We start from the raw sequence: 72,089 nt of genomic DNA, 5'->3' as shown, positions 1-72,089 counted from the left end.
CCAACCAACCCAACCAGGTAACATGGGAGGACAACGATGCAGTGAGCAACCACACCCGGAGCAAGGACCAACAACCGGGAGTGAGCGGACTGTGAGCTTGATAACCAATCTCTCAGACAAGATCTTATCCCCTACCGAAACTAGGGTCTTAGAAAGAGGGCTGGGATTTGTTCCCACATCTCGCATGGATACGTTTAAGCTCCATTGCAAATTTGCGGCTTTTTTCAGAAAGCTCAAACTTAAGGCGTTCTTTGAGGGCAAAGACGACCCCAACGAAGCCCAACGCAAGGGGGACACTGGTTTGCGACTAAGTTCAACCTTTACCCCCCCTCCTCATTCAGTACCGGCAGCCATTACTGCTTTCAAACAAGCAGTGTTCCTTGACGTAGAAACCTGCCAGGATCCTAAAACTTTTAGTAATTTCAGTACTGCAGAATTTCACGCATTACAGGCTCTACAAAACGATCAGAGCATTACTATTAAACCAGCGGACAAGGGTGGTGGCCTTGTAATACAGAACACAGTTGACTATGAAAAGGCTTGTCAGATCCTCCTGGATGACAAGAAAAACGACATCAGTCTGATTAGCGATCCAACTGAGGATCTTCAAGCTCGAATTACAACTCTAGTCAGAACAGCAGAAAATGATTGACAGATCTCCAAGAATGAGGCAGACTATCTCTGTACCAATGAGAGCATAACTCCCTATTTCTACACACTGCCTAAGACGCATAAGAACCGTGTGCCTCCCCCAGGACGACCAATTGTCTCGGGTATTGGTTCTTTGCTAGAGCCACTATCGCGCTTTTGTGACCACTACCTCAAACCAATAGTCCAAGGAACCCCGACCTACCTTAAGGACACAAAAAGCCTTCTCCAGTTGCTCGAAGATCTCAATTTCACAGAAAATACAGTAACACTCGTGACGCTTGACATCGAGAGCCTTTACACCAGTATCCCTCAGGACGATACCATCAAGGTCCTGGGGGCAGCTCTCAAATCAATATCATGGAATTTCCAGGCGTCAAAAAAGCTGATTCTGGATTGTGCTACACTGGCACTTAAAGAGAATTTTTTCTCTTATAAAAGCAAGCTCTTCCTGCAATGTACTGTTACCTCTATGGGCAGTACATTTGCACCTAGTGTAGAGGCCTGTATGTGGCTGATTTTGAATCTAAATTCATCCTACAACCAAACAGCCCCTTTAATGAGTCTATACAAATCTGGAGACGCTACATTGACGACATCCTGGTCATATGGACCGGCAATGATGAACAGTTACACGCTTTCCTCGAGTGGATCAACACCCTGGATCCGCATCTGAAGTTCACCCATGCGACTAGCAAAAAAGAGGCGACCTTCTTGGATGTAACGATCAGTGTCACCGGAACAAGACTCACAACAAAGACATTCCATAAACCAACCGCTAAAAACAATCTTCTTGAATTCACCAGTTTTCACCCTCGCCCGCTGAAAGAAAACCTTCCTTATGGCCAGTTTCTGCGGTTAAGACGCAACTGTTCTGACCTGCAGGATTTTAAGGCTCAATCTACAGACCTTTCAGCCAAACTGAAGTCAAGAGGCTACCCATCAACAATAGTAGACAAGGGCTACAAAAGAGCGCGCAACCAGCCAAGGGAAGCACTCCTTGAGGATAAGGTCTGCGGTCCAAAAGACATACCTCTAACATGTGTAACGACATACAGCACTTTATCTAACTACATGAAAAAATCGATTAACAAGAATTGGAGAATTTTGTCAAGCACCAATAAACATTGGGAAAAGCCCCCCTTCTCCTTTAAGAAAGCGCACAGTTTAAGAGATGCGTTGGTCCATACACTACCAAAACCTGCTATTCCTAACACAGTGAGATCTGTCACTGATTCATGGGACCTACCTAAAGTGGTTGGGCATTACCCTTGCTCGAATTGCAGCGTTTGCCATCTCACTTCCCATACAAAAACGCTTGAACTCGAGGCAGGTAAAACATGGACTCAAAGAGACCACACTAACTGTAACACACCAAATGTGAAATATCTCATCACGTGCCCCTGTGACCTACGCTATGTTGGCATGACCAGCAGAAAGGTTAAACAAAGAATCTGCGAGCACCGTTTCAATATCAGGTGCAAAAAAACGACAACAAAAATGAGCAGACATTTCTTAGAAGCCAACCATACAACTAATGATATGGAATGGACCATAATTGAACATCTGAACAGTGGCAATAACATCTGCAACCGCCTCTTTGAGAAAGAACAACGATGGGAATATAGACTTGTGACCCATCTCATCGGATTAAATGATGATATCCCTTGGAATTCCGTGATCAAGTAAACATGATGCGAGCTTAGACTTTATCACCAACTCGGTACAACCATGTAGCTAAAATGACATATCACCTAATAGCTCTAAATGCACTACCTCACCCTTCTACATACCAGATAAATGTACAAATTACGATGTACCCTCTCCACCCAGCTTGGAAGTACATGTGAGGTATCTGGCACTGTAATAACCCTTCCTCGGCCCGTTTACACTGACTAATTATCCCTCGCTCTCAGCATATACTGGCATACCTGCTAATATAGCCCCTATTTACATGTGGCACATTCCCTGGTTCCTCATGGAAATGCACTCGACTATCCGATTCATTCGATTTGTATGGTTTATTTATTTACATTTATTGGAATACAACGTTCACACTCAGTGTGACTAGCACACATGCGCAAAACTCTCACGCATGTGTTAGTAACCACCATGGCAACGCGGAAGGACGCCGCATCCGCGTTCACATCCACGAACGCGTAGTGTGGCGCCCCTCTTGCTCTGAGAACAAAGGAATTCAATTTGAGCACATAACCGACTCGTCATTGGCCAGAATGCTCACCTATTGGTCCAAAACAGGGCGTCGACGGCATCGCGCCTCTGGCCACGCCCCACCCGGAAATCAATCGCTGCTCCTCTAACTAAACAGGTATATACAGAACGCACGGCCCCGCGCCCACATCTTCGGGGTCCAGTTGAGGGTGATGCAGGTATACTGAGGGTGCCGAGCGTCGAGGGCGTGAGTAGAAGTTGTACTTCGACCACCATTCCATCAGATGAGCTAAGTACCGACGCTATATCAGAAACTTACTGTATGTCCCTTTTTCCTCCCAATTTCCTGACGAACGATCAGGGTGTGCCAATTACGCTCCCACCCCTCTCCTGTGACCCATGGTGTACTTTCCCGACACCACTAAAGTGAGACATTTTAATTTTAATTTCATTTAATTGTTGTAACGATCGTATCTAAGCCTTGATCGCAAACAGGAAATTTTCCTTTTACTTTTACCATCACGATTTCTTCGTATCACTTACAGCACACAGCACTTCCTTTCTGCTATCAATTATAAACCCAGGGGCTATGGTGGTGATAACTATACCGTTATTTTGCCACAATTGCCTCTCTACCACGAACTGGAGCACCATAGACTCATAACTGGGACCAGTATCATCACTAAATGTTTGTTTTGTCCTACATGTGCGTCTATGTCCTTTTGTTATTTCCAGGTGCAGAAACCATAAAGCTGGAAGCCTCCTAAACCAGGAGTAATTAGGAAGCAATCATTTCTTCCTAATTTATTTGCACTTTTTCACCTTTTTAGGTCGAGCTGGCGTTGGAGCGCGAAGCGCTCCCGCCAACGAGTTTCTATAGTCACCGTGTTAACTTGCAAGGGAGATAGAGCTGTGCACGAGCCGCTACTGGCCTGTGCCCGAGCCGATTCAGCTCTGTGAACGCGCACGTCTCCGGAAGACGTGCTGCGCCTGAGCCGCCTCCCGCTTGTTCTTTCAGCAAATATTCTCGGAGCCCTAGGGCAAAGTTACCGAACAGCACAACAGGTAGGCTTTTTACATTTCTGAAGACAGTATGATAGGCCTCGTACACACACCTCCCCTTCCAGTGCCATACTAAATCAATCTAGCAGTGTACCCTAGGTATTGTTGGGTACAGAGTATTTGAGATCTTGCTGTTGGCTATGGGCTATTAACGATGAAAGTATTCTCAAGCTTTGTCTGCCCAATTACATATTTTGTGATGATCATCGTGATTTCCTGTTTGGGTTTTTCGGATCCAAGAGAGGTGTTAACAGTTGATAAAGTTGATGTTTATAAAACTGTAATAAAGCGTCCTGTCTCTTTTTTGTGTTAACTGCTCATTTGTGAAGTTTGAGGTAGGCGATCTTGACTGCTTGTTTTTCACAGACGGCGTGCTGGAAATGTTATGCAACAGAATGAACTTGCTTGAGTGCAAAGTCTTCTAACTGTAGAACCTAATGTGTGTTTTCACCTCCCCTCAGTCCTTGATCAGGACACGGGGCTGCAACCATGCGATGTGTTTAACTTATTCACAAATGGCTGCTTGAGGCCAAAGTACGCACACCCTCCTCCATTAATGGGTTCTGTTACACAGCCTGTAAAACGCGGCAAACAATGCCAGTGGGAAGGAATGCAGTTGAGTCTGGAAACTATGTTCCACATAAGATTTTGGTATTCTGAAAATACAACCTTAGTAGGAGTGCTATTTGCGACGAGCTTCATGGTGGATAAAGTGTATGCATGTTTTCATTGAAAAGACAAGCTCCTATATATTTTGAAATACAAATATGCTGCCTGGATCGTTGGCCTCGTAGGAAATACTTTACATAGAAATGCACTGCAATTACATATTTGGATGCGAAAAGGACAGATTTTTAGCAAATAAGCAACGTTCTTAATTGGAGTAGACCTAAAGTATCAGGGTCATTTTGTCCGTTTTATTTTTCTTTTAGGCAACATCTCTTTTCCCTCCCCTCCCCGAGGACCCTTCGAGTCCCAACTCCACCCTCCAACTCCATCCTCCAACTCCAACTCCACCCTCCAACTCCAACTCCACCCTCCAACTCCAACTCCATCCTCCAACTCCACCCTCCAACTCCAACTCCACCCTCCAACTCCACCCTCCAACTCCACCCTCCAACTCCACCCTCCAACTCCACCTCCACCCTCCAACTCCGCCCTCCAACTCCACCCTCCAACTCCAACTCCACCCTCCAACTCCAACTCCACCCTCCAACTCCAACTCCACCCTCCAACTCCATCCTCCAACTCCAACTCCACCCTCCACCTCCAACTCCACCCTCCAACTCCACCCTCCAACTCCACACTCCAACTCCACCCTCCAACTCCACACTCCAACTCCACCCTCCAACTCCAACTCCACCCTCCAACTCCACCCTCCAACTCCACCCTCTAACTCCACCCTCCACCCTCCAACTCCACCCTCCAACTCCACCCTCAAACTCAAACTCCAACTCCACCCTCAAACTCCAAATCCACCCTCAAACTCCAACTCCACCCTCAAACTCCAACTCCACCCTCAAACTCCAACTCCACCCTCCAACTCCACCCTCCAACTCCACCCTCCAACTCCAACTCCACCCTCCACCATCCACCCTCCAACTCCACCCTCCAACTCCACCCTCCAACTCCACCCTCCAACTCCACCCTCCAACTCCACCCTCCACCCTCCAACTCCACCCTCCACCCTCCAACTCCACCCTCCAACTCCACCCTCCAACTCCACCTTCCAACTCCAACTCCACCCTCCAACTCCAACCTCCAACTCCACCCTCCAACTCCAACTCCACCCTCCAACTCCAACTCCACCCTCCAACTCCACCCTCCAACTCCAACTCCACCCTCCAACTCCACCCTCCAACCTCCAACTCCAGCCTCCACCCTCCAACTCCACCCTCCAAATCCACCCTCCAACTCCATCCTCCAACTCCACCCTCCACCCTCCAACTCCACCCTCCAACTCCACCCTCCAACTCCAACTCCACCCTCCAACTCCACCCTCCAACTCCACCCTCCAACTCCAACTCCAACTCCACCCTCCAACTCCACCCTCCACCCTCCAACTCCACCCTCCAACTCCACCCTCCAACTCCATCCTCCAACTCCACCCTCCAACTCCACCCTCCAACTCCACCCTCCAACTCCAACTCCACCCTCCAACTCCACCCTCCACCCTCCAACTCCACCCTCCAACTCCACCCTCCAACTCCACCCTCCAACTCCACCTTCCAACTCCAACTCCACCCTCCAACTCCAACTCCACCCTCCAACTCCACCCTCCAACTCCACCCTCCAACTCCACCCTCCACACACTCCCCACTCCAACTCCACCTCCCCACTCCAACTCCAACTCCACCCTCCAACTCCAACTCCACCCTCCACCCTCCAACTCCACCCTCCAACTCCACCCTCCAAATCCACCCTCCAACTCCATCTCCACACTCCCACTCCAACTCCACACTCCCACTCCAACTCTACCCTCCAACTCCACCCTCCAACTCCCCCCTCCAACTCCACACTCCCACTCCAACTCCACCCTCCAACTCCACCCTCCAACATCAACTCCACCCTCCAACCCCAACTCCACCCCCAACTCCACCCTCCAACCCAAACTCCACCCTCCAAACCCAACTCCAACCCCAACTCCACCCTCCAACCCCAGCTCCACCCTCCAACCCCAACTCCACCCTCCAACTCCACCCTCCAACTCCACCCTCCAACTCCACCCTCCAACTCCACCCTCCAACTCCACCCTCCAACTCCACCCTCCACTCCACCCTCCAACTCCACCCTCCAACTCCACCCTCCAACTCCACCCTCCAACTCCAACCCCACTCTCCAACCCCAACTCCAACTCCACCCTCCAACTCCACCCTCCATCACTCAGGGCCTCCACAGCATCACTCAGGGCCTCCACAGCATCTCTCAGGGCCTCCACAGCATCACTCAGGGCCTCCACAGCATCACTCAGGGCCTCCACAGCATCACTCAGGGCGTCCACAGCATCACTCAGGGGCACCACAACATCACTATGCGCTACCAGAGCATCACTGAACGCCACAGCATCACTGAACGCCACAGCATCACTCCGCGCCATCACAGCATCAGTCTGTGCAACCATTCAACTACAACTGGTTCAAATATGTTCCAACTCCACACTCCCACTCCAACTCCACCCTCCAACTCCACCCTCCAACTCCAACTCCACCCTCCAACTCCACCCTCCAACTCCAACTCCACCCTCCAACTCCACCCTCCAACCTCCAACTCCAGCCTCCACCCTCCAACTCCACCCTCCAACTCCACCCTCCAACTCCACCCTCCAACTCCACCCTCCAACTCCACCCTCCAACTCCAACTCCACCCTCCAACTCCACCCTCCAACTCCACCCTCCAACTCCAACTCCACCCTCCAACTCCACCCTCCACCCTCCAACTCCACCCTCCAACTCCACCCTCCAACTCCATCCTCCAACTCCACCCTCCAACTCCACCCTCCAACTCCACCCTCCAACTCCAACTCCACCCTCCAACTCCACCCTCCAACTCCACCCTCCAACTCCACCCTCCAACTCCACCCTCCAACTCCACCTTCCAACTCCAACTCCACCCTCCAACTCCAACTCCACCCTCCAACTCCAACTCCACCCTCCAACTCCACCCTCCAACTCCACCCTCCACACACTCCCCACTCCAACTCCACCTCCCCACTCCAACTCCAACTCCACCCTCCAACTCCAACTCCACCCTCCACCCTCCAACTCCAACTCCACCCTCCAACTCCACCCTCCAACTCCACCCTCCAAATCCACCCTCCAACTCCATCTCCACACTCCCACTCCAACTCCACACTCCCACTCCAACTCTACCCTCCAACTCCACCCTCCAACTCCCCCCTCCAACTCCACACTCCCACTCCAACTCCACCCTCCAATTCCACCCTCCAACACCAACTCCACCCTCCAACCCCAACTCCACCCCCAACTCCACCCTCCAACCCAAACTCCACCCTCCAAACCCAACTCCAACCCCAACTCCACCCTCCAACCCCAGCTCCACCCTCCAACCCCAACTCCACCCTCCAACTCCACCCTCCAACTCCACCCTCCAACTCCACCCTCCAACTCCACCCTCCAACTCCACCCTCCACTCCACCCTCCAACTCCACCCTCCAACTCCACCCTCCAACTCCAACCCCCCTCTCCAACCCCAACTCCAACCCCAACTCCAACTCCACCCTCCAACTCCAACTCCACCCTCCATCACTAAGGGCCTCCACAGCATCACTCAGGGCCTCCACAGCATCTCTCAGGGCCTCCACAGCATCACTCAGGGCCTCCACAGCATCACTCAGGGCCTCCACAGCATCACTCAGGGCGTCCACAGCATCACTCAGGGGCACCACAACATCACTATGCGCTACCAGAGCATCACTGAACGCCACAGCATCACTGAACGCCACAGCATCACTCCGCGCCATCACAGCATCAATCTGTGCAACCATTCAACTACAACTGGTTCAAATATGTTCCAACTCCACACTCCCACTCCAACTCCACCCTCCAACTCCACCCTCCAACACCAACTCCACCCTCCAAACCCAACTCCAACCCCAACTCCACCCTCCAACCCCAGCTCCACCCTCCAACCCCAACTCCACCCTCCAACTCCACCCTCCAACTCCACCCTCCAACTCCACCCTCCAACTCCACCCTCCACTCCACCCTCCAACTCCACCCTCCAACTCCACCCTCCAACTCCAACCCCACTCTCCAACCCCAACTCCAACCCCAACTCCAACTCCACCCTCCAACTCCAACTCCACCCTCCATCACTCAGGGCCTCCACAGCATCACTCAGGGCCTCCACAGCATCTCTCAGGGCCTCCACAGCATCACTCAGGGCCTCCACAGCATCACTCAGGGCCTCCACAGCATCACTCAGGGCGTCCACAGCATCACTCAGGGGCACCACAACATCACTATGCGCTACCAGAGCATCACTGAACGCCACAGCATCACTGAACGCCACAGCATCACTCCGCGCCATCACAGCATCAATCTGTGCAACCATTCAACTACAACTGGTTCAAATATGTTCCAACTCCACACTCCCACTCCAACTCCACCCTCCAACTCCACCCTCCAACACCAACTCCACCCTCCAACCCAAACTCCACCCCCCAACTCCACCCTCCAACCCCAACTCCACCCTCCAAACCCAACTCCAACCCCAACTCCACCCTCCAACCCCAACTCCACCCTCCAACTCCACCCTCCAACTCCACCCTCCAACTCCACCCTCCAACTCCACCCTCCAACTCCACCCTCCAACTCCACCCTCCAACACCACCCTCCACTCCATCCTCCAACTCCACCCTCCAACTCCACCCTCCAACTCCAACCCCACTCTCCAACCCCAACTCCAACCTCAACTCCAACTCCACCCTCCAACTCCAACTCCAACTCCACCCTCCATCACTCAGGGCCTCCACAGCATCACTCAGGGCCTCCACAGCATCTCTCAGGGCCTCCACAGCATCACTCAGGGCCTCCACAGCATCACTCAGGGCCTCCACAGCATCACTCAGGGCGTCCACAGCATCACTCAGGGGCACCACAACATCACTATGCGCTACCAGAGCATCACTGAACGCCACAGCATCACTGAACGCCACAGCATCACTCCGCGCCATCACAGCATCAATCTGTGCAACCATTCAACTACAACTGGTTCAAATATGTTCGCTCAATGTTTCAAGCTTTATTACAAATGTCACAAAAAGATGTTAATATTTCACTTCTGATCTTGGATTTTCATCACAATAAAATACACTGAACATATTCTTCACAAAAGTTATTTACAAATGTTTAAGCTATTGCCATTATAAATTACAATCACTTTTATTTAAGTATTATTTATTAAAAAAATTAAAAGCCATTGTTATTTGTAATATCAATACATCTAAGTCACGTAAATACAAAACATGTTGCATTACAAATGCTATAGGTGTCACATTTGCGAAAGATATAACTATTGGCATTGTAAATGACAAAGCTATTAATTTAGCTATTTTCAAAACAAACACATAAATAAAAAAATTGTCATTTACAAGACCAATAGCTCAAACTTTCCTAATGCGAGACTTATTGCATTGCAAATGCTTGTTGTTATTTTCACTTTCACGTCCCTAGATAAGGGTGGGCCTTAGCGAGTCCATACCACCAGGGTTTAATACACAAATAAGTCCTGAAGAATGCCTGGTAACATTACACCGTTTCATGGCAGAAACATGTCGACTGATGTATAAGGAAACTACCACTCAATTAACTGTGGACTTTTTTCCAAACACATAATTTTAATAACTTGTCTATAGTGATCAAAGAATAAAATTGTTTCTGATACACTACTGACTATTTTTAACTCTCACCACTCACTAGTTTAATTTACTTTACACAACACGTCCGAATCTCACTATCCTGCTCCGCAGTAAATCTGGCGTCGCAGCACACCAAAGAGGCACTCTGCCTCTTTGGTGGAGCCCGATGATGAAGCATGTCATCACCAGGTGGTGAGTGAGGGCTTTCCTAACAACGACCTGAATGTTGCCGAAACCCCCCTCCTTTGAGTTGCTCCTAACTGTGGTCTGATTGAACCATTCAACACTCTTTTCTTGTTTATCGATTATGACCGGGGACTAAGAGTGTCGCTCTACTCTCCCTACCTCTCTCCTTGTTTAAACTAATATTGTAACACGGCAGTGAGGCAAGGGGTGCTATAGGCATGCAAAGGGAGGTATTACTAGACAAGCACATGTTTGCCCTAACCTACACAAGGCATTATCTCAGCACACACAGAAGAGATGATGCAAGCTGGAGAGTGGAGACCCACCCACCTCCATTCACCATCAACGTCTGCAGTCACTGTCACAAAGGTAAGCTGCTGTCAACCAGCATAGCAACTGTAGGTGCTGCATTAGGAGGGAAAACATGAGGCAGACCGAATGAAGGAAAAGTGCCCCCAGGACCTGAGTATCTAGAGCACAGAAAGGCTGAGCAGATTGCCTCTACATCTTTATAACTGCAAAAAGCTGCGAGAGCAGCTCAGCTCAGGCATTGCTCTACATGTTTACAACTAGTTAACATATTTTGTAATTTTTTTTTTTGGTAGCTAAGTTTGTTGGCTAGGAATAGCTGAGATGTCAAAAAGGGACTGGAGTGTAGCTGAGCTGACACTCTCCCATGATACTTAACTTCAATTCATAAGGAGACCACCAACATATGAAAGCAATATATTTCAAGCTCTCTGAAATGGCACATTTTATTCCATATGATATGAAGAAAATGTGCTCGATCTAGAAGTAACAGAAGAGGTTTCAGAGAAGTGGTCTACATCCTCTTTTAAGGATAGACAAAGAAAATACTCGGTGCCTGAATGCAGTATGCGTGAAATGTATTTTAGGTCTATATGAATAATTTTCCTAATGATGATCATATACACATCACACAATAATTGTTATTGTTGCTTAGCATTGTTTATGTTAATTACTATCCACCTCAATGGCTCTCATTTTACCAGTCACAAAAGGATGAAAAGGAGAGCCAGTCCTCCCTTCATGTGAAACTGTAAACCTGCGTGTTAAGTAGACCCTTTAAAGACGTGTTAAGACTCTAAATAATTGATGTCTTGTATAGGTACAGGGTCTGGATCCATGCCAGAATTTCAGAATATTTAGTGCAATTAATTAACCTAGAAATGATTCTAAATGGGACACAGGTATACAATCAGTAGTTATTTGGAACATGTGACATGGATCTGGCCCTCGTGGACATATGCTGGCCATTCTTGTGGTAAATGTAATTTGTTTTACCAGAAAGAAGAACCTGCTTGACCTTCCTCCTGGGAACCATGAACCAAAATAATTGAGTTCTCTGTCTCTATAGTCTGTCTGAACAAGCTATGCAGTCCATGTTAACAGCAATAGGCTGTCAGCAGGAGGCTGGGTTTAAAAGGTGCCCACAAAACGATAGACTGTGTGTAGGTACTTGCATCAACATATTTGTCATCTGAGAAAATTGCTTCCTGAAGGTGGCTTATTATTAATATTATTATTATTAGTTTATTGTATAGTTAGTTAAAACAATAACAATTTTACATAAGGCAACATCCTTCACTTGAAAATGTAAAACAATTTAACGTTTTACAGAATAAAAATCGTCAAGAAGTGTATAAAAAGCAGTGAGTATAACAATCAGTGTGTAACACGTGTCCACTTTGCTATTACGTCCTTGTTTTACTAGCTGAGCATGCTAAAATACAAATAAAGTGCATGTTATGAAAAAAAGAACATTTACGGTGTCAGTCTAATTACTTACTTCCTACCTGGCTATGAATTACGTCTGTAAGTCTCTTAGGTATAGATTCTTCAACCGAAATTGCAATTCCAATAGCTGCGAAACAGCAATTACGATCGCAATTTCAGCTTCCGCAATATATGAAGCAAAAACCCACCAATTTGCGAATTCGCAAACATAAATTCGTAGAATCAATGTGGACCCCCCTTAGAGAATCTGTAATAGCGATTTTCCACTAATTCTGCGAATTAATTTGCGAATTCGCAAATAAATCGCAAATACAATTCATCAAACATTGCAAATTGCGAAAAAAAACAAAATCGCTAAATGTGTGTCGCAATTTAAGTAGAAGTCAAACCAGGTAGTAACCATGAAGTTCAATTGGAAAAAAAATAATAATTCAAACAGGAACAATAGGCGGAGCAAAACAAACACACTTAAGGAGACACAGTAGTAGCATGAGTACATTCACAATGCCAGGTCTATACATCGTGAAAAGGCGGCTGAGGCTCCAGCGCGCAGCCCGGAACCAACACAGGATTCAGGAGTGCATCTTCCGGCTGCGGATAACACTCCTGGGCCAGAATGAAGAGGAGATATACTCCAAATACAGGCTAAATGGGGCAATGATTCACAAGCTCATCAGAGACCCTGACCCCCTGATGCAGCACCCAACAAGGAGGACCAATGCCGTGCCCACCCATGTCCAGGTCCTGTGCTGCCTGCACCTCCTGGCCTTCGGTAGCTTCCAGGGGATAGTTGCATATGCAGGGGGGATCTCCCAGAGCACACTGTCACGCTGCCTACGGTGTTTCCTGGACGCCATGCTGAGCCGGATACACCACTACATAACCTTCCCAACCACCCAACAGGACTTAAATCAAACAAAGCTTGCCTTCTACAACATTGCGCAATTTCCCCATATAATTGGATGCATTGGCTGTACCCACATCCACATCTGCCCACCCGCTGAGACAGAGTACATGTACCGGAACCGCAAGTCCTACCACTCACTGAACATCGAGATGTTCTGCAATGCAAAGACAATCATCACTGACATAGTGGCCCAATACCTGGGAAGCACGCATGATTCCTTCATCTTCCAGCACAGTGGCATACACACCCGCTTGGTAAGGGGTGACTATGGCGAAGGACACCTCCTAGGTAAGTACACATGCCCACATACAGTAGGTCGAGACCATGTAGCTGCGCATAACAGGCACTGACCCTCTGCTCCTTTCATTCAGGTGACAGTGCCTACAGCCTCCGTGAGTACCTCCTCACCCCATACCTCACCCCTGCCACACCACAGGAACGGCGTTACAATGCTGCACACATTCGCACTAGAAATTGCATTGAATGGACATTTGGGCTGTTAAAGAGCCGATTCCGCATCCTACATAAGACTGGTGTGGCCCTCAAATACCAGCCTGAGGTCTGCTGCCGCATCGTGGCCGTGTGTGCCATACTCCACAATATTGCTACCAAGCGGAGGATACCTGTGAAGATCTCTGGCAATGAGTCGGAGGGGGACAACCGCCCACCTGCACATGTGCATCATGCACGCGGGGAGAATCCTGCAGAAGGACACAGGTGCCGCAACCAAATCACAAAGAACTATTTCTAGTTCACCCATAACCCTCACACAACACTGCACTCATGCATGCCAAATGAAATAATGACATGAGTCGGATTTACGTTTGAAATAAATTCTTATTGTTTTTTCACAAAAATATTTCTTTAAATCTTTTTTCACAATACATGAACACTGTATTTCCTCTTACAGCCCCATGATAGCAAAGCAGGCATGTTTGTCATATCAGCATGGCACTGCTGCTAGAGTACATACAATCACTGGTGCCTCTGGCCGGACGCACCCAGTCGCCTCTCCACATCCTCCTCGCCAGTATTGGCCTGTGATGCTGCACTTGGCCTGGTGCTGCGGCGGCGTTCGGTTACCACCGGCACGGACAGGCTGCTGAGACTTGATGTGCCCTCACTGGCATCATCCACCCCCCCTTGCATGGCCATGGCCACACGCCTGCTGATTCTGGACAGCGGTTGTGACCTGTTCCAACGCCCTGGCGACGTCCTGGCAGCATTGCACCATCTGAATTTGCATCGCCAGGGACCGGCGTGAAAGTTGGGAGGTCGCATTACCAATCAGGTGGTTTGATCTCGTATATGCTGACAGCCGGGTCAGCAGCTGGCGGTGGCGGTGGCGGGTGATGTCCTGCTGTGACACCATGATTTGGCTGTTCTCCCTGACAGCAGCCGTCAGCACCTGCACGTTTTCCGTGAGCTGGCTCACGTTGCGCGCTGTCTTATAAAGCTGCAGCTGCATGGCTGCCATGTGCCATGCCTGCTTTTGGTGGACAGCTAGCATCCGGCATTCTATGCCCAGCCTGGATCTTGGACATGTTCCCCCCTGCCAGCGTGTGTTGCCACGTTGCGCTGCTGCCTCATCAGTCCGCTGGACTGCGAACGCACAGTGGCTGTGCGCCGTGTCTGCCTCCTGGGTGGTGGTGTGGCCTGTACCACTGCCATGGGTGTCACATGGGGTGGTTGCTGTCCTCCTGTGGCTGCAGGGGTGGCCCTGTCCGCATGGGGAGGTGGTGGTACTGGTGCTGGTGGTTGTGATGGTCCAGGTCGTGGGGCAGGATGGCCCTCTCCCTCGGTGTCCTCAGGGCTCCCCTCGATTTGGAGTGCCTCGCTGTCTGTGCTGGGTTGTTCTACAGCACCTGTGATGTAAATAGGTGCATGATTATTGATATGTATCTTGCACATGGGATGTTGCAACATGCATGCAGGCTTGCATTCCCTAACTGGGTTTAGGGATATGTTTAACTTGACAGGTCTGTCTGTGTGTGGCTATCAGGGAACTATTGCCACACTACAGGTCCCACAATGCAATATGGCATTTCAGATGCGCATGGCCTGCATTACTGGGGTTATCAAATGGCTAGCTCTGGAGGCATGGGCATTGTTAGGAGACGGGGTCGCAGTTGCATGGCACTTACCTTGGGATTGTTGGGTGGGTCGGGAGGTGTCCAGCCGGGTGACCCCCACTCAGGCTGCAGGGTTGATTGTGTCCTCCACCAGGTCTTCAAGTGGAGTGTTGGGCACAACTGTGGGGTCTCCTCCTCCAGTGGCATGTTGGTCCCCCAGCCTCTCTGCAATGCGCTCTTTGGCACGACCTCTGAGGTCGTACCACCTCTTCTTCAGCTCATCAATGGAGCGCTCGGACACTCCAGCAGAGTTCACCTTGGACCGGATGCGCTGCCAAATGCGCCTCTTGTCTGCTTCAAGCACCTTCCGGGATTCCTTGCCAAACAGCCTGTCATGGTCCTTGCTTACACCCTCGATGAGGAACTCCAACTCCTGCTCAGAAATTTAGATTTTGCATTTTCTGCCAGGTGCACTGCTTCCTGCTGCTTCCTTGGACATTCTGGTTTAGTGAGTGTGTCCTGTTGTGGTGCTGCAGGGTGTGTCTGGTGTATCTCTGTGCTGTGCTTCTTCGACTCTCAGGCTCTGTGTTCAGAATGAGTGATGGAACTGCCTACTTCCTGTCCTTCCGGTGATGTCATCATTGTGCTCCAAATGCGACTTCCCGTTTTTGCGATCTCGCAATTAGCGAGATCGCAAATTGCGATTTCGATAATTGCGAAATCGCAATTTCAACATGGGAAACAGGCGATTCTGCAAATTTTGTACGATTTAGCGAAAATCGCAATCGGCAATTGCGGCCGACTGCGATTCACTTTTTTTAATCACTTTTCTTGATGCATCCCATTCTGCGAATTCTAAATTGAGATTCCGTATTTTTCGCAATTTAGAATTCGCAGAATCTGGGCTTGATGCATCTGGGGGTTAGTCCCTTAACTAACAGAATTGTTCTGGCACTACTACTGAAGGGGGGCCACTTTGTTAATTCAGGCAATCGATGATGGCCGCCTGTGTCGTCTCCTCCTTTGTACAGTAGCGAATGGGAGTAGCTTTCGTCCCCTGTTAAGGTTACCTCATTGAAGTGCTTCTGCTTTCACTGCTTGGTCATGAGCGCGTAGAAACGTTTATCAGTTTACAGTTCATTTGGGGGTTGGATGGATCCAATCCTATAATGATGGCAGTTCTACAGGAGCTTATTCCTCTATCCAAGAAAGCGCTCCTTAAAAAAGTGAATTGCGCTGGTTGCAGTTCCTTACAGTGACTTATTTCTTTGGCTCAATGTGCTTCCAGTACGGTGCATCAGCCAGTGCACGGAACTTCGCAAACCGCAGTGCCATTAGTTGTCTTTTTATGTGGATAGAGAATGTAGAATCGAGGTAGGCCGCCGGTTTGAGGACTTTGTAGTTATTAATCACTGTCCATGAGTGAGATCTTGGGGAAAAATGCTTGCATCCAATATCAGAGAATGACATTTTGCTGCTTTATTTATTGCTAGTTTGAATGTTGGAAAAGGTATGTTTTTATTCCAGAGATCATTTGTACAAGTTGCCTTAAGTGCGCTGGCCGGCATTTTTTTTTATCCTTTTCCAGTTCCAACCCTAGTGATTAGTTGAGGCTATTTTCCTCCACATTTTGTTTTATCCGTTACCAGACCTTTATCAACGTATAAAGTCTACCCAATGATTCATTCATTAACCCGAATTCTAGGCGCATTTGCGCTGGCGAGGCGGTTGCGGGGAGTTGAAAAACCTTTTTGTAAATGCTTGTTATTAGGTTATTAAGAATCACTGAATCTTTCCCACGTATAGCAGCGCTAAAATAAGTTAAGGTTGGCAGTGCTTTAGCAGCTATAATCAACAGGAGCGGCCTTAGTGACGGTCCCCCCAGTTTCTTGGCCAACGACCAGAAGGCAAATGTTAAGGCCCCCGCTCGCTATGTCATGTTTTTCTGGTCACGAAGGGATAACTTGTCATCTACATAATGTGTGAGATACTTGTAGCTGGATATGTTCTCCAATAGTTTGCCCTCTAGCCAGATGTTGTTTTGTGTGGCTAGCCGGTTGGTAATAAGCATTGTTTTTGTTTTGGATATGTTGAGTTCCAGCTTGTTTGTGGACAGCAACTCAAAAAGTTTGATTAATAGCCTGGTCAGACCAACCTTAGTTAAACTTAAGATGTCGTCTGCATAGGCAAGGTGTGAGAGTTGTAGCTTACCTAAGTGCGGTGAATGGGAGTTAATTCTATTGAGCTTTACGGACAGGTCCGATATGAAGAAGTTAAATAGGTGCCCGTCCAACACACACCCCTGTTTCAGGCATGTGGTCGTAAACACTTTCCTTGAGATTCTAGCACCATCTCCAAGTTTCACTCTGACCTAAGTATCTGTATAAAATAACAATAGACCCCTTAGGATTCTCTCCAGTGTGTCCAAGGCTTTCAATTTTGCCCACAACAGTTTCCGATCCACACTGTCAAATGCGGCTTTTTAAAAAAAAAAAATGTTTTATTGTCAGACTGCGCATATGTTGCAGGGCTCTGCACACCAGAGACAACTGCGGTAATAAGCATTACATCAATCGGAAGGCAATCAACTTTTCTTTGTAAGCAACAACAAACAAAAATATGACATCTCAATACTTATGAATCTACAGCACCCCCCCAAACAGCTCCCTACCCCCTAACTCCCCCTCCCCAACACCCTCCCCCCAGAGTCGCTCAAGTTCCACCAAGGCCCACCTATACACCAACGCAAAAGCACAGAGAAATAACTGTATATGCAAACCTGCCTCCCGGGCCCCCCCTCCCGCACCATTTCAGGACCACTGGACCCATCCATCACTCTGCCGGTATATCGTCTGACACAACAGGAGGTTCAAGCCAAAGGCCCCTGCAGTCCACCCAGCGTTTCCAAATTTTATAATGTTTTCGCGGGCACCCCCTAGCTACGAAGATCGGCCTCTCCAATCCCATACAAAAGTCTAGTCCCTTTTTCCACACTGCCACCGACGGGTGCCCGCGGATCCTTACACGCCCTGGCTATGTCCCTCTTGGCCAATGTGAGGCCTAGTTGCATCAAATGCCTTTTATACACGTTGCCCCCCACCCCAACCATTACATGTAGTAAAGCAAACTGTGGCGTACGTGGGAGCTCCCACCCCAACACCTCAAATAGGCAGGCCAGGACACCCCTCCAAAACCGATCCAGGGACCCACAACACCATCCTGTATGCAAAAATGTGCCTTACTCCCTACCGCAGCGGAGGCACTCCGGTGAGGCAATCAGTCCCGCCCTCCAAAGTCAGACCATGGTAAAGTAGACTCTATGTAAGTACTTAAATTGAATAAGACGGAGGCGCATTGCTATGGCCGCACCCCTGGGGAGCGGCCAGATCCTCCCTCCAATCCTCCTCCTCGAGTTCGCCCACCTCCTCCTCCCATGTCTCCCTAAGCCTCTGTAACGTAGGGGAGCAATGCGTAACCAGGGACTGATATATTCTGGATATCTTCTTCGTTTCCAGGTTCCCCATAAACACCGTTGCTTCTAGCAGACTGAACTCAGGGAGAGACTCAAATCCCTCCAAGCTAGGGGATAATGCGTGAAGGTACCGAAAGAACTGGGAGCGAGGCATACCATATTCTTTACATAGGTCCTGAAGGGTCTTGAGTGTTGTGCCCCTTAAAACATCTACCAAGGTTGAAATGCCTATGTTATCCCATCCCCGAAATCCCTAAAGTGCCGCAAGTCTGGTCAATCGCCCATTGTTCCACAATGGGGTTTCCTCAGTTAGGGTATTCCACCACCCCATCCGGCGCAGAGCCTTTCTCGAAGTTCGAAACACTACCGGTGTGGCCGATGGCAATGCGTCCCGCAGCGGCGCCGAGTAGAGAATAGTGTGCAGCGAGTGGGACCCCATGAGATAGCGTTCCAATGCGTATGCCGGGTCCCCTCTATCACCAAACCACCACTCATTCAGGACCAGCAGATGTGAGACCTGATAGTAGGAGAGGAAGTCCGAGGTTGCCAACCCTCCGCAGTAAATAAGCCTACCCTGTTCCCGGGCCTCCTCCAACGCCGCCCGATAGTGAGGAGCCAGCTGCAGGGTATATTTTTTGAAAAACTCACAGGGGAACCCATTCGGTCCAGGAGCCTTCCCAGAGTTAAGTTTGCCCGGGGCCCGCACCCAGCTCCTTGTCTGTCAGCGGAAGCTCCAGCCTATCGCGCACCTCATCGGACACTGCCTTAGGCGGCAAGTCTGCTATAAACTTGTCCACCACATATTCCGGTAGGCACTCCCTCTGGGTGTAAAGGTCCGCATAATATGCGACGAAGCTCTCCGCCAGCGCCTTCAGCTCCGTAACCGGGGCACCCGCTTTGTCGAGGATCCCCGGAAGGGTCTGCGCATGAAAGGCGCCCTGACAAAGGCGAAGCAGCATTGTGCCCGACTTGTCTCCCCACTGACATATCCTGCTAAGCGTTGCCAGCCAGATTTCCCGAGCTGCATCTAGTTGGAGGGCTGCATAGGACTGTTGCGCAAGGATCAGTTGCCCCAACGCCTGACCCCGACCAACTGCGCAACTCTGGCGCTCGAGCGTCTCAATCTCTGCCTTGGCCTGCACCAATTCCTCCCTGCGTCTCTTACGAGCCGCTGCGCACCAGGCGATATCCACCCCCCGTAAGGTGTGCTTCAAAGCTTCCCACAGCGTCCCAGCGCGAGGAACAGAACCCACATTTCCAACAAGTTAATTAGCAATATCCTCCGTCATGTGCCTCCTATAATCTTCCTGTTGCAGGTGCCACACCGAGAGGCGCCAGTGGAATGGCTGCCGCCTTCCACCCATCCGTATGTCCACGGACCCAGGTGAATGATCCGAGAGCCCGCGCGGAAGGATCTCCACTGACTCCACCCTTCCCGCCATTTCTCGGGGATGAAGACGCAGTCAAGTCTGGAGAAGGATTTGTGGACTGCTGAAAGATATGTGTATCCCCGTGTGTCCCATGTAAGCGCCGCCACGTGTCTACCCAATCCAAGCCCACAACCATATCATGCAGTTTCGTCAATGGGCCGCCACCTGGGCCTCCCCCAATCCTGTACCTATCCCTGGCAACATCCAGGACATCGTTCCAGTCTCCTTCCACCACCGAAAGTGCGTCAGATATATCCGCCCACACGGTAAACAGTTTCTCCACCAGCGACCACTGCAGGCGGAGGCGGGACGTAGATGCAGCCCAGCACCAAAGATTCCTCCCCGACCATGTCCCGGATAAACAAGTACCAGCCCTGCGTATCGGCCCACTGCTTGGAATGGACGAAGGGAATTCTATGATGCACTAATACGGCCCCCCTTGAGCCCCGTACAAACCCTGCGTGAAAGACTTGTTGGTACCCATAACGCTGCAAACACAGGGCATTAGAACCCATTAGGTGGGTTTCTTGCAGCAAAAGAACATCAGCTCCAGCCCTCTTCGCCTGGCGCAGTACTGCCCCCCTCTTTATTTTATCTAGGACCCCACGCACATTCCAACTGTAAATACAGAGGGTACCCTGGGACCCCCGAGCATCTTCAAGGGGACCAGCCATCAAGGAAGGGCAGGACCACAGCACGGGCGCAGGGTCGCGCGGACGGGCACAACAAGCATAGTGGACCCCTTGTGACTGTTTGACTCACACCCAACAACAACAAACCCCCCCCACAACAAGCCCCCCATCCCCCCAACCCATACCTCAAAACCGCTGAAGTACCTGTCGCAGTGAGATTGGCAATCAGCCCCCAACAGGGGACCGACGGCCGCCCACGCCAATGGATCCCCAACTTACAGCCCATAACTCCCGGGCCGACCCCCCACAAGTACCAGACTGTAGGAGAACCCGCACATGATATAGCTCCCTCTGCCTAAGTACATCCAGCATATATACAAGACAGGTAGGGGAAACACCCTGTCACCATCCTGACAACAAATAGAACAAGTCAAGGGTCCACCGTCTGTTGCCCAGGAGTCGAAGCCCCCCAGGAGGAGGAGGCCCCGCAAGACACAGAGCGCCTCTGGGATCGAGATCTTCTGTTCCCCCTCCGGCGCAACCCCGGGAGGTTTTCGATTGCGCCTTGCTCAGAGAGGAGTCCGATTCCAGTCCTGGCGGCGTGGGCACCCGCACAGTTTCATCTGTCCATTTGAATACCTCCTCCGGAGTGTCGAAGAAATGGGTGCGCGATTGGAATACCATCCGTAGGCGAGCCAGGAACAGTAAAGTATATGGGAGCTTGAGGTCTCTCAGGCAGGCTTTTGCGGCCGTGAACGACTGGCGCTGCTTCTGCACTAAACGTGTGTAGTCTGGGAAAATCAAGATCTGATGATTCTCATAGAGCAAAGGATCCTTGGCCCGGGCCTGTTTCAATATGGCATCACGGTCGTGATAGTTCTACAGTTTTGCAGTTTTGCGAGCCCCAGCCGGAGGCTTCTGAATAAGAGTTCTATGGGCCCTCTCCATCATAAAGCATCTGGACATAGTGTCGAGTGGGAGCCAGCCCTCCAGCCACTGCATGAGGAAGCACTCCATGTTGCCCTTCTCGCAGCCCTCCGGAAACCCGACGAAGCGCAGATTATTCCGCCTGGCCCGCCCCTCCACGTCCTCTGCCCGAAGTGCCAGGCCCTTCTGAATGCTTTCAATGCTACACACTTTGCGCTTTAGAGCCGCAACGTCGTCCTCCACACCTGAGATCCGGGTCTCTGCCTCGGTGATGCGGGACACTGCATTTTCCAGATCCTGGCGCAATAACATGACGTCCGTCCCACTGCGCCAATTTTGGCATCCAGCATGTCATGGGACTGGGTGAGCGCCGCCATCAATGCCGCATTATCCGGCCCGGACTCCTGCTGTCCTTCGACTGCGCCTGCCCCCCCTCCCAGGCCAGTGAACTTGTCGATGGGCACATGTTTGCCGGTGCCTCCACTGCCCTTGTCTCTTGTCATGGCCAGCTGAGGCGTGTACCCCACCAACGCTGCTTAGGCCCGGCACGCCGTCCACACAGGATCCTCTACAGCGAACACACACGGCGGGCCGGCCGACGACCCAGGCCGTCTCCCACTAGAAGACACCCCCAAACTAGGGCCCGCAATCCACCCGGGGAGGGCCAGACATCGACACCCGAGCCCACTGAGCAGAGGGGCTTCCTCTCTCCTACTGCCCCCACTCACCCGTGGGGCACCGCTTCGTACACTGTCACCTGAGCCTCTGCATGGCTCCACTCAGGCAATGTCCGGGAAAGATGGAGGATACCAGCGATAGTAAGCCTGCACCACCTGCGGCCCGAATAGACCGCCAAACCCCGTCCTACCAAAGCCAAGAGGCGGGGGCGGGGCTCCGCTCACGACCAGAGGGACTCCCAAGTGGCCCAGCCGGACAACCACTCTCCACTCGCTGGACTAACCCCAGGGGGATCCGCCCCTGGGCAGGATTCTGCCTTCACCAGTAAGCAGCCGCAGGGCACCGCAACAGCCCCTCCGCAACTCTCCTCACCTGACCGGCAACCGCTGAACCGCTTCCAGGCCCGCGCCAGCGGCCAGACCGCCACGTGGCCGCCTCCGTACACCACAGCCTCCGCCTCAATGCAGCAAAGTCTCAGAGGCACCCCGCAGCCCCAATACTCGGGTGGGGCTGTTATCTCCCCACGCGACTGCTAATGTCCGCCCCGATGAGGCAATACCAAGCGCCCACTTGAGAGGGTGAGGCCAGGCCCAAGGACCGGCCCGGCCGCCGCTGCACCGCTTCAAGGCCCACGCCCGCTGCCAGATCGCCACGGAGCCACCTTCAGACACCACAGTCTCCTCCTCAATTCAGCAAAGTCTCCAAGGCACCCCGTAGGCCCAATCCTCGGCCGGGGCTGTTGTCTCACCACGCGACTGCTAATGTCCACCCCCGGCAATTCAATACCAAGCGCCCACTTGATAGGCCGATGGCAGGCCCAAGGACCGAGATCCCGGCAGTCCTCCTCGCTCAGCACTGGTTCGCTTCCCATACGCGGGTAGGGCCCAGACTAGGATGGGGGGCAGTCCCAAGGGCCTCCAACTGGCGATGCCCTAAATAACCACATCCGGGGACGGTGTGTCCACCACCGGGACTCGCGGCCGCGGGCTTCCGCACCCGCCCCTCTGCTCCTCACCTGTGCGGCTCCGCCTATATCCTCACCGCTCTGCACCGTCTTGTGGTAAATAAATAAATAATACCCTATTTTTGACTAGACATATATCATAACAGATAGCTCAATAAATAAGAGTCAAGATTCGAGGTAGTAGGAGTTTTTGCAGGTTTAATATAGCATAAGGACAGGAACAGGACAACCTGCATAGAAATAGGATGACAGGGCCCAGCAGCTGCTGGGGCTGGGTCTGGGATGAGCGCGCTGCTTTTTAATAACAATACATGAGCATATATACATAACGCAAACACATAGCATTACATTGCAGTAGGCGTAGCAGTGGGTGGAGCAGAAGGCGTGACGCGTAGCAGTCGCGAAAGATAAGAGTAAAAAGAAGGTGTAACTCAGACATGTGATACAAACGTAACAGAATATGTCATGAATGGGCGGAAACATAGGAGGGGGCTACCTAAGGAGCCGGGACCTCTAACCTGGTGGTGCGCGCAAACTGGCAATGACGTGTTACGAGGAGAAGCTGGGGGCTATGAACTCTGTGCTAGGAGCAGAGACTAAAGTCTGGAGGGTCGGAGCGACATGTACCTAAACCCTATCTAGTATCTGATGTTTAGGGAACATGTTGATATAAACTAGAAGTCATGAGGGGAAAAGCTAACTGACTCTAAGACTGGAGCATGCATTTATTCTACATATAGTGCGTGATGAAGAATATTAAATGACCATTAAATACAGTATTTCTCTTAACATGGAGCCGCATAGGCTAGACAATGACGGAAACTATTGATGTAGTTCAGTAGCTTAGGAATGCAGAGAAGGAGGACTAAACTGATAACTGGAATCATAACATAGTCTTGGCAGACTCAGAGGCAGAGCCAAGCTGCACCGGGCACTGCGAGGCAGGAAGTAAGTGGAAGGTCGAGGATACAGGTGGGGGCTGGATCGCTCCTCAGCAAGGGTTCAGGAGACAGGAGCTGAATCTGATGTCCGGGCCCTGTTGAGGCCTGGAAACGGGGACTTTATAATGAAATAACGTGCACACTGAGAAACGTGGCAACGTAGCTTTACATAGGCCTGATATTCGTAGTATTCACGAGGACTGGAAACTGGCATACTAGAGGAGGACACAACTGTAATTGCGTCTTGAATCGAACATGGGGAACAACATATGCATATTGGTCATGCACACATAACATATGATGGATGACACGTAGAGACACAGAACATGGCAAAATTTACTTTTCCACATTCCCTCCTTGTCACTACGTTTCCATCAGGAAACATCAATATTCATGATACCATCTATCATTTCATACAGTACCATTTGTTCATCTCGAATTGTCTTGGAACGGGATTTAGAACGGGGCTTGGGACTAGGAATACAAGTGGTAGCACACATGCCGCAAATCGCAGGGCCACATTGTATACAGAGGCAGCAGCTGAATATGATCGCTACTGCGATACCTAGAAAGGACAGGACTTTCCATCCCCAGGCGGAAATTATATTCCAGAACCAACCGGACCATGTCCAGGTGCCTGGATCCTGGTGTAATAGATGGGCAATTTTATGAAGTCTGGTTATAGCTGAATAAACAGATGGCGCGTTATTTGGAATGAAAATGCAACAACTGGATCCGATGACTCTACAGGCCCCGCCCCTATCGGCCAGTATGACGTCAAGGACGAGACGATTCTGGAGCACAACAATTCTCATAAAGGATTGCTCTTCGGTTAAGTTACCTAGAGCGGAGGCAGTCTCATCTACTACAGCTTCAAGGGTTCTTGTTAACCTACGGATTAGCTTACTGTTTACAATTGTACCTAAATAAGGGAACACACCTTTATCAATATCAATGAATTGCTCTGCAGCAGTTTCAGTATAATCGACAATCGGGAGGTTTCTCTTGTGTCTAGTATGTACTAGGAAGGAATTCCTATGGTAGTCAGGTGGGGCTAGGAAAACAGGTGGCAGTAGGAAGGCAATGTAACAGGTTCCCTCCCAATCGAGGGGCAGACGAACATATGCGGTTTGACCACAAACAAAATAAGAATGACGTGAAGCTTTAAAAATAGATTTCCCACTGTCACTATACTGGATAATAGTAGTACAATCACTATGTCCTACGTGTACAGAACCATAATTACGGACACATAATTCGCCTTTGACTGGTAATACTGAAATAGCAGGTGAGTCTGGAGTAGTATCAGACTGAACATTCAGGACCATGAAATTCGAAGAATAGTTACCTAAATTATACACTTCATTTTCTAGATCTAAACCTGTTCTGTGGGGGAAACCTTGCTTGTCTGGGAAACATGTGCTGTTAAGAAAAGACATATCTGTTAAGGATGACGTTAACGTGGACCATGCTCCACACGAACCATTATGTGAAAAAGGATAAGGAAAAAGTGGCAGAACTCCCTTTGACGTCTGGAAAGGGGGGAGTCGACCACACACCCAACAATTAGTGGCATTGCTGGCCTGGTGTGAGTAATGTAACATGCGGATAAATGTATTGTTACGCATAGCGAGGCGGTATGAATATTCGTGAGGAGGCAGATCACTAAACGTGTGCTCTACTGTAACATTAGAAGGCTTATTTACATGAGGAACTGGAAAACACAGGAAAAATGCGTAACTAGTGCAGGATATCAAAAGGCTGAGAAATAATATGAAACTTAGAAAAACGATACATCGGATTGAGTTTTGACTAACTCTCTCACTATGGGGGTCTATTTTATACATGTCAGAAACAGTCTAACCGTTTCACCTAGGGGAGGACTTAGACAATCAAACTGACTGACTTATTTTACTAGACCTTAATTTCTGTTTATACTCCTGTTGCGGAGTTTTCTCTAACAGGGGAGGGGTTGTGTCAATGTCATTTGCAGGACAGTCCTTAGGAACAATGTTTTGACAAGTCTTGATATCCTGGGAAATGTTCTTGGAGACCGGTTTCAATCCGTAGAATTTCTTGACGTGCGAAAGGTGCACCCAGCCGCGGCGTCCTTCCAATTTCACAGCTGTACGGGTGGTGAGGAGGACCTGACGGGGCTCCTTCCAACGTGGCTCCAGCGGACTTGATCTGTCGAAGTTACGTACGAGCACCATCGAACCTGGAACGATTTCATGCGGTGCCACCTCGGTATTGTCTGGAAATGTGGCGGCAACCTGTGAACGACATGAGTTGAGGGCAGACATCAAGGAAGCTAGGTAATCTGTCAGCATATTACATGAAACATCAGTAATACTTCGGGGTCTAGGAGTACCCCACATGTTAGGGGGGCGGCCGAATACGACCTCATACGGGGACAGACCTGATCTGGAATGTGCGACCATGCGCATATAAAACAAAGCGACTGGCAGAGCTACTAGCCAGTCCACACCCTTATCTTTACATATTTTGGCAATTCGAATTTTCAGAGTCTGATTATGTCTCTCGACTAGACCGGCTGCTTCAGGATGGCGTACACAATGAAACTTCCACTGGTACCCTAACAACAGGGAAACGTGCTTCATCAACTCAGATGAGAATGGCTGACCGTTATCAGAATATACGACTCTAGGGAGTCCATATCGAGGGAAAAACTCACGAACCAACTGCTTGGCAGTGGTCGCGGCTGTGTAATCTGGGACTGGATATGCTTCTGTCCATCTGGACAAAGCGCATACAACTACAAGAACATACTTGAAACCTCGACATCGCTCCATCTGAATATAATCCATCTGGAGGACCTCAAAAGGGTGGTCAGGAGGCTGGAAACCCCCTCGTTCCACCGGGACACTTTTACCTGGATTAAACTGACAACATATCATACAGGTACGGACTTTCTGCTTGGCTGCAGCTCGTAAATGCTTGTTGAACCAAATGTTCTGGATACTGTCTAACATAGCTTTTTCTCCTAAATGTGCTGGACTATGTGCGGTATTAATGATGACTTGAACCATAGAGTCGGGGAGAAACCATGCGGTCCTACCCTTCGTCACCCATCCTTGATCTGTCTGGACCCCTCCTTGTTCAGACCACTTCTTGATTTCATCGGGAGTAGCATGTAACTGGATATCTATGACATCTTGAGTAGGGTCCTTAACTGTCATACATGTAGTCAGATCTGGAGTGTGTGTCATGTTAACTGGACTGTCTAGAGTCTGTGCTGTAAGCTTGGCTGTGCGATCTGCTAGATCATTACCTTGAGAAATAATGTCAGTGACTTTCGTATGTGCTTTGCATTTCATGATAGCGATAGATGTCGGTAAATGTATTGCATCTAACAGAGCTTGGATAAGGAAACCATGCTGAATCTTGGTTCCATGAGAAGTCATGAAACCTCTCTCCTGCCAGAGCACTCCAAAGTCGTGTACAACTCCAAATGCGTAACGTGAATCTGTGTAAACATTAACTTTCAGGTTCTTGGCGTGTATACAGGCTTGTGTCAGAGCAACTAGCTCTGCTGCTTGAGCGGACAGGGTATCAATACGGTGTGTTTCAATAACTTCGGTGTCAGTAGTCACTGCATACGCGGCTACTAGTTCTCCTGTACTAGTTCTCATACATGAACCATCCACATAAAGTGTCAGGTCAGGATCTGGTAACGGAATGTCTGTCAGGTCTTGTCTTGGCTTTGTCGTAATGTTGACTACTTCCACACAGTCGTGTGCGGCAGGATTTGAACTAACTGATGGTAACAGTGTAGCAGGATTCAGGATGTTGCAGCGTCTGATTTCTATGTGTGGCTGGAACAGTGTCAATTCATAACCTGTTAAACGTGCAATTGTCAAGTGCTGTGTTTGTGTTCGATTTAAAAGAACTTCCACGGAGTGTGGGACTTGTACTGTCAAGGAGTGTCCTAAAACTATGGAATCACTTTGTCTGATAGCTAGTGCTGTGGCTGCAACTGACTTGAGGCACGCAGGCAGAGCCTGGGCGACTGGATCTAGTGTGCTAGAAAAATAAGCACAGGGCTTGTATTGTCCTGCTTGATCTTGTGTAAGAACAGATAATGCTGTACCTTCACGTTCAGTAACGAAAAGTGTAAAAGGCTTACTGTAGTTCGGTGTAGCTAGAACTGGAGCTTGGCATAAAGCTTTCTTTAACTCGTTGAAACTAAGTGTATGTTCAGATGTCCAAGGGAGAACAGTCGATACGGCTGCCTCCTGTGTCGTTAACTGTATCAGTGGTTTAGCTAGAAATGCATACTGGGGAATCCATTGTCTACAATAAGAAGTAAGGCCGATAAAGGCACGTACCTCCTTCTGGGTCCTGGGCTGGGGAAGACTCGCTATTAACTGGATACGGTCTGGTGTCAACTGCCTACCCCTCTTGGACAGTAAGTGTCCTAAGTAGACCACTTGCTGGACACAGAATTGAAGCTTTGAAGGGGACACCTTGTGCCCCATCTCGGCTAGGAAATACAGAACCGTCAGTGACGCTCGCTCGCAGTCACGTTCAGAACGAGCTGTGATCAGTAGATCATCGACATACTGGAGCAGGGCAGTGTCAGTTGGCATGTGAATATTATCTAGTTGTCTCTTAAGTGCTTGACTGTAAATACTAGGGCTTTCTGTGAAACCTTGAGGAGCTCGTGTAAACATATAGCTCCTTCCATTTAAACAAAATCCGAAAAGAAACTGGCTGTCTGGATGGATGGGAACACTAAAAAATGCGTTCTTGAGGTCTATGACAGTGAAGAACGTGGCTTCGGAATCAATAGCAGTTAACAGGGAAGAGATATCTGGGACAACTGGGTACTGCGGAATAATACATTTATTAAGTTCCCGTAAATCAATCACTAATCGATATACTGGGGGTGCATTTGGATCAGTACGTTTCATGACTGGAATGATCGGAGAGTTACATACATTGGAGTCAGTTTCTACAACTACTCCTTGAGCCATGAGCTCGTCTATAATTTTGGATAAGGCTGCTACAGCCTCAGGTGGCAATCTATACTGCCTGATTCGTGGTAACACTACACCTGGTTTGAGAGTCACACGATGGGGTGTGATTTGCATGTAACCTACATCAGTTGGACCTTGCGCCCATAAATGCTGCGGAACTTTAGACAGTCTGGAATCAAAATCTCGTAATACATAGTGACCCTTAAAGTCACGTAGGAACAATCGTATTCCCTCTGGGGAACAACATATAACTGCACCTAACTCTTTCAGTGTTTTAATGCCTAATAGATTTTCTGGACATGACTTAGTAAGTAACAGATCAGTAGTGCGGGACAATGGACCTACTTCTAGAGTGACTGGCTTTGAAATCTCATTAACGATAGGCTTTCCTGAAAATCCAAGGGAAACATTTCTTGAGCCTGAGAGCGGAGCCCCTGGAACTTCGGCATGACTAATTGTGGTCCTACTTGCCCCTGTATCAATCAAAAACTTTCTGTCTTTCCCTAATACTTGACTGTGAACATAGGGACCTTCTTGATCTACAGGTATCTCGATGAGAGGCAAGCCTACCTCCCTCTCTAGGCTGTTTCATGAATATGGCTGGTACTCTGGATACTCAGACTGTGCATACTGGTACATCTGCGATGTAACATGCTGTGTTGCAGCAATAGGCTGCGGTACTGTAACTGTCTGTTGTGCATTCTGTGGCTGAGGAATCTGTGAAACTTGTTCCTGTCTAGGCGGACGTGGTCTTTCTTTAGTCTTACCAGTAGCTATGTTGTGTTTCAGAACTGCACACTCATTTATAAAATGACCTGGCTGTTTACAATAATTGCAGTTCCCTTTAACGGGAGCTGCAGGATGACTGGCTTGATTCGGACCCCTCTTCTGACTGTCTTGAGGAACAGATTGTGCAACTAGTACTTTCATTTTCGTGTCTTTCATACGTTTTCTCTCGTGTTCTTGCTCTTCCCTGATTCTATTCTGGTGGTACTGGAGCATCTGGAGCATCTGGGACGGAGTATTTGCTTGCCAGGTACTTTCGACTTTCAGAACTCGGTTTTTAATTGGTGGACTTGAATTCTCGACTAATTTGGTAACGAAAAGGTGAGGGTATGACTCACTACTTGTCTTGAGGCCACTGTTGATACTGAAACATTTTTCAAACCTAGAATAAAAATCACTAATATCTTCATCTTGTTTCTGTTTACAGGCTGAGATTGCATCCCAGTCTTCTTTTCTCGTTGTTAATAATCTGGGTAAAACTTGAATTAATAATTCTGGTAATTCTTTACATTTCTCTCCAAGACCAGTACCTGGTACACGTATCTTATCTTCTGCTTCTAGGACTGCCCAATCTATCTTTTTCTCTCCCACCTCCCATTCTTTTTCCTTTAGCTTTTCATACACCCCTGCGGGCAGCAGAACCTTTAACATTTTAATGATATCTGGGTAAGTGTATTCTCCCATACGGAGCATGTCTTTTAATTCTCTATGGAACCCTGCTGGATCTTTGTCATGACAGGGAATTAATTTCTTCATTTCGAGGAGTTCCATCTTTGTGATCGGAGTGTATACAAACACTCGCTGCATTTCGCCACCCGCTCCTCTGACTGGGTGGACTTCTCGTAACGGATTCTGTCTGTCTATGTAGAATGATTTACTTTCTGGGGGTGAGACATGAACAAAATGCGGGTTTAAGAATGTTCTATATTTGTGGCGCTGTTCTAGAATGACACTAATTAAATCGGTACCTAGACCTCTCCATTTGTACTGGAGTAACTCGTTCAAGATATCATGTAACGGGCCTGGATCAGAATGTTGACCCTCATACAGAGTAATGAGGTGCTGAATCATATACATACCCACCAGTCGCTGCTCGACTGGGGGCATTTTCAGAAACATTTGTGCCACTATTTCGTCTGGAAAAGTGGTAGAATCAGTAATCCATCTGACTGCTGATCGGACTAGTTCCTGTTCATGCATAGTACTTAACTCACTATAACCGATTCGTGATTTCAGAATGTGATCGGTAGCTTGAAATACTTGTTCTAGGGAACCTTGTTCTGGTGCTGATTGATGGAAAATAGACTTGTGTTCTAGACGTAAATGGCGATCTGGAAATCTAGGTTTTCCTACATACGCTATTCTGGCAGTATTCTCGTCGTCTTCCTCTTCAGGATCAGAGGTACTTTCTTTCTCGCTTACTTGTGCGGCTTTACGCTGTTCGTGTATCTTTATTATCTCTCTACGGATTTTCTTGTACATACTTTCCATGGCACCAATGGTATTGTGCTTTCCTTCGGCTATATTATCACTCCACTTTGTTAGAGTTTTCATTTCTTCCGGGTCTTTAGACGGGTAATCCTGTTCTCTTATTAGACAGTTAATTAAGAACTTTAATATCATGCGCTGAATCTCGGCTTTCCTTTGAGACATGGCATCACTAATACTTTGTGGGTCATCCCCTGTACGGATGAAACGATATATCCTGTCTAGATCTTCTTTCATATTCGGCAGGGTGACTAGATACTCGGTCACTCTCCTTACGCGTACGGAATATAAAACCATATTAAACTCGCCTGGAACTGGGTCATAGACACATTCGCCAAGGGTTTGCCTGATCTCTGCAACAGACTTATTACTTTTAGGAGTACGCTGTGATGCTTGAGCATGTAATTCGAGTGCTGATAAACGCTTGTATGGCGGCGGGGTTTGAGGAAGACCTCCTCCTGCGGCCCCTAAACTAGAATCACCAACTGATGCTTTTCGTCCTGGCAGGGTCGGTAATTGTAACGTGGGCTGGACTTGTATGGCGGGCTGACCCGGGGGGGCTGTTAAGGGCACCCCGGTGTCTGGAGGAGCAGGAATTACCTGATTTACAGGGACTGGCGGAGCGCGAACAGGATTTGCATATTCGGGGACTGTGTCGTCCAGATAGGACGAAATAAAAATATCAGCTGCGGTCGGTTTGTGACGTAGCTTGGTCGGAACTAATGGTGGCGGGAAATTACTGGATGCCTCTGGGGTCGCTTTTGGCAAGCCTTCGGCAAGAAGAGGATACATACCCTTAATGAGGGCATTCCTCTGTCTGTCTGATTGCTCAGTTCTAACTCGTTCACCTATCTCGATTAATTCTCTTTCTTGGGCTCGTTCTTGGGATTCTCTACTTAGTTCTGTCTTTCTGATTTCTTTTTCGGTTCTTTTATGAGCTTCTTTACGCCATAACTCGATGGAGTCTTTCTGTGATTGTCTGGCTTTCTTTTTCCATAATGCTTCTTCTACTCGCATGATGCATTCGGCATCCCATGTACCCGATACGGGCCATCTATACTTTTCTTCTAACTGTTTGGTATACTCTACCCATAAATCTAGATACAATATGGCGCTTATGCCATGCTTCTGATACATAAAGTGACCTGGACTGTCCCTGGGCGGGACGGGAACTGCTGCTTCCAGCAGACCCTTTCTAGTTTTTAACTGACGTAATTTTGAGAAGAGCGGCATGACTGGACTATAATCTGGACATAATACAATACACAATGAAAACACGAAATCACGTCGCACTCATACCACAACATTAAAATACATGAAGAACATTATGAATAACAGTTCGAACAGAATACCACCTGAAAATACTTGAAATTTCTCGAGAACAGAACTGACTAGAACAGAAACTAGATGCACTGCTGAAACAGTACGAAACTTACCGGTCTCTTAAAGAGACACGTCAGGACCCGCATCCACCGAAGTGGACACTTCGTTTGTGGGACTGTGTACCACCAACCCACAGACCAGAGTCAATTAAATTGACCCTGTCTAGATACCACCCCAGTAACGGTACTCACCGGGCAGCAAGAACGGAAGGCCTCGGACTGGACTGGACTGCTACGACGACGAACTTCGGACTTCGGACTTCAGTTACGGGTGGACCTCCGGATACCTCGGACCTTGGACTCTTGGCTTGGGCTCTGGTCGGGACTCGCCGCGTTCCTCCACCGTCTCGTCTGGATGCTGGACCGCCTCCTCCGTCTCCTCCGTGGGCCTGAGGGATACTTGAGCAGAAATATCTGCCACTGCGCAGAAGAGTTCCGTCACGACTGCAGAGGGTCAGGGGGTCGGCGTGGCTTCACCGACGCGTGGGGAAAGGGCAAGTCCCTGTTCGGGCGCCATTATGTGGTAAATAAATAAATAATACCCTATTTTTGACTAGACATATATCATAACAGATAGCTCAATAAATAAGAGTCAAGATTCGAGGTAGTAGGAGTTTTTGCAGGTTTAATATAGCATAAGGACAGGAACAGGACAACCTGCATAGAAATAGGATGACAGGGCCCAGCAGCTGCTGGGGCTGGGTCTGGGATGAGCGCGCTGCTTTTTAATAACAATACATGAGCATATATACATAACGCAAACACATAGCATTACATTGCAGTAGGCGTAGCAGTGGGTGGAGCAGAAGGCGTGACGCGTAGCAGTCGCGAAAGATAAGAGTAAAAAGAAGGTGTAACTCAGACATGTGATACAAACGTAACAGAATATGTCATGAATGGGCGGAAACATAGGAGGGGGCTACCTAAGGAGCCGGGACCTCTAACCTGGTGGTGCGCGCAAACTGGCAATGACGTGTTACGAGGAGAAGCTGGGGGCTATGAACTCTGTGCTAGGAGCAGAGACTAAAGTCTGGAGGGTCGGAGCGACATGTACCTAAACCCTATCTAGTATCTGATGTTTAGGGAACATGTTGATATAAACTAGAAGTCATGAGGGGAAAAGCTAACTGACTCTAAGACTGGAGCATGCATTTATTCTACATATAGTGCGTGATGAAGAATATTAAATGACCATTAAATACAGTATTTCTCTTAACATGGAGCCGCATAGGCTAGACAATGACGGAAACTATTGATGTAGTTCAGTAGCTTAGGAATGCAGAGAAGGAGGACTAAACTGATAACTGGAATCATAACATAGTCTTGGCAGACTCAGAGGCAGAGCCAAGCTGCACCGGGCACTGCGAGGCAGGAAGTAAGTGGAAGGTCGAGGATACAGGTGGGGGCTGGATCGCTCCTCAGCAAGGGTTCAGGAGACAGGAGCTGAATCTGATGTCCGGGCCCTGTTGAGGCCTGGAAACGGGGACTTTATAATGAAATAACGTGCACACTGAGAAACGTGGCAACGTAGCTTTACATAGGCCTGATATTCGTAGTATTCACGAGGACTGGAAACTGGCATACTAGAGGAGGACACAACTGTAATTGCGTCTTGAATCGGACATGGGGAATAACATATGCATATTGGTCATGCACACATAACATATGATGGATGACACGTAGAGACACAGAACATGGCAACATTTACTTTTCCACAGTCTGTGCCTCAGGAACCCCCAGGAGGGGGGCCTACATGCCCCTCGGTCTGCTCCCACGGGGGCGATCGTCTGGAGGGACTCACCGGGCCAGTCTCAGCTCCCGTCGACAGCGGCCGGCTCCGCCCGCGGCGCCCCACACTCTCTCAGGGCTCCTGAAACTCCACGCCCCGGCTCGTACAGCCCTTCTCCAGGCCGCTCCTCACAGGGACCCCAGCTCCGGCCAGCTTAGACGGCGGAAGCCACTGCGAATCGTCACTGCAGGTCGTGGGTGTATATATGCCTCCCCCAAGGCTTCAGGTATGCAGAGCAGTGTACTTTAAAGAAATGGTTTTTAGGAATCAGGGATTAATTCAGGCGCTCAGCTAATATACGCTCATGGGTACAAATACACAAATTAAACACAATATGGTGCAAGCTAGGCAAGGGGATAAGCCCTGTAACCCCTTAATTTAGTATGGGAAATCCCACACAAAGCAAACAAACCACAAACGCCTAGGCACACATAAAAGAGAATAAAGTTCATGTGAAAAGCAATGTGAAAAAACAAAGAGTATCATCCAGATGGAAGGAACAAAGTCTTGAGGTGATGCCAATGTGTGGTTAGATCAAGTAGAATCTTTTATTCCTTTTCAAACATAAAGGCGCGTAGAACAAGCCATCCAACACGTGTTTCGTCGCATAATGGATTTTATGCTTCGCGACTTCTTCTGGGCTGGGAATATATACAATAAATATGCTTGATGTACATATTTAAACATAGGATGTAAAGGGCTTTTCAACGTGAGCCCTGTGCATGAAAGGTTAGAGTAATTAATGCACACGTGGAAACCCAACTAACCTTAGGTGAATCATGTCATTTTAGATTAAAAGATAGTGTTCTCCCTAGAAACGTGAGTTACGTGGTCCGTTCGAGTAAAGAACGATGAAACGAATATTGTTATAACGAATAGTGTGTAGTGTGGTTAATAAGTTTATACAACAAAGAGTAATAGACATCCGAGAATTAAACAAAGGAGATAAAATAATACCTGTAACAAAGTCTATCGATCTGTGTAATCTATGACAAAAAAGGATTAAAGAGAGCATAAGGTGTGTACAGATAAGGAAAAGAATTGTGTAGTAGAATCTAATGAAAGTTGATGAAGAGAAATGAGAGAACTTTACCAAGTAGAAAATAGAAAAGGAAAGGCAATAAGACAAACAAGATATGTTTGGGTAAAGACAAGAGAAGTCAGAAGAGACAAAGGCACCAACCAACCTGCTCCTCTTGGACATTTAGACAGCATTTGACACCACTGACAATGTCATATTATTACGAGACTCAACAGTCCAGGATGCAATGCTATGAAAATTCAATGGTTCCATTCTTATCTTATAGGCCAGACTGAAGGCAGGTTCATGCCACCTTTTATGGCTTAACAAAGGGGTATTCCTTGTGGGGTCCCCCAGAAATCCATTCTATTCCTGTTCCTTTTTAACATCTACGGGGCACCTCTGGCAGTACTACTCAGCAAATTAGGGGTGCAGTTTTACATGTACACCATTTATATATAATATCCATTAGCAGATGTTATCTGGTCCCTATAACCTAGCCCTACAGTTCAACTTGACTCACAGCCTATCAAAAGTACCAGGGGTGTAACACAAGTCCCCGCAGCACCCGTGGTGCGGGGGTGGGCAACATCCAGGGGTCCCCTCAGCACCGCACTTTGGCCGGAGCACTCCTGATTGAGTCCGGAGGGGGGCCCTTCATGTACCCTGCAGGGGGCCCCCTCAACTCTCGTTATGCCACTGGAAAGTACAGCAGTGGATGTCCACCATCTTCCCGAAGATAAATCCGGCTAAGACTGAACTGCTAATCACTAAAAAGAATATTGCAGAACTTGACGCGAAGGTTTGGCCTGAGGCAATGAGCTGTGTCCCTACTCTGACAAGTCTGTGGCAGCTTGGGTATCCATATAGAAACTGATCTTTCTCTAGAGCGGCAGGTGGCACATGTGGCTAAAACTTGCTTCTGGTAGTTAAAGCTAGTCAAACATGTTTGTGCATGATTACTTTTTTGGCAGATTTTGTATTGCATGGCCCCAAACTCGCTGCATTGTTGCTTCCTTTCACTCAGGGCCATGAGAAACTATAAAAAGAGGAACTATGTAATTTGCTACATTACGAGGAAACTAGTAATCTGACAGGTGGGCTGTGGGTGACCCTGTTTGGCATGTGGGAGCGGCATGGCTGCCCGCTCCCACACCACCAAACTCGTTACCAGGCCCTTAGACTCTAAAACATATTTAATGTCTGGAAAAGGACTGCAAGAAGGGCAGGGTGTGTCCCCAAAAATGTATCTGCCAAGCAGCCAGACGGGCTGTGTGAGAAGGGGACACTCTGCAAGACTTCTACCTGGGACCAGGAGTCAAGGAATGCTAGTCTCCCTGCTTGGTGAGGGGACATTACCTAGAGGAACCAAGACCCCCTGCCCTGGATCCTGGAGCAAACCACTCAATTTCACAACTGAGATTTCAAATAATTGAGAAGGTAACGATAGTGCTTGGAATTGACAACAGTAAGAAATTGTTACAACTGGAAATCTGTTGGATTAAATTACTGGATACATTGTTATCAAGAGGGCTCAATGACCGGATTGACATGAGTTGCTTCATATAAAATCATCATGACCACCTATTCTGAGATCTTTAAGTGAGATATTCTCACTGCACAATCACCCATTCGGGTGTACATTAGTAAGATCTACACAGTGTAAACCAATCCTCACATACAAGTGCAAACACAACTGTAGTTCACTACCACAACATCGAGTAGAATACAAGCACAAGTGGAAAGTTAGTCTTTGGTGAAGGTAACCACTGGCAACACTTTTAGACTAATAAAGTTTTGTTTTCACAACCATACACTCTCACAGTCTTTTCCAGAAATAGGGCTAACGTTGTATCTTGGACTCAGACTGTGCCAGGTCATTTGTTGGTAACTCTTGTTTCTTGCACATTCTTCATTTAGTTATCAGCTGTCAACATTAGTTTGGATTACACTGCTTTGCAGCTTATCCACTCATTGTGCCGGAGTACCCGGTATTCTTATACCTCAGGTTTCTCTACAATTGGTCCGTGATATTATCTTTAGTATTAACCTCTGGAACCCCACTGTTATCATCGGTCAGTATTTTATGGCTTTGTCGGACTGCTCCGGGATTTTGTTCACCACTGGACTATCGCACTCTTCATTTAAGCACCATATCCTTTAGTCACTAATAGCTGACATCTTTATTCTCTAGTTTTGTTTTTCCGCTATAACATTGTCATAGTTACTACCCGGTATGTGTAAGGAAGAAGGGGTATCCCCGACTAGAGTTCCTAATTCGGGATAAGTGTAATATTTGGAAGAAAAGTAATTAGGAACTGGTTATAAAAGGAGGACAGGGACGGACACGTGACAGCAAAGAACTCTTGAGGGACAGAGTGTATGATACAAAAGCTCATAGACCCCCCAGTGTACACACAGTGGGCACGGACCAAAGGTAATTGACTGTAAATGAATACACGCTCTTTACCTCTTATGTCTAACCAGACGACATTCTAAAACGCTGCCTTTGCTTGCACTCTTCCTGGCAAATAGACAGTCAGCGCCACGAGTAAACGACCAGAGCTCCCGACTTAGAGACCTATCAACCTCATCGACAGGTATTTATTGGGCTCCCATTATCATAATCATTAGGACACAAAATTCCCTCAATAGATAACAGTCATTAAAAGTTTGCTATCAATGTCTTTTAATAATTAGGTTACCTGTACTACACCCCTCCCGTGCTAGGAGCACGCCACCTAGCAATTGTACAAGACCGCCTTTGCAGGTAACTCTCTTGCCTTGTCTCTCTCATTAAGTCCTAACATATTAGCGCAACCTCCATAATTCTTCCCCATGTCCCTCTTATTTAACAGCTTAAAGTCCGAAGTCCACATTCAGCTAACGGGATACCGACTGAAAGAGAAATAAAATAAGCACAATAAACTACAATACAGGTATTCTTTCATCCTGCAATTCCCCTAATATATTCTTTAAATATTCACCCCTTTAAATATTCACCCTTCTGAACTACCAAATGTCGTACCTTTATTATGTCCTCTTGTAGTGTCCAGGTCTCCTTACCCTTCTATGAGAAACCGGCAACATCTATCTATTTAGGTACAACCACTGCCCCTATATGTTTTTCATTTATCTGTTATTTCATCATGCCTAGTGGTAGCTAACATTCAGGTCTTTAAAACATTGTTCAGCCAATCATCCCATGTGTCCTCCCCCATTCCATTGTATTAAAAGGTGGCATATAGAAATACAATGAGATCAGAAATGTACTAGTCCAGTTGGGCACCAAATTGTATATAATTGTATATAATAGAGCAGGCTCTAGAAGTTCCTTAGATTTCATTGTTATGTTATGTTTGTATCACTGTATAAATGTATCACACGAATTCTCTCTCTATTTCAAAATGTAAATATAAAGGACTACTCACGGACACTGACAAACATTATTATTGTTTATATTTTTTTACATGTATAGGTCCATTTGGATACTCACATGGCTCCCTGATGAAGGCCCCCAGCCGAAACGCGCGTAGATGTCATATTTAGCCATGTTTTTATGTATAGTGTGCTGAAACAATTTTCCACACAACCTCCAAGCGCAAACTCATTATCTTGAAATGTGTACAGGATGCAACAATAAGTGTATATATATGTAGATTGACAGTCACATGTATGTTGGAGGTACACGCACAATAATTACCTGCAATAAATCAATGATGTTTTTTATCAGAACAATATTTGAATAAAGTAAAATAAAAGCTATATTTTTGTATCATACACTCTGTCCCTCAAGAGTTCTTTGCTGTCACGTGTCCGTCCCTGTCCTCCTTTTATAACCAGTTCCTAATTACTTTTCTTCCAAATAGTTACTACCCGGTACACTATGTTTCCTTTTACAACATCGGACATCAGTTTAGCTTGCCTTTTATACTGACATGTCAGCTGGTCCGGCATTAATAATTTCATGTTTTTTACGGCCTCACTATGCTGATTTTTAAGGCCTCACTAGATCATTCTTTAACGTATTCATGCAACATACTACAGTTGGTACCACATTCTGTCATGGCGGCCGTTCCCGCAGGCACTTCTGAGAGCATTTGGTATTGCTATCCTTCGTCGCTGCCTACTTTCCAGCAGTGTTTTTAGGTCTCGCCCACGCCGCGCGCATGCACGGAATAGGAGACCTTTAGCCGTTGTTTGCTCTTTTTGGAAGCACATACTCATGCTTGTGGCGGCCTACACCTTGCAGGAGCGTGCATGGGCGCGCCACAAGCACAAGTATGTGCATTAAAAAAGAGCAGACTGCTCTCCCAAGCGTGCACGCTTGCTGCACGCCTTTTTGTTTTTAACTTTTATTTCAAGGCGACCGCGTTTGTTTCCAGTGTTGTGCACAGTATCTGCAGTCCATGTTTAATACTTTGCAGCAGAGCTGAAACGTTCACGCAGGGTCTTTGTAATCATCACCCATATTTCAGTAGAAAGTACTTAATCGTCTTGAGACACTTTAGCATTTTAGCTTGTAGGATGGAAGCAGTTGTAGTCAAAGGAATGTATGGCACCCAGCCAAGATATCTGCAGTTCCACTTTGAAGCCTGCTTTCTGGTGTTAGGTTGCGGGTGGTTGTGTGGGATGTTTGCAAAACTCAATCAAAACCGATGATTCAAAGTTAAACATTTTTGTACGGTATTAAAAGTTCCCAAGAGAGTAGTAAACCATAATTCGCTAATCGCTCCATGTACATGCATTCGAGTGAAAAGGTTTGCGATTTACCCGTGTATTGTTTCTCTAACCTGTAACCGCAGCACAACTTCAGAAGAATGTCGGATGTACCTTACACTCTTCTAGAAGGTTCTAATGAGACTCTCTTATTTTCATAGACAGGCATCTATCTCACTATTATTACGAGGTTGTGGAAATGCTTTGCTACGCGCAAAAACGTTTTAGTCATGAACTCCGACAAAGTAGAATATATTGGTGTAAGCAGAGAAATGGTTTTGAAACATTGGAAATGACGCACTAACAGAAATATGACAGTGATATATGATCTAAAGTCCCCTAGCCTGGCTATTACATCCCATGGCATGCATTATCCCCTTGCTCTTAGGGCTTGCATCACAATGCGTTTTACCACTAAGTCTGATTTTGGTACCCCAAAAGTGACGTCTTTGAATACATGTAAAAGATTTTAATTATTTATACCTTATATAACACTTCTGAATTGTAATGAACTGGATTTTAATCATATTTACGCTTTTAACTATTTATGCTTTAAATTGTATAATGTCTTTTAAGTGCTTTTATTGCCTTTTGAGCTGCCAAACCGTGTACTTTCTGCTACTTGGACAATGAAAACTGCCACGTTTGGAACTTACTTAGACCTTTAAACGCTGTTACTTGGAATCTGTGTTTACGTCACCATACCGGATTTGGGATGTTTTTTTTCTTTATCATCCTGTTTATAAACTACTCCCTTGGCGGTATTTAACAGTCAACAGTCGACAAATCATTTGTGATTGGCTGTAACATTTTACTGGACGACATAAAAAGCATCTCAACACTCATCAACTGTAGAACTTCCTCACAGATGGGCGATTTGTTGTGATAACCTATTGGTGTGTGAACACTTTAAAATTCAGTACATGTGTGTGTATGTTGGTTGAATATTGATTTCTGAGTTCTTGTTCCCCACAACCCCTCCCTGAGTGGGCTTATGACTGCGTCCATTGCCACTATGAGAGTTAAGTGCAGAAAGGTTTTTGCTTGCCCAGTTGGCAGAGCCATAGTAGGACTGACCCAGGGTCCTGAGCTGCAAATGACCTCAAACCGCACGGTTCGAGCTCAGTAGCCCCTGCCTGCCCTGTGGACTCTTCAACCGGGGTCTGGCACCCTCAAACATGTCCTCAGGAAGCCTGCAATGTAAATCCATCCTGCGTTTGAGGCAGAAGCTAGTGTTCACTGACTTAAATTCCAGATTAAAGTCCAGAGGTGTGAGGGGGTCATGGAAACCTCATCCGAGATATCTTAAGGAGGATCACAATCCACAACATTAGCAGTGTACTGACTATTTTACTGTGGTAAAGGAGGACAGGTCTCGCATCCCAGGTCAGGCACCGTACACCCTCCTGGGTCCTTTCTGGTATTGCCTGAGACAAACAGGTTGAGGGTTTTGAATGCTTCTAGCCCATTATATAAAACTATAGCATTAACACAGTTTCACTCAAGAACTAGGGGTCTTGTGTCCGATTCTTCAATTTCTACATTTAAATCGTGCTTTATATTTTTCTCTTTCATCTTGCTAATTTATATTGTTTACTGAGAACACTTCGATAGCAAGACTTTTTAAAAAAGATTATGACAGAGCAAGGGGGGTCTTTGACAGCAGGCGATGCCAACAGTATTGTGCTCATGTTCTGATAGATGGTGACATTTTAGAAAATAAGCATCAGAATATTGGAATGCTAAGAGCTGAAGACAGTGGACTTGCTCGGGGCCAATAGTGACTGGTATAGACCTTCTTCTCAGACATTCCAAGGTTTGCATTTCTTTTTCTCCCTTTTTAATATATCACAAATTTACTTCAGTGGATGAACTAGACCTTCAGCCTCGGGCTATAGCTGTTGGTAAAGACCCTCTAGCTACCAAACCCCCTCACTCTGGTTCAGGACCTTTAACAACCGGTGTAGTCTTAGGCAGTGGGCTATCAAACTTCATTAAACATTGTGGAGTTTCTTTTTTAATCCATACCTGATTATTTAATATCGCAATTCGTTACTACCAGAACATGGTATTTCATTTTTAAAACACATTTTTTAATCAGCCTTTGAAAAAATAAATAAGCATGGCATCGTATTACAATGTTAGTAAGGAATTTACAGTTGCATTTATAAGACAGTAACATTACGCTGGAAGTGGATTTTTTAAGATATTCTACTGCTTGTTTAATTGAGGCCAGTTGAATTGCCAAATCACTATAATAAAAAGGCTGAAACATAATGCGACATATTTAACAGGGACTTAGGGCCAGATGTAGGTAATTCTATTTTACCACTTCTTAAATACCGAATCATACCGATTCGGTATTTAAGAAGTGGTAAAATAGAGGGGGGGGGATGTAGGTAATACGCTAAGATTCGGTATTTACCGATTCTGTAAATACCGATTCGGTAATGCCCATTGATTCCTATGGGCATTGAAGCCCATAGGAATCAATGGGCATTACCGAATCGGTATTTACAGAATCGGTAAATACCGATTTCAGCAAGGGTGCAGGGGGTGTTACTTTGACACTCTCTAGCACCCCAAATACAGGCATGTGTGCCATGTGGCACACAGACATGCCCTAAGGGCATGTCTGTCTGTCCAATGGCATAGGTGTGCATGCACACATGTGCATGCACACCTGGATTCGGTATTTTACCACCCAATTGGATTGGGTGGTAAAATACTGATTCTGAAAGGCCTTTGGGACTCAGAAGAGTCCCACCTACATCTGGAAATTACCGAATCGGTAAAAATACCGATTCGGTATTTTACAGATTCGGTAAATTTACCGATTTGGTAAATTTACAGAATCTGTAAAATGATGCCCCTACATCTCAATCACCAAATACCGGTCGGTAACGGCCGAATTCGGCCGTTACCGACCGGTATTTGGGCTCCTACATCTGGCCCTCAGATACCTAATTATTTTACTCTAATAACAAATGCAATCGATGTTCTGTAAGGCAACTTTGTAGGAAGGGAGTCGTTCCGTACAATATCTCAAGGAGCAGATGATCAGATGTACCAGTAGTGGCATGGTGGATATAAGTACTGGAGGGTGGGAAGAACACTGACCACACAATGCGTCAGCGACTCTTTAGAGGAGATGTAACCCACTTCTTAGGAGGGTTATAGTGGGGGAGAATCATCCATCTCTGTTTGTGACTTGAGAAAGCATGTCGTCCTACTAGTTGGTTGTAGGGTGCTTATGTAGACCTCTCACTTCTTCATATCTCAGTGTCATGCTCTCAGCCTCCACCCTTTTATGCAGGGAATGAAACCAGGAAATTGCTGAGGGAAGCCTTCTTGCCTGCCACCTCACAGTGGGGGTTCATTTAGGGCCACTTTGGTGAGGCGGGTGGCCACTTATTAGGTGTATCCTAAGCAGTGCATGCACTGCTCTGCAAGGCATGCTGTAGTCTAGACTGTGGCTTGTAGCATCTCCCAACTTCTCCATTCGTTCCTGTAAGTGCCCTTCATAAATGCCTGCTTTTGTTTGTTCAATATGCTTAATAAGTCCCGCCTTTTGATGTTTCGGACCCTCCCAGCAGACTGCCCTTGCTGCATAGGGTCTAACAATTTTTGAAATTACGTTCCTATTTTTTGTGGGGGTGGGGGGGTCTGCCGGTGGCTTGTGTATCAGCACGGCGCTGCTTTACGGATGCCACACTTGCATTTTCCAACAAGTACATTATTGTTATAAACTGCGCGACTGCTGACACGCTATATCACGTCAGTAGTCTCATTTCATTTAGCACTTGGGGAATCCCTTGTTACAGCTCTTTAAGCAAAAATTCCTTCCTCATGCAGGTTGCTACAAGAGCGAGTTTCTAAAAAGCTGTGATGGCAAAAATATTCCTACCTGTGACGGCCACATCGTTATGACACATTAGGAACTCTATAGTACACAGAGCATTTTTTTAAACATTTTAAAATAGATGCAACACATTATATATTAGTAGACTTTTAATATTTTGTGGAGTGGTAGCCCTTCTGTTCAATTCAGTTCACAAAGAAAAATATCTTTTATTGTTTGTTGGTGAGATCAATTGTTCAGAAATATCAAACAAGCATTGGCATAGTCAATAGGTCTTGCCTTTGGGACCTTATAAGTCTTTAGCCATGCAACACTTGATGTTGTTTCACCAAGGATATTGTGCTGGATAACTAAACACGTATAAAGTCCCAAAGGCGAGACCTATTGGCTATGCCAGTGCTTGTTTAACATGGTGGTTTCTATCCAGAACGCTGGAGATTCGTGGTTGAGGTAGACAAGCTATTGAGTATCAGTAAGTTTGTAGAAGCGTCCATTCAATGTTTTTAGCCTTGGCATGAACTGTGCCAGTTAAGGTTTTAGCACCTTGAGGCTTTGTCTAACTTTTGGCTATTTTGGACTTCCTTCTGTCGGAAGGTACTGCATTAATCATTACCCAGTACCTGTTGGTGTGATTCAGGCTGGAATTTTGGTTATTGATATCTGGTCACTGCCTACAAGTGAAGGCAAGTTAGTTTGTGGCTTTTACCTAGCACACTGCATTTTCTGATCTGAAGTCTTGTTTTCTCACATCCCTTCAATTTACACTATTTACCTTTGGCAACCATTGGAATCTTTGCTCAGAGGTAGGAGCATTTGCACTTGTATTGAGTACACTGGCAGGGCAGTGTTTTAAAAGAAACTGATTTACTCTTTGGAACTCTCTCACAGGTTACATCATTGGCTTTATATGGTTCCTACGTTCAGTGGGACCTCCTAAGGTAGGATGGAGTTAGTGACTAGCAACCTTGACACTTTTTCGAACACTGGGTGCATTAAAAGAGTGTTAGATAAATGTACACTGTCACTGCATGCTCGGTGTACAGCATGCATACAAGCAACACCAGTACATGTACCACACGTTGGTTTCATTGTATATTGATCCACAGCAGCATGAATCATTTATTGATATGTCACATTGGGGGTCCTAACAGACCTCCAATATTAGCACGGTTGTATGGGCGATTGAAAGCTTCCATATATTTTTGTTGTTAAACTTTGTCATTTTCTTTTGGATTTCAGAAATTCCCCTGAGGAAGGGACACTGACGTCCTGAAATGTATCGGGCATGAAATTGAACACGACATTGTACATTATGTAATGTGTTGTTGTTTCTTTAATGTTAAATCATGTTACCAAATGACTCTTCAAATTGAGTTACTGTTAAATTTATATGTGGTATCTATTGACACAATAAATTAAAAATCCCAATGAATACTGACTCAATAAAAACAAGAATTCAAACGGTGTACTAATCAAAAAGTGTTTTGGTATAGCAAATATTGTTTTTTTATTTTTTGTTAGTGAACAGTGCGCGCTGCATCCACGCCTGTGTACTTGTTATAATTTGTCTTGAGCCTGGAGCACCAGAACCTGCATGCTTGCCAAGACCAGTGTGCTCGGTGAAGAGGAAAGCTTTGGAGGGAGAGAGGTCCAGTGGGGAGCCCTACCATGACAACTTCCTGTGCCAAGGTGTAAGGATTCGGCTGTGCACTAATTGGGTCGTAGCCCATTTGTAGGACTGTTTTCAGTGACCCCCCGTATACTTGTGGAGGACAGCCATAGACTGCGGCAAGTATCAAGCACTGTGCGAAGGGTGCTGAACTGACATGACCTTGTTGCTGTGGCCATGTTAGAAAATGGCCCTCTCTGCAGGGTTATACTAAAACCTTTTGCGTCCACTTTTTCTTATCTCTTTTTTGCTGGTATTAGGAATCCACACACTTACCACTGCTAGTGTTTGTGCTCTCTTCCCTAAAAAATTGTAATATTGGTTCATCCCCAATTGGCATATTTAATGTTTTTATAAGCACTAGTAATGCACTACATTTGTCCAGTGCTTGTAAATTAAAGGCTACTATTGGGCCTGTGACACTGATTGTGCCACCCACTTAAGTAGCCCTATAACAATGGCTCAGGTCTACCAATGCAGAGCCTGTGTGTGCAGTTTACACTGCCATGTCAACCTAGCAAAATATAAACCTTTTGCCTGGACCAAACCTTCCCTTTTTATACATCTAAGCCACCCATATGGTAGGCCTTGGACAATCCAGAGAGCAGTGTGCAATGTATCTAAAAGGCATGGCATGCACTTTTAACTTTTACATGTACTGGTAGTGAAAAACATCACATTTGTTTTTCACTACTGGAAGGCCTATATCTTCTTTAGGATAACATTGGATTACCTTATTACATTTTATAAGTGTAATTCCCAATTGACAAGAGATGGACTTTTCAAGTTTGGTGCCCCTGGATGGCACATCCTGGCAGGATTGGAGGGAGCATCTGGACCCACCTTCACTTACACCTGAATAGGCTGCGTCCTGTCTCCACATGAAGGGCTGCATACCCCCTGTAGTGAGTTTGGAGCCAGAGCAGGAAGTAAGTACTTCTGTGCACTTCAAAAGCATGTCTCTGAAGTCTCTCCCACTTCAACAACACAACTGGGACTACGCACTAGACCTCTGACACCACCACTTCAGTGCACTTCTGGACCTGAGGATACTCTGCCAGGAAGGAGGACTGCTGTGCTGGTGAACGGTTGCTACTGTGCCGAACTGCTGATTTGCTGGTCTCTGGCTTTGCTGTGCTGACCTGCTGCTCTCCTGCATGAGTGAAAAGGACTGGACTTGCATCACTTGTCCCCAGACCCCAAAGTGACTCCAAGAGCTAGCTGGCTGGCATCCTGATTTGAAGTCTCAGAGGCATAAAAGACTTCCAACTAGCCTGCTTCCGCACATAGACTCTGCCATCTGTGAGCCTGCCCTGCCAAGTTGTGTCTAAGGTGTATCTCCAGTGAAACTGACGCATCCTCTGCTGAGCGATGCATCCCGAGACGAACCAACGCATCTCCTCAGCTGAGCAGCACATCTTCAAGCAGAACCAATGCATTGCCACTGTTACGTGGATTGGACCAATCTCAAAAGACTCGCATCGTCGCAGCCTTGTGCATCTGGGACTGACACTTTGCCTTTGAAAATGCCGCTGCGCAATGCTCTACCGGGCGAAATCTCTTTGCATCCCTCGTCGATGGCAGCCTCAATGACGACGACGGATCCCCACATGGCAGCTGCAGGGCTCTTAGAACTGAAGCATCACCTCTGCTGTGCCTTGCATCCTCTACACCGGACTTCGCATCACAAGCACCGTCAACAGGATTCTCGGATTCTGGAACCAATGCATCGCCTTGGCAGCGCGTCACTTGTTAGACCAGGATTAAGGTACTTAAGTTCAGCGGGCCCGATTCACAGAACTAACTTAAGACAAAATCCTAAACTTACTACTTTTGGTATTCACAGAAGGCATTTAGTAGTAGTAAAGTTAGGATTTTGTCTTAAGTCTGTCTTAAGTCTGTCTTAAGTCTGTCCTGAGTTTGTCTTAAGTCTGTCTTAAGTCTGTCTTAAGTCTGTCCTAAGTTTGTCTTAAGTTTGTCTTAAGACTGTCTTAAGACTGTCTTAAGTCTGTCTTAAGTCAAACTTTAGACAAAATCCTAACTTTACTACTACTAAATGCCTTCTGTGAATACCAAAAGTAGTAGGACAGACTTAAGACAAACTTAGGACAGACTTAAGACAGACTTAAGACAAACTTAAGACAGACTTAAGACATACTTAAGACAAACTTAAGACAAACTTAAGACAAACTTAGGACAGATTTAAGACAGACTTAAGACAGACTTAAGACAACATCCTAACTTTACTACTACTAAATACCTTCTGTGAATACCAAAAGTAGTAAGTTTAGGATTTTGTCTTAAGTTAGTTCTGTGAATCAGGCCCATTAGGCCTAACTGGGTCCCTGTATCCAACCCGCGCTCCATCGCGGTCAGCCTGAACTTTTGACTTTTTCCCGGTATGGCATGACCAGATATCCCAAAGAACGATTTTTGCTTCTATGTGCTATTTTGACCTAAAATCATTGAAATTCAATATCTCAAGTTCTACTCGTTGGATTTTTGCCATTCTGGTCTTCTTTTAATTATTAAAGAAGATCTATTTTTAACATGGTTTGGAATCTTTTTTGTGTGATGTTTTCACTGTTTTACTGTTTGAAGTGTTGCACAAATACTTTACACATTGCCTCTAAAGATAAGCCTGACTGTAAATTTAGGGTTTGCTAATTCTTACCCTAACTAGGAATGTGGTTGCTGCTTGACTAGGGCTCATACCCGAGTCAACTACCAACCCAATTTCTAACAGACGCCATATGCCAGAGGGCGTCACCAGAGAAGAAGTTGTGTGACAAGACTGCAAAGACTCGTGAACACATCAGCAGCGACCCCATAAGCCAGAAGGCACCGACGTGGTGATTGCACCTGAGGAGTCTGCCATGCATTTGGAAGGTACTGCAGCAACCCTATTTGCCAGGAGGGACTGCTGGGACCAAATTACCAGACTTCGGGCGGTAGCCCAGGATGGGAGTGAGACTGCCACCAGCGGGTCTAGCTGCACCAAGAGATTTGGCCTGACTAACCCCCAAGGACTAGCAGGACGGCTCACCCTTGTCGGACTCCAGTCGGGAAGTGAAGAAATAAATTACCCCGCTAGGGAGAACTTGACTTACCGCGTGGTTGTAAGCTGGGAGCTACTCCGATCACAGGGCGGCGCCAATCCGGAGAGTGAGGCTGGACCCTCCTGATTCTGCAGTGTGTACCACAAGCAACCAGACTTCTCAGAGCAGGATCTGCTCTTGTGTGTGCCTGAGCTGAGGGCACCCACTGGAATGTCAAAAGCTTCTGGCTTTAGGAGTGGGTAAGACTTGAACTAGGGCCTGTTTGCCTGACCTGGGGGGATTCTCTGCTGAAGGTGACACTTTTAAATAAACTCTTAAAACGTCAAAGGGAACTCTTGAGTACGGCCTAATAATGTGTGTTCCCTAGATGTGGGTACCATTGAATGGGGAATAAACCACTATATGGAACACAAAGAAGGATGGGACAGGGATGTGCCTGGCAACTACTAGAGCTCCGACCTCAAGGGGGATCTGTTGAATGCTGCATTTCTTTGCATGTGTAGAGTTACAAATAAAATACAACTTTTTCTTATAAATGCATGTATTTGGCTTGTCATTGATTTATTGTTCGTACTGTGAGTTATGAGACATGTTCACTGACTTGTATCTATCCCCCCCACAGCCACCACTGATGGTCAAGTGCAGAAAGGGTACTTGCTCCAGGCTTGAGCAAGATTCATAGTAAGCTGGGCCCTGGGACTTCAGGAGTAAAAGGCCACAGTCACTACGGTTGGGCCCAGTAACCCCTGCTAACCCCGTGGACCTCTGAAAGGGGTTCTGACAGAAGTACACAGGGGAAATTCAGTACATGTCAGGAACAAGAGCTACATTTATGCTTTACTACACATTTTTCTGAAATTGCGAGAAGAACCTGAAAAGCGGTACAAGGAGGTTCAAAGGCTGACAACAGTTTCACAAATGTGGTAGACTGACCAGAAGTCATTATTTGAGGTTGTGATCTTTGGTGACTTGTGATCTGAATACAAGGTTGCAGTTGCTCAATCAATTGGCTAGAGGTGCTACTAACAATGCTCCTTCTAAGGAGGTAGCTCATAAATACAGACATATGATTGAAGATTTGAAGAAAAAGGCAACAAAAAAGGATATTAATTAGTCAAAGATTTTGAGAACTTCATAGGATCTGAGTGAGTGCAAGCTTATTATGAGGCTCATGCAGCTTTTCAAGAACTGCAGAGGAGTTGAGGATTTTAACAAAGATGGTGTGGCAGACAAAGAGTATCAATGTTCTTTTTCTTCTTTTAAAAACTTTAAAAAAATGTGAAGGACATCTAACATGGGCTTCAATTGGAATTTCATAGAGCATATTATCAAGCCCATTATCGCCATTTTAGCTGCAGTTTTCTGCCGCTAAAGCGGCGATAATTTTAAGGTTTGAAGTGTGTGTTAATGTTGTTGCTGCATCTTTACATAAAGGCCATTGCAATAATCAATGTTTGAAAGCACAGTTTTCTGTGCGTAGGGGGGAATAAAAAGGGAGTTTTTTAAAATTATCCTCAGACTGTAAAAAGAGGACGATATAGAAGTGGTAACTAGATCACCAAAGGTGAGCCTATTATCTATTAGAACTCCTAAATGTCTTGCCTTCCTAACTGAGGTAGGGAGAGTTCTTATCTCCTCTGGCCACCAGGATGCGGATCCAGAAAATTACCTGGTTGCTGCAGAGGATGCCCTCTGTCTTCCCATAATTTTAATTCAGGCAGTTGTTATTTATCCATTTACCACCAGCCTGCATACAATCATGGAATCTAGTTCCTGTATTGTTATCATTGGTTGACGGGGGGGAAATGACAATTTGCGTGTCTGCAGCATAAGATGTGAGAGAAAAAAAAACAAAAGATCTAATCAAAATAAGGAACAACATTACATAAACATTGAACAGCTTTGGGCATAGCGAGGACCACTGATGGACCCCGCACAACAGTGAAAAAGGTTCAGAAATAATTTCTTTTAAAGCCACCGCTTGCTTTTGCCTAGAAATAAAGGACCTCAACAGGGCAAGTGCAGCCCCCTTGATCCTGATGTCATGGAGATAGTCAATCAACAAGCCGTGACTGACCGTATCGAAAGCTGCCAATAGTACGAGTACAACAAGGACTACACTCCCTCCTTGATCTAGAGCAGCCCTTATGTGACTTTGTAAAGCGTGGTTAATCACCCATGAGGGTATCGGGGCACTGAGTAGGGCAGGCCTGACGGGGAAGGAGGAGATCATGCCTGTTTCATCTGGAAGAGCCATGTCTTGAGGTTCCTTCGGTAGTCCATGAGGAAGGGGGAAATTCTGAGGTGTTTCAAAAGGTTGTTCAAGGTCTTGGCTGTGAGGTATGAGAAGGAGCGACCTCAACTTCTGGTCTTCTTGATACGAGGGAGGTGTGCTCTTGCCTGGTACACAAATAAAAGGTGCTTCAGAATGTCGTTCCAGGTCTTGGCTGTGAGGTATGAGAAGGAACAACCTCTGCTTTTGGTCTTCTTGATGTGAGGGAGGTGTGCTCATGCCTGGGACTCAGATCGATGGTGTCTGGTGAATTGGTAGAAATTGAGGAGTTGGTTGAGGTAAGCTGGACTTGTGTTGTGGAAACCTTTGTAGGCGTGGGTGAGTAGCTTGAACTTGCATCTTTCCTGGACTGGGAGCCAGACGAGATTGTTGAGGTGTGGAGAGATGCGAGTATTTCACTGGATGTTCAGGATGAGTCTGGTAGTGGTGCTCTGGGTGGCTCGGAGTCGACATAGGGCATGGGTTGGGATTCCGATGGAGAGGGCATTTCCAAAATCAAGTCTACTTTTGATAAGTGTCTGGGTGACTGTTCATCTGTGTGTTCAGTGTGATCCATGTGAAAATCTTGCATAGCGTTCGTAGAATGTGAAAGCATAATGAGGAGATGGTGTTGATCTGTCTGCTCCTGAAGAGGATGGTGTCCAAGAGGATTCCAAGGTTTGTGTATGGTCCAGGGGGGTGGGTGGTGGACCAATTTCAAAGGGCCACCAAGAGATGTCACAGGGCAAGTGGTTGTTGCCAAAGATAAGGACTTTGGATCTGTCTGTGTTGAGCTGGAGGCAGTTGTTTTTCATCTAGACAGCGACGTTGCTCATGCAGTTGATAAAGTTAGCTTTGGTTGTGCTGGTTGAGTCAGTAAGGGAGAGGAGGGGCTGTGTGTCAGCAGAGTAGGTTACTATGTTGATGCTGTGGCCTCTGATGATTTGCGCAATGGTAGTCATGTAGATATTGAAGAGTGTTGGGTTGAGCGACGTCTCTTCAGGGACTCCACAGATGGGTTTATTGGATTCTGAGGTGTAGGGGCAAATTCTAACTCTTTGAGTTATATCCGTGAGGAAGGAGGATATCCACTTGAGGGCCTGTCTTCAGATACCCCGGTGCTTAGGCTTTCTTATGAGTGGCTTGAGGGAGACTGTCTCAAAAGCTGAGGAGAGGTTGAGGAGGATGAGTGCAGCCACTTCTGCTCAGTTGAGGATGCTTCTAATATCAACGGTGGCCGCAAGGAGGGCTACCTCTGTGCTATGGTTGGTGGTGAAAGCCTGATTGAGAGCTCTATGGAGTTGATGGAGTTTTAGGTGGTCTGCGAGTTGAGGTGTCCGGCTGGTAAGGGGAGTTCATATCGGTATGCTGTGGTTTGAATGTGTTGTAGACCTTGGCAATCATCTGTTCGAAGAAGTTTGAGAGGTTGTTGTAGAGAGCTTGAGATCGGATCATGTCATTGTTGGCAGCGGTGGGAGTGGAGACCTCCTTGACATTGTTGTTGCTGGCTTAAAGTCTGAGAGTTAGGGCCTTTTTCTTTGCATTTTGTAGTTGTTGGTGGTTGAGGTTGAGGGTGGCTTAGTATGTGGATCTAGTGTTCGTGTTTTTTTTTAGGCTTAATTTTCTCTCAAGTTGTTTGCAGAGACGCTTGGACTCTCTGAGGTAGTTTGTGTACCATTTGGGCCATTTATTGTTTTTGGAGGTCTTATTTCTGGTGGGAGTGGTGTAGTTGCCGCAGTGGGAGAGCCATTTATTGAAGAGCTTAGTGTCAACGTTGAGATTCCCAGTGTGGTTGGGTGGGCATTCCTCTAGGGTCTTTGTCTAGTTTTCTTCTGATATCTTTCCCCAGTGTCTTGAAGGTGCTTTGGGTTTTTCTGGTGAGGGGACTTGGTGAGCAGGTATGTTGACATGTATGATGTAGTGGTTGGACTGTGTGAGCAGGGTTGTTTGGGTGATGGGTATCCTGTTGTCAGAGGAGAAAATAGGGTGAGTGTGTGGCCTGCTGTGTGGGCTGGTACTGAGGTTACTGGGCTGTCCAGGAGGGCTGTGAAGGCAGGGTCCATGATGTCTTCCAGGTGGAAATCGAGGTCCTTGAGGAGGATATAGTTGATTGATCTGATGGAGAGGGGAGCAATGACATTGGCGATATGGTTGCAGACCTCCACCCAGGGGTCCAAGGGATGGTAGGCGAGGACTCCATTAAGGGTGGTGGTGTAGTCCATTTGAATTTTGAAGTGGAAGAGTTCCATAAGGTTGGTTGTGATGTTCTATGTATTGATGTATTGCTGCATATTGTATTTCATATGTTCTCCAACTGCATTCTTTTTGGTACAGAATATTGGGATTGTGCAGTCCCTCTACATAGTGTTATTCTGTACTAGAATGTATGGAAACAGTGGATTAGAACATCAGCTTCAGTTGGTGCTGATCCTCTGGGCCCATTGTACTTGTGTACCTGTTTCTGGAATAAATCTTCCTGCTCAACTCTCATTGTGGTGGACCACATCTTTACATTGGTGTCCAACTCTTTGGATGTGGTTAGGTCAATCATGTTTTTGTGAATGATTGTAAGTCCTCCGCCTGGCTTGTAGGGTTGATCCTGGTGTATGATTTTGTAGGCTGTGGCGATGTCCGGGTTGGAGGTTGGGTTGAGCCATGTTTTGGCCAGGAAGAGAAGGTCAGGTGTGTTGCTATTGAGGATGTCCCAGATTTTGGTGGAGTGGTTCTGAGGAGTCGGATGTTAAGGAGCATGGCAGACAGTTGATGCTGGGTGATGCTGAGGGCATGCATCGGTTGATTGGAGATGATGGTTTTGGTGTCTTAGGTGTTGCAGGTGAAATTGCATTGGGTGCAGGAGAAAGATCCTACTGTGGTGCTGAGGGATGTACAGCAGCTGTATGTTTGCCGGTGTGTGCTGTTGAGGTTGGGAAGGACTGCGGAGGAGTAGTGGTGGCATTTGTTGATTCCAGCGGTGGCTTTGATGTTGCATTGGATGGTGGTGGGGCCAGGGTTCCGCAAGCTAGGCACAGTTCAGGCGTGGACAGGCACAGATCAATGAGATCTTGAAACTGGTCTAATACACTGGTTTCATGCAAAGCAGAAGGGATTCAAAGAGATGCTGATATTTGCCAAGACAGAGCAAATTAGAGGAATGCCTGAAATAGGTTGATGGTTGCCGACATGGGATATGTTCAATCTGGAAATACTGGAGTGAACGGAATGACTCAGTTGCAAGGTGTGTGAATGGGAAATGGGCAAATGCAAGGTGTTGGAAAAGGGATGATGAACAATCCTGGATTTAATGCAAGTGTTGAAATGTTAATATGTTGAAGAGGGGCACTGCTTGCTTCAGTGGTAAAACTGAGCATTATAAACGAGAATTCAGACAAAATCCAGTTCTAATCCAGAATGAGTTTCTTCTTCGGAAGCAGAAAAGTACAGTGGCCATGGTCCCAATCCAATCGACTTCTGCGCAGAGTATGTTTGATCAGAAACAGTTTTGCGTCACAATGCCTTCAGCCCCAGTGATGCAGCAAAACAAGAACAAAGGATCGATCATATGTTAAAAAATTAGTGTTTGCAATTTCCAAATAGCGATTTTGGAGAAATCGCAAAATGAGATGTACTGAGGAGAGTATTCCACTAAGAGTGAATTCTACACATTTGCAAGTGAAAATAGGAAATTTACTATTTGGAAATAGCACAGATGTAATTTTCAAATAAGAAATCGCAGTTAGGAAAAGTTGCATTCTGGATACAGAATGATGATGTATGAACGAGGAAGTTTAGAAATACAGGGTGTGGCCGCAACCCAGAAGCCTAGGAAGGTGCTGTAAAGAAGGAGTGCTCCTGTCTGACTTCTGGCAGTAGAAATGTATTTCTGAAGAAAACCATGTCCAAGGAAGATGCAGACAAGGACCCGGGCAGCAGGAAGTCGAAAGTAACATTTTCTGGGAATGAGCAGTAGTTCTTAACAGAAGAATGTGTGGAACACATGGACCAGTCTTTTGGTAAAGCATCATTTTCTGTTCATGAGGCCCAGACAACAAAAATATGGAACATCATCTTGGAGAAAGTCAACTCACTTGGTGTCACCCAGAGAATAATACCTGAGTTTAGGAAACGCTAGTATGACCTAAGATCCCACACCAAAGAGAAGGTGGCCAGCAGAATGACTGAGGCTCATTGCACAGGTAATGACCCCACCAAATATCCTCCTCCCACTCCAATGGAATCACTGATTGAGGGGACACTTGAACCTGAAAGTGTTATGGGAGTGTCAGGCACTAATACCTCCAATTCTGCAGGCTTCAGTCAAGGTAGGTAATTTTCCTGTTGATTTCTTACCATAACATATTATTTGTCCGCCCTCAAGGACAACATCATAGCTAACAAAACTCCATGGAAAGGTTTGCTGTACTTTCACAGTGCATTATGGGAGTTGTAGTACATCTCTATTTACATGGTGTACAGTGTGCTGCTAACTAAACAACACATATCTGTACACAATCTCCATGTCACAAACACATACATCACATTTTCAACAATATTATGCAAGCTTGTTAACCATTTCTGTACAAGACCTACATACATACATTTCCAAAGATCACACCCAGGATGTGTCTGAAACCCTTGAGACTGACGAAGCAATTGACACACACGTGGAAATGGAGGACAGCACAATTACTACCTCTATGCCCATTACTCCTACTGCAACTACTATGAGGGCAAACGTGTCACTACTATTAGACTTTGAGGAAGGTGATGAGGAGCTGTCACAAAGCAGGAACACTTCATCTGCGTGCAGGACACCCAGATTCCATGGAGTCCAACAATCAACACTCCACAATGATAATGTTTTAGATAACATGACAGACAATTCCCCATTGTCTGGTGGCCTGGAGAGATCCATCATCACAGTACAGCGCCTGCAAGCCAAACAGATAAAAACAGTTACAAGGCATCTGCAAAGCATGTCAAGGTTTTTATTTTTTTTATTTTTTTTATTTATCATTTTGACAAGAAAAACAAAGGTTATCATAGTACAGCCTGGAGGTGTGCATACAATCCAATCACAAATATTACAAGAAGCAATAGGTTCAATGCAGATACATAGAACAAGCAGGAACAGCATCATCAGGACAATCCGACAGTTCCGATTGAATCAGCGTTGCCATATCTCGTTATATCAATTGCATAATATCATTATTCACTACATAGGGCACCACAATGCGAATAGTGGAACATGCATGAATCTCTGCAGCAATCGTCACATGATCAATCAACGTCCGTCCGCGTCAGCATATATGCGGTGTTAGGCCCCAGATGTCTCTCGGTCGAGACGCTGACGGTAACCCCTCAGAATAACAGGCAAGTTGATCACGGCAATAAGCCAGGTCTTGCAGCCATTGTTTCAAGGTAGGTACCCGCCGTCCTCCCCAACACAGGGCTACCCTCCGTTTGGCCAACTGCAAGGACAGCAGCACTACCAGTTTGCGCACTCCCGCCGATATTTTGGACACAATTCCTAACAGACAGACCTTGAGGTCGCACCCAATCTGAGCACCCGTCATAGCAGACAGTACCTCGGACACACTCGTCCAGAACGCAAAGATTCCAGAGCAAGCCCATGCCAGATGCACAAAATCAGCACCATCCAAACCACAGCGTACAAAACAATCAGAGTCTCTTAGTCCAAATTTATGTAGTTGTGCAGCGGTGTAGTACATTTGGTGTAGATATTTGTAATGTATAAGTTTAAAATTGCCATTGACAGCAAACCCTCCAGTTATCGCACAGCTTTCCTCCCACTCTTCATCCGTCAATGGATGTGACAGGCTGACATCCCAGTTAGCTCTGGAGCGCGACCCTGCAGCACCCTCATCCAACTGCAAAGCATGATACAATCGGGAGACCAGCTTCGTTCTACTATTGGCCGTGTAGAGAAGTTGTAAAGCCTCCAAAGCAAGCAGCTCCGTAGGGAAGGTTGGATACAAGCTGCGCATCGCAGCCCGGAGCCTAGAGTAAATGAATGTGGCCATTGCTGTGTTTCCCCCTTTTTCTAAAAAGTCCTGTAGCGTGATAAATGTCCCATTGATGAAAGCATCACCCATAACCTGCAGCCCGGCAGTGTGCATTATCTGAAGTGCCCCGTTACTGATATACCAGCATGATGCAGCAAGGGCATTGCAGGAGCGTACAGTGGGAGCCGCCCCGCTCTCTTCCCCAACCCAGTCCACGCCCGTGCTGTACATTGTACCGTATCCACTTCCCCTTTCTTATATACTGAGGGCCCGATTCACAGAACTAACTTAAGACAAAATCCTAAATTTACTACTTTTGGTATTCACAGAAGTTAGGATTTTGTCTTAAGTTTGTCTTAGGACAGACTTAAGACAGACTTAAGACAACATCCTAACTTAAGTCTGTCTTAAGACAAACTTAAGACAAAATCCTAACTTCTGTGAATATCAAAAGTAGTAAGTTTAGGATTTTGTCTTAAGTTAGTTCTGTGAATCGGGCCCTCAGTGTGGATTTACAATCATGGCTTTAAGGGGCAACAGGTGGACCGCTCCAGCCTCAACCGCCAAATGTGGCGTGAACGGCGGCGCCGACTGCCAATAGGAAGCAAAATCCGCTTGCGCACATAAATAATATAATTGCATGTCCGGAATTGAGAACCCGCCCAGTAAATACAAAAACGTAGGCAGCACCACCATCTTAATCACTGCAACCCTGTCCGCAAAGGACAAAGGTAAACGTATCCACCGGGACAACTGGTCTTCAAGTTTGGACACAGCCACACCATAGTTAGCCCTGACAACTTCCTGTGGATCTCGATGCACCCAGACACCGAGGTATCGGACAGGGTCTGTTGCCCACTCCAAAGGGAAGTTCAGCTCAAATGTTACAGTACAGCGTGTGAGCGGCAGTATTAGTGATTTCGTCCAGTTGATGGCTAAGCCCGAGAACCATTCAAAGCGGACATATTCCCGAATTACTCCCTCCAAATATTGTTCTGGTTCTCTGACGTATAAAACCATGTTGTCAGCGTACATTGATTCTGCCAACGGTCGCTGTAAAAATCGAAGCGCCGAGTTGGCATGTCTTTGCCGCAATATACATGCTAACGGATCGAGCACAAGAGCAAATAGTAAGGGTGAAAGCGGGCACCCTTGTCTAGTGCCCCGCTTGATTGGAAAGGCCTCCGAGACATGACCATTAACACGCACCCGAGCTATCGGGACCATATAGAGCAATCGTATCCAGTCAGTAAAAAAACAGGGGTACCCCCATTCGGTGGAGCACCGCAAACATATATTTCCATGCAATAGAATCAAACGCCTTCGCGGCGTCCAGTAGGACCCATATGTAGGGGCGCAGATGTGTAGTCCTCCCGCAAAACGAGAGGTGACCAAGCAACAATATAATAGCATCCAAATGCAACAAAGAAATTACCTTACTACTGGCAGGGCAAAATTAAAGAGGCTTTAGAGACCATGTAAGGCGGAACAGTAGACCCCAGCCGACTTCATAGACAGTCGCAATATGCAAAATAGAGCAAATAGACATTGCAATCATATTTTAGTCATAGTAAAATAGCGTAAACATAAAAAATATATATATATATGGGGAACAACATATTCAAAGCAATCAGCAAATCCTAAGGCAGCAAGACAGCAGAGTTATTCCGCCCCTCTCCCCATCTTAAAGTCAGGGTATAGATGCAACACATAGCTGGTTATCTCAAGCAGCAAGTCTATAGGAGGTATTCCTACACCGCTTAGAAGAATCACTTAGCTCTCCTCCTCTTCCAACGCCTCCTCCTCCAGCCTATCAGTCGAGTCTCGCTTCTTGCGTTTCAATTTCTTCGCATAGTCCATTGCGGCCTTTGGGGAGGTGAAGATCTTGTTGTCCGCAGCCGCGCCAATGCGAAGTCGGGCCGGGTACAGCATGGCGTAAGGGACCTCCTCCTTGCGTAGAAACTGCTTCACAGTGACAAACTCCCTTTGTGCGGCTTGAACTGTCGCCGTGAAGTCTGGAAAGAACGCAAGCTTGTTCCCTTGATGTTCAATTGTACCTTTCTCCCTTGCCATGCGTAAAATGGCGTCCCTATCCCTATAGTTCAAAATCCGTGCTATAATAGGACGCGGAGGCGCCCCAGGCACTGGTCTGGCAGTTAAGGAGCGATGGGCACGTTCGACAATAAACATGTGTGACAGCTGCTCCGTTCGAAGATGTCCGTGATGAGTTGCTCCATGTACACTTCCATTATGCCCACATTTGTGAATTCTGGCAGTCCCGTAACGCAGATGTTATTGCGTCGGGACCGCGCCTCCAAATCCTCGTTCTTTGCCTGAATAATTGAGAGCACCCTCTCCATGTTCAGCGCTTTATCAGAGACCGTTGTTAGTCCATCCTCGGTGGCGGAGATCCGCTGCTCCACCTCCCCCATGTGCGCACTCTGTTTTTCAAGCTGGGTAGACATGTGGTCAAGTCTGTGATTGACCGCCGCCATGGTGCCTTCGATGGACTGCAGTGACCGCTGCATGGCCGCCAACGTGGCCTCCAGAGTGGGTGGTCCCCCCGACGCTGCATCCGCCTCCGAGGCTACCCACTGCGAAGACTTGGGCAGCCGCCGTGATTCAAAGGTGATCTTCGGCTGATTTTTGTCTGTCCGACCCATGGTGCAACACTAAGGGCGGTGCTGAAATAGAACAGTGTCTTCCAATACAGGTTGCAGTTTAGGGTCGCTATTCTCGACTCTGCTCAATTAATGACACCGTTGTCGACTGCAGATCCTCAATGATCTTAGCAGGGAGCCAGGAGGCTTGCACAGGTATCCTCACCGCTCTCCACTGTCACAAAGCCACGTGTCAGCAATCTGGAAAGCACACCTCCGCCGTGGATGAAAGAAATAGCGCGTGTGCAAAGCCCTTTTATTACAAGAAATGTCCAGCCACACGGCTCAGCTGCAGATCACAGCCTGTCCCGAGGAGTAGGCCTTTGGCCGTGGGAGTCAATGTCCAGACTGTATTTGCGGAGGGAGCAGTCAGCTCACGTAGCTCCTCCCCTCCGGGGCCAGTACACAATGCTGGTCAATTTAGCTCGAGGGTCTGTGGCCTACTCCCAGAGCTCCTCACACTAGTCCCACTTCAGGGAATGGCAGGTCGAGCAGCACCGCCGTGGGGGAAGCCACTTTGCATCCCCAGGTGCCTCCCCGCCAACGCAGCCGCAGCCCGCTCCTCCCCCCCGCACTCACCGCAGCCAGCAGGGAGCGGCCTGGCTTCAATCCCGACACCACAACCGCGATCCCGGCCGTCGCCAGACCCCAACCCCACTCACCACACCAGCGCGGTAGAGATCACGGGGCCAGCAGCAACAGAGGCGGGAAAGCTCCGCGGGGTCAATCCGGCAGCTCCAGTCAGGCGGAGCGTCCCTCCTCCGACTCTCTGTATGTTGCCACGTTCCAGCGCAGTAGTACTCACAGCCTCAGGATCTGCGAGGCTCCCCGCACCAGCCCTCCGCGGGGATCCGCACTTTGTTGTAGTCCCTGCAGCGATCAGGTAAGACGAGCCCCCGACTAGAGGCCACAGGAGATCGTGGGAGCCGCAGGGGACAGGGATAAACGGTGGCTCCGGCCCTCAGCCCCAGACGGTCGCCATATTGGAGGGGCCTCACGGTAAAGTCAGCACCTCACACGGGCCAGTCCTCGGTGTCACAGGACGCCACAGATACCGCAGAGCCACACCGTGGGTCCAGGGAAAGCTATGCCCACAGGTAGCCAGTCGTAAAATTAATGGATGTGACGGATAATAAATGGATATTGGCTTGGTCTGGCAGAGCCTCACAGAGGTAAGGCCATCTTGCCGTGCGCCCTCTAGCGCCCCCAAGCATGTCAAGGTTAATGCTACAATTGCAGAAAGGACAAGACCATTGATTAGCTTCCATGGAGAAGGAGCAACATCTGCAAAGACGCAGGTGCAAGCAGCACATGGCACGCTATGAGACTTTCACTAAATCTATAAATTGATTGGCTATAGCCATAAACACTCTTGCCAGGAGAACTGTCAATATCCAAAATAACATGACACACTGCTGCCAAGATGTTGGATGCGGGCTGGTCCACCTGATCACAGCTCTGGAAAACATACAGACACATAACCTGTCTGTCCCCAACATTTTGCCGCCCCCTCAAAGTGAAAACCGCTGTAGCCTAAGTGCCACTTCTGTGCCAGATGGATGCTATACCAAGTGAACATGCAGACACAAATCTGAAACAGATATATCCCTACTTCCACAGTCAAGTCCAGCTGAGAAGGTGATCAACACCAGAGGCCATAAAAATTTACTTTTGTAGACACTCAGATAAATGAGACTACTTTGTTATGTACGTGTTTTCAAACTTTGTTGCTTTGTTCAAAAAATCAACCTATAAGGATACAGTTGATGATGAAGAAATTCATTGTTACAACCTGAGTAAAAGGTTAACTTTCAGTCATGCACAAAAAATTACTGTTATGTGTGTTGTCTATTTCTTAGATATGGTCATTGTTGTTTCCTCAAAAATAATTGTTGGTGATCTCTGTGCATCGAGCTTGACCCTCTGCTAGGCGTGCCCCATTCTGCTGAATCTGGAGTGGTGGTAGTTCATCATCTGAGTCTGATTCTGGCTCTATGTTGATGTTGTGCAGCCCCATCCACAAGGCTATATTGTAGAGAATGGAACATGTGGAAATGATTTTACAACAGGTGTCTGGTTTGTAGAGTAGAGCACCGTCAGTTTTGTGGAGACATCTGAATTGAGACTTGAGTATTCCAAATGTATGTTCAATTACAGATCTTGTTGTCTCTTGTGCCCTGTTGTACTGCCTTTTCCTTCTGATTCTTGGATGCAAGTATGGTGTCAGTATCCAAGGGTGCAAGGCATATGCACTGTCTCCTTAAATGGTATGAGAAGGATGAGAAGGATAAACCATTAGGTCATTTTACAAACATGCTATTGGACACTGTATGAACTGAGTTTGCAATTCTCTTACCAAATAAAAAGCATTAAATGGCCATTTTGTGACTATTCGCAATTAGGAAATCCTTTGTACATAGTGTTAGCGATTCGCTATTTGGAAATCCCAATTTGTAATTTTCTTATTTATTAATTCCCAAAATGCGATTTCTACATGATGGAATTTGCAAATTGCACCATCGAAAATGCCTTTCGTACATACCAAAATGGCATTTTGCATTTCCAAATGGCCTGAAATCCGGCTTGAAAATTCGAAATTGCACCTTTTGGAAATGCAAAATGCCTTCATACATATGGTTCAAGATGCCATATGGTCCAGGGTACCAATAGAATCCACTGATTCTGGGTAATGAATCTTCTAAATTTTAATAAGTAAGTAATCCACAATAAAGGTGACTGAGAGGGGAGGAAGATTGCTTACTTGTAGTTAGATCAAAGTGGCCCATACATTGATGTGAATTCAATGGCTACCCTGTATGATTTTTAATATGGGGGTGGAATGTTCCATTCCACCCGTGGAATTGGTAGAGTTTTATCCACTAGGCGTTACTCTTTAACATGGAGTTTTGGCAAAAGTTTTCTCCCACAAGGCTCCAGAAGATGTGAGCTGGTGAGCGTGAGCGAAATTGTGCATCCCCTAGCGGGATTTACTACTGCGGTTGGTCGCCGGAGTTCGTGAGTGGTCATGGCCAGAGGGCTGCTGTTCAACTAGACTTGCTGCTGCTCAAGTAAAATTTCTACTTGAGCAGCAGCAAAATCAACTCAAATGGTTGGAACTCTTGCTCAATGCATTGTGCCATTTGCGCTGATTTTCAGTGCTCCTCATGTTACTGGCGCAAAACTGCAGCTCAAGCAGTGCAAGATGCATATTTTCCGCCCGCTGGCAGAATTTAGCTGAACCTCGCTGATCCCGCGGGATTCAATTGAATGAAGCCCTGCAAGTTCTGCCCACCCCTAATTTTTAATTGATACAGGTGCTACCTGATCTACAATTCGTTCTATTGAAGCTCCAAATGTACACCTCTAGGGAAAAGAAGTCCATGTTGTAGGGATCATTAATAAACAAATTGTTAATAAGATTATAGCAGATGTCCCAGTTAAAATAGGACAAATGAAAAACAAATATCAGTTTTTTTTCGTGTGATTCAAGTCCTGTGCACTTATTGGGCAGGGATTTGCTTTGTAAGATGTATCGTGTGATTTACTGCACATCACATAGTGTTGTAATTGAAACACAAGATGAGGATTCAATGTTAAAAATAAAATCACAATACTGAAGGCTTTGTTTCCAGCTCTAGAAAAAGAAGACCTACCTCTGGATTTTAGACATGCTATCAAAGAAGAGATGTGAGATTTCTTTGTTAAAGATATTGGACTGATAAAAAGTGCTGAATGAGTCAAAATTAAAATAAAAACAGAAGCCAGTTTCTCCAAGAAGTTACCAATATAATTTTTCAAGGGAAGCAGAAGACCAGTTATTGAAAAAAATATTGGACAGGGAATCCTTCGGGAAGTGCTTGGCAGACCTTCTAATACTCCTGTGATAGGGGTAAATAAACCAGGTGCCTTATACTAGTTGTTCGAAAAATGTATGACATTGTCATCATCTGTTGTCTGGTGGTACACAGTCCCGCAGTAAGTTGCTTCTAAGTTATTTCATATGCAGAGTGGTATACAGTCTAAAGTAAACAGACTAATGCTAATTGTTCTTCTCATTTCCTCTGCATGATGAAAATCAGATCCTCTGTGTGTTTCAATTTAAAAATAAAGTTATTCTGTGATGTAGAATCCCACAAGGGTATCTTGAAAGTCGTTCAATCTTTAGCAAAATTCTAAATAAAGGTCTAGAGAATTTGAGATTGCCCTGTAACTGAGTCTTCGTTCAGTGTATAGATTATTTTGGGTTGCATCAAAGACAAAATAGGATTACAAACTTGACACAATTGCTCTGCTGAATCCTTTAGCTGACAGAGGTCATAAAATGTCCCCAACAAAGATTCAGTATTGTAAAAGGAAAGTAATTTCTCTTGGTCACAATATTGATAAAAGTGCAGGGAAAGTAAAATAGAAACATTTCTGCAGCTCTTAAAATGAATCCCTCAGGGAGGTGAGATGAATGGTCCTGGGAATTGTTGACACCTGTTAGTGGATTGCAAACTTTTCCTTCATTGTAAAACCTTGAATTAGGTTGAATCCCAGTGACATAAAATATCTGGTGCCATTTGACAAAGAATGTTCAGAGGCATTCTTAATACTGAGAGAGAGATTATACAATGCTAATCTCCATATATTCAATTAAATGTTGTCACTTGAGTATCTATCTATCTATCTATCTATCTATCTATCTATCTATCTATCTATCTATCTATCTATCTATCTATCTATCTATCTATCTATCTATCTATCTATCTATCTATCTATCTTTATATATATATATATTTTTTTTTATTTGCGTTACATTGACGATGTTTTCTTGATTTGGAGGGGTGAAGTGGAGGAGGCTAAAAGGTTTGTTGATTTGATTAATTTGAACACCATCAATCTTAATTTCACGGCGAACTTTAGCACTGAGTCTATCTGTTTCCTAGATGTTGAGGTAATGGTGGAAGGTACCAGTCTTAACACCAGACTATACAGGAAGCCTAGTGCAGGAAACACTATCTTACACTCAAATAGTCAACACCCAGCACACCTAATTCGGAGCATTCCCTTTGGGGAAATGCTGCGAATAAGGAGAATCTGCAGCAGTGATGCCGAATGCGCGGCTGCGCAAGAGGCATGCAGATTGCGCTTCCTGGCTAGGGGCTATTCCTCTGCAACATTGACAAGGGCTATTACACGTTCCAATTCTATGAGCAGGCAGGAGGCATTAATACCCAGAACAAAGAATGCTAAAATCAACAACGATGTGACTAAGGATGCTCAAACGTGTTCGTCCAGAGCCATTTTAACATTCAATCGACAACACGGGGCACTTCGAAAAATTATCAATAGGAATTGGAATTTGGCTCTCAGTGACCCTGTGATTGGTCACATGGTGGATACCAAGCCAACCCTTACTTTTAGAAGATCCCCCTCAATGTCTAAAGCTCTGGTCAGCAATACTTTGGAACTTAAGGTTTCTACCACCTGGTCAGCTTTGAAGAAGGGCTTTAAGATCTGCCCTCATTGCAAGGCCTGCCGTTTTGGCAGCAACAGGACACATTTTAAAAGTCCATTTTTTGATCATCCTACTGCCATTTCTAAGTGGCTCACATGCAAAACGGAATATGCCGTTTACGTGTTGTAGTGCCCTTCCACAAGAGAATACTCCAACACATAAGAGCAATTTCTGGTCACGACCAAAATTATCCAGTTGCCAGGCATTTTCAGGACAAACATTTAGGGGTCCCTGATTCTCTTGTATTTTTCTTAATTGACTGTGTTGAGGCGTCAAGGAGAGGAGGGGACCGTGAGGCCAAGCTTCGTCTCTTAGAGACTCGATATATTCTGGAATTAAACACCAAGAATCCAAATGGCCTCAATGACAGGGAAGACCTCTATACTTGCCTCTAGTTTCTATCTCTATGTCTGATCATGCCTGTCTGGATATTTTAGCATTTAGTGAATTGTTCCCTGCAAATCTGTTTCCTGATGTATATATGATGAATTCTTCTCTTTTTTAACTTCAATATATGATGACTTCTGATTTTAACTTTGGAATCACTTAAGATTAATTCTATGCACTTTACGTAACTTTGCACTTTATATATGCACTTTCATGCCTATGACTATTATTGTGACCTGCCCACTTGGGCTCAACTTAAAATGAATATTTTCAGTGTCATTATTTTTTGCCGCTATTGGATTTGTATCATTTGTGCTATTTGTGAATACTTTATTTATTTTATACATATCGGTATACTGGGATGTTGACACTTCTGATTGTACATAGATGAATTTACTTATCATGTGCATACGTATGTTAGTGTTTCATATTGATCAAGTTTTGCAACCGTGTTTATTAAGAGTTCAATCAAGATTCAGGACAGCCCTCCACAGTCAGGAGGAGACCGTCAACAACACGTACAGATAAAAGCATGGTAGTGAACTCAGAGTTTTGTAGAAACAAAAGGGGCACGCCCCAAATCCCCCCCGACCCACCCATCCCCAACAGTATCCCCCAACACCCCTTCCCACTACCCACCCCTTATCCCACCCTAACCCAGTGCACGTGATCGCAAGTCAGCAACAGGAGACGGAAATCGAAGTCAGAGTCGGCTAACAGCCTAGGGCCCGGGGTCCACATCGAGGGCCAGTACATCATCAATATCAGCTGGGGGATCGAGGTCCAGACCCCTGTAGTCTGCCCACCGCTTCCAGATCTTATAGTGTTTCCGGGGGCACCCCCTGGCCTCAAATACGGGTAATTCTAAACCCATCAGATAGTCTAATCCAGCCTTCCACGCACTTAGGGGGGGGGCACGTTCGCTCTTCCATGCTTGGGCCAGATCACGCTTAGCTACCACTAGTCCCAACAGCAGTAGGTGGCGTTTGTAAATGTTACCCCCAACATTTTCCAGAATATGAAGGAGACCCAGCCTAGGGGTACGGGGAACGTCCCACCCCAGTACTTCCGACAGGCAGTCCCACACACCCGCCCAGAATCGGGTCAGCCTCTCACAGGACCATACGGTATGGAAGAGCGTCCCCCTCTCAGTACCACACCTCAGACATTCAGGGGCAGCTATGAGGCCCGCACGCCACAGCCGCTCCCTAGTATAATAGGCCCTATGGAGGTATTTAAATTGAATGAACCTAAGACGGACGGCTATAGCTGCGCCACGAGGGGATTCGAGGGCCTCCCGCCAATCGTCATCATCCAAGGGGCCAACATCATTCTCCCAGGAGGCCTTCAAAGTCGAGAGGGAGGGGGAGCAGTTCACGACCAGGGAGCGGTATATCTGAGAGACTTTCCTGTCGCCCAGGTCGCCCATAAACAGTTTAGCCTCAATAGGACTAAAGTCGGGGAGCTGTTCCAACCCCACCAGGCTGGGGCCAAGGGCATGGCGGAACTGAAGATAGCGAAAGAATTGGGACCTGGACAAATTATACTCGGAGCTAAGGTCCTGGAAGGATTTAAGTGTGGTTCCATTGAGAACATTACCAAGGGACGAGATCCCGATCGCATCCCAGCCGCCGAACCCGGCAAGGAGGCCAGCGCTGGTAGTAGACCGTTATGCCACAGCGGCGTCTCGGCCGTCAGCCTGCCCCACCACCCCATACGGCGCAGAGCCTGCCGCCAGATCGCGAAGACCACCTGGGTGACCCTTGGCAAAGCCCTCCTCCGCCTGGCCGAGTACAGCAGAGTGTGGAGTGTGGCACCTCCCATCAAGGAGTGTTCCAGTGCATAGGCCGGATCGCTACGATCCCCATACCACCACTCGTTGAGCACTAGAAGGTGGGAGGCCTGGTAATACGATAGCAGGTCCGCGGACGCCAAGCCGCCACAGTAGGCAGAGAGAAAGCAGGTACGCAGTGCCACCCTAGAAGCACCCCCGGCCCACAGAAATCTGCCCAGCACCGAGTTGACACCACGGAACCACTGCGGGCCTATTTTATACGGGTGATTTTGTAGTTGGTAGAGGAGCCGAGGCAGGGCCACCATTTTGAAGATAGCCGACCGGCCATAGATATTAAGGGGCATACGCATCCAGGTCTTAACGTCAACCTGGACCCTGTCCCACACCGGCTGGATGTTACGATCCCATGCCACGGCAGGCGAGGCCGAGAGGTAAACGCCCAGGTACCTCATGCCATCGACCGCCACCTGAAGGGACGCAGCCCACTGGCAACTCACCGAAGCTCCCCCCAGAATCCACAGGGTTGACTTGCGAGGGTTAAGAAAGAGCCCCGACGCCTGACCGAACTCCCGCATTATGTCAAGAACACGAGGCCCTGTACGTTGTAAATCGGTCATGAAGAAGAGCACGTCGTCCGCATATAGGGCGATGCGGTCCGAGTGGCCCGTCCCCCACACGAAGCCCCGATAGAGCGCGTCCTGGCGCACTCGGGCAGCCATAGGTTCCATGGCCAGCGCGAAGAGGTACGGGGAGAGGGGGCACCCCTGACGAGTGCCCCTGGCCACGGGAAATCGCGCGGAAATCGCCCCAGAGACGCGCACAGAAGCGGTGATATCGGTATAGAGCAGTTTCACATAGGAGACGAAAACCGGACCCAGGTTCAGTAGTGGCAGGAGGGCGAGGAGGTAGGTCCAGCTGACCGAGTCAAAGGCACTATCTATGTCAGCCAATAACAGCGCCGCCTGGTCCCCAGTTTTCCCGATCGCGTCAATCGCCGCCTGCGCCCGCCGGATGTTGTGTCGCGTCGCCCGGTGCGGCATGAATCCCGCCTGGTCCGGGTGAACAAGGGCCGAAATGTGGGGAAGCAGGCGATTCGCAAGCGCCTTGGCCAGGAGTTTGGCTTCAAAATGAATAAGGGAGATGGGGCGGTAGGACTCGTGGCGCTCGGGGGGTCTGCCCGGCTTTTGAAATACCACGATCTCGGCGTGACGCCAGTCCGGGGGGAGGCTACCCCGCTCCCGAGCCAGTTCCAGTGCCCGCCTGTAATGCGGCCCAAGTTGCAGGTGGAACTGCCGGTAAAAGTCACTGGGGAACCCACTAGGCCCAGGTGCTTTACCCGCTTTGAGTTGACCCAGCGCGTCACCCAATTCCTCAGCTGTCAGGGGGAGATCCAGGGCATCGCGGACCTCATCAGGTACCGCTTGTGGGCGGACCGCCGCGAGGTAAGCCTCAATGCCATCGGGGGAGAGACTCTCACGAGGGGCGTACTGATGCTCGTAGTAGCGCGCGAAGCTCGCTGCAAGGATCGAGGGGTCCGTCATCGCTACCCCCGCGCCGTCGACCAGCCCCGGTAGGGTGACCGGCTGAAAAGTCTGCTGACACAATCGGTGGAGCATGGTGCAGGACTTGTCGCCCCATTGGTACACCCTACTACGAGTAGCCAGCCACGCTTGTCGGGCCTCATCCAACAAGACCGAGGAGTAAGACTGTTGTGCTTGTAAAAGCAGCCGCAGCGTCACATCATCGGCCGCCTCCCTGTGTCGTGCCTCCCGCCCTTCCACACGCTCCGCCGCAGTAGCAATACTTTCGTGTCGGGTCCGGCGAGCAGAAGCGCACCAGGCAATATCGACAGCCCTCAGGGCGGGTTTCATGGCCTCCCATACTGTCACCGCATCAACCCCCTCCGTTAGATTGTCCCGCCAATAGTGGGCGATCGCACTGCGCAGATGTCGGGAATAGCCCGGTTGCTGCAGGTGCCACGTAGACATCCGCCACCTGAATGGTTGGCGCGCCTTACAAAGGTCAATCTGAACCGCCACAGGGGAGTGGTCGGACAGCCCGCGAGGCCGGATCGCCGCCCCCTTCACTCTGTCAAGGAAGGCCCCCGGTACAAATACACAGTCTAAGCGTGAAAGGGAGCCATGCACAGCAGACACATAGGTGTATTCTCGTCACTCTCTGCATGAAGATGTCTCCACACATCCACCCATCCAAGGCCATCAATCATTGCACTCAGCTTCGTAGGAGAGGCCGCAGCCGCGACCCCCTGCCTCCTCTGCCTGTCCAGAGCCACATCCATCACATCGTTCCAGTCGCCACCAATTACCGCCAAATAGCGGGGGAGTTCGGCCCAAAGGGTAAACAGTCGCTCCGCAAGGGCCCACTGCAGCGGGGGGGGGGGGCATACACACTACCAAAAATTACGGGCTCCGCACCAATCTTCCCCTGCACAAACACAAACCGGCCCTGCGGATCGAGCCATTGACGCTCATGGGTATAGGCTAATCGTTTGTGAACCAGGATGGCCACCCCCCTCGAGCCCCTAGCAAACCCAGCATGAAACACCTGGTGGAAGCCAAACCTCTGCAGGCTCAGAGCTTTAGTACCCAGCATGTGTGTCTCCTGGAGGAGGAGCACATCAGGCAGGTCCCTTTTTGCCCAGCGAAGCACAGCCCCCCGTTTGATCTTGTCCAGGAGCCCCCGGACATTCCAGCTCAAGACACGCATGAGAGCAGCAGATGGCACAGGTCGTGGAGCGTCAGCCATTGTCACAATGGGTCCGTGCCCACAATCCCCGCAACCCAACCCAGACTCCCAGCCCTCCAGCCGCCGACAGCATACAAAACACGTGCATCCCACATAACACAATCCCAATCCCCGCTACCCCACTAATCCCAACCCAACCCACCAGCAACCAAACATCCCAGAACCCCCCTCCCCCACCCCAATACCTCAATAAACAATGAAGCATCTGTCGCGGTACACGGTACTTCAGACCCAAAACACAAACACAGCGTCTAAAGCCAGTCATACCAATGGATCCCAACTAGACCCCCCTTAAAACCAACCAGGCACACTCCCAGAACCACCCCCCAACCCCATCCGGAGGAGGCAGCCCATAAAGTGCGCCCCGAACCCACTCCAAGAATATAGCAACATCAGTAGTAAGGCACCACGAACCAAGGGGTGTCAGACCGCAAGGGTCCACACCCCCGCCAGGAAAGGAGTCAATACTGCACCAGTCAATGGCTGCTCCATCGGCCAGAGCTCAGCAGCCACGGGGTATGGACATCGATGGGAGGCTACCAGTAGGCAGCCCCGGCCGGCGACAATCCGGAGTCCTCGCCAGGCTAATCTGTGTCAGGTTGTGTGTCCCCCAGCAAGGGATCCCGGGACAGGGACCTCCGTCGGCAGCGGGGATTGCGATGGCGTTTCCCCTTGGCAGGCGGGTCGCTCCGGTCCTGCGAGGAGCCACGAGTGCAACCCCGGCTGGACGTGCGGGCGAAGCCTGACAGTTTCATCTGTCCAATTGAAGACGGCCTCTGGTGTATCAAAGAAAAGAGTCTTCGAGTTGAAGATCACCCGAAGGCGAGCCGGGTAGAGCAGCGAGTACTGGATCTTGAGACCACGCAGCTTGGCCTTTGCTGCCAGAAAGGAGTGCCTCTGCTGGTGAACTAGTTTGGTATAATCTGGGAATATCATAATCTTATGATTGTCATAGAGCAGCGTGTCCTTAAGCCGCGCTTCCCGGAGAATAACATCCCTGTCGTGAAAGTTAAGGAGCCTTGCGATGATCGGGCGAGGTCGCTCCCCAGCCGGCGGTTTCTGCGTCAAGGTGCGATGTGCGCGCTCCACTACAAAGCAGCGCGACAGGGCGTCCGGGGGCAGCCAGCTCTCCAGCCACCGCGACAGGAAGACATCCATAGGCCCTTTCTCACAGTCCTCCGGAAAGCCAACAAAGCGCAGGTTGTTCCGTCGCGCCCGCCCCTCGGCATCTTCCACCCGCAGCGCCAAGCCTCGTTGAGTCTGTTCCATGTCGGCAATCTTCTTCTGAAGGACGCCAACATCACCCTCCACTGCCGTGACCCTGGTCTCCGTTTCCGCAATGCGGGCGACTGCGTTGCGGAGGTCCTGGCGCAGAAGCATCACATCGGCTCCCACCGCTCCAATCTTCGCGTCCAACATATCACGGGACTGGGTAATGGCCGTCAGCAGCGCCGCGTTGTCCGGTCCAGCACTCTGGCCCCCACCAGCCGCTCCAGCACCTCCACCAGGTAAATTTGTCGATTGGCCCAGTCTTTGTGGCGGCCGTGCCCCTGGTCATGGCGGCGGCAAAAGCGATCTATCAGTAGCACGCACCTGCAGGGGGTCGCACCGCTTGAAGGTCCCCTACTCAGGCCCCAGCCGGGGTGGCCGATGTACACCAGTCCACTCAGGATCTCGCCGTCG

The sequence above is a fragment of the Lissotriton helveticus genome, chromosome 3_1 (genome assembly GCF_964261635.1).
Source record: "Lissotriton helveticus chromosome 3_1, aLisHel1.1, whole genome shotgun sequence".
Taxonomy (NCBI): Eukaryota; Metazoa; Chordata; class Amphibia; order Caudata; family Salamandridae; genus Lissotriton; species Lissotriton helveticus.
This window is presented reverse-complemented; position numbering follows the sequence as displayed.